This window comes from Malus domestica, chromosome 09 (genome assembly GCF_042453785.1).
Source record: "Malus domestica chromosome 09, GDT2T_hap1".
In the NCBI taxonomy this organism is placed as follows: domain Eukaryota; kingdom Viridiplantae; phylum Streptophyta; class Magnoliopsida; order Rosales; family Rosaceae; genus Malus; species Malus domestica.
The window spans coordinates 1091546-1152493 of NC_091669.1; the positions used below are offsets into that span (position 1 = coordinate 1091546).

Here is a 60948-nt window from a genome sequence, read left to right on the forward strand (position 1 = left end):
TGTGTTGTCTTTCCAACACTTGTGTTAGAGTTGTGTACTCTAAATTTTCTCAACAACTACTACATCTGTAGTCTACTCTTTTAACTTTATAAATCAATTATTTATTATCAGTGGCTTCACCTTCATTACCATGTCATGTTATGTTCTAAGATTGTTGATACTTGTCCACCTTCATTACCATGTCATGTTATGTTCTAGGATTGTTGATACTTGTCCAAGCGAATTTTTCTCTGTATCCCAGTACCACATTGTTATTGGATATGTACGCGATAAATAACCAGTTATGCGGTAGAGTCTCCCCGAGTACATCATGGATTTGGCAAGCCTGTCTCCTCAACCCAATTTACATGACAGCCTTACGTAAATGAGAATTGAGAGAAGTTCTGGTACAGGATTTATGGATATTAGCATCCGTGAGAGGCATTTACGTGGGGTGAAGTACCTATTTGACATTTTCTTGTGAGGTAATTAAAATTCAAAAACTTCATCAAACAGATAACAGGAGGATACCAAAAGTTTTCCTTTCCCATGCGTTAAGAGGAGGAGGAGAGGTACTGTAGTAATTTTTATTTTTATTCATCACCGTGGCAGTACTAATGGTTTAGGAATGTGATTCTATAAATTCTAAGAGAGGCATTGTAGTAATTTCTATTAGAGTTGTAATCATATTGGGTAAGTAATTAACCTCTTTCCGACTACTACACAATGGGTGAGCAAATACAGCTCAGAATTCACCTCTTCAGTTTGCCGCACCGCTCTTTAACTCTCCAGTTACATAGGTCTACAACAATCACTTTGTTTTTTACTCAGCATTCTTTTTCATTGTTTTTCACTCGCACTCCTTTCCATATCAAATCGTCTTTAAATCTTATAACGCACTCGAAGTCCTAACTAAGCCAAACTCAATTGCTTGGAAGCCAAGTTAGGGTCTAGCGTCCAGAGCGGCCCAAAGACCCCAAACATAGGGTTCTGCCGTTATAATTACATACAGCAAGAAGCAGCCAAAAGGGTCCTAGCTAGTGCGTAGACTTTCTTTCTCTTTTACTCGTATGATTTTAATTTGGATACCTAGAGATGTTTGAGAAGAAAAGAAAGGGAACCGATATCAACCAATCCCAAATGGCGCCGGAGGAGATGAATGAGGACTTCGATCTTCCCGGCAAGGAGAAGGAGATTGGCAGGCAGGTCCTGGGGAAGAAGAATAAGCGCCTCAAGGTCAAGGACATCCCCAAGAACGGCGGCGGGGTTCAAGGTAATTCCCTCTTTAATTTATCCGTACGTTTTTCTGAAATTGGTTTTAAAGTTGTTTTTGGATTGGGATTGATTTGAATGGCTATGGTTAGTTGTAGATGGATATGGGTGTTGGCAAACACCATCATTGGTAATCATGGAGAATATCGTATCTCGCCTCGACTTACTTGATCGGATTCGCTTAAGAATCGTCTGCAAGTATTGGAGTTCGATTGCTATGCGAAGGGACATCCGCAGTACTGCTCCGCCATTCCCCTGGTTAGTTCTCTCTCAACGTAGTCCCGACTACTTAGAGTTCTCCATCCCATCTGAGGGTAGAGTAATAGACTTGCCTAAGCGAATTCGAGGGTGGTTTCATAGTTCCTCCAAAGGTTGGTTGATTATGGTCAAGGAAGAAACCTCTCGAGTCATTCTACTAAACCCAGTTTCGAGAGACAAACACAAACTTCCCTCCTTGAGTAAAATCCCATCTTTCGAAAAACTTGGACGTCGAAAAGGAGACAACTACTATCTTCGTGAAATTGCACTATCCAGTTCAACTATCTCAGAATGCACTGTAGCAGCGATTTTTTCTTCTATGGAAATTGGTGTGTGCAGGCCTGGAGAAAAAAGTTGGAGCATCTTTCCCATGTTGGATTGCACTATTGAGTCTCCTTTAGACATATTGTTTACGTCCAGTGGCATGCTATATGTATTGGTCGAAAACTATGAGATAAAGAATGGAGGCGTTGTAACTCGCACGTTATGCTTCGAAGATGGTGATGAGCTGGAATTGAAGTTGGTTTATGACAAAAAGGAAAAATCACGAAAAGATTTATTCCATTCCTGCGGTGGCACTGTCGAGGACATATCATATTTGATAGAATCAGCAACCAGGAATGAAGTCTTGTTGATTCATCAGATTAGAAATCAAGCGGTGATGACCGATTTTGATCGCATTCAATGGACTCATAATTTCTTAGTTTACAAGATTGATCAGGGCAATGACAGAATCTTTTGTTAGGAATGTCGGTACTACAAGATAGAGAATGCACAAGGTAAAGTAGAAAATGGACACCAAGAATTTATGTGGTTCGGCAATTTATACCTACGTCCACCAAACAATGATCAATCTTCACTATATGAAAAATATGAGTACAACAAGAGTAGTCTTACCAAGCCAAAAACAAGGCTTGATGGATACAAGAAAGTATGACACACACTTTCCATCTCTCTAAACTTCACTCACACAATGTGTAGTGGAACACTCTCACTCTCACTCTTGGAGTGGAACTAAACTTCACTCACACAATGTGTAGTGGAACACTCTCACTCTTGGAATGGAACTCTAGCTTTGGATTTGATCCTTTGCTACTCACTACTCTCTTGATTGGTTAATTGGTTGGTTCACTACAACATCACATCCATATTTATAGGTGAGGGTTTGGCATACACTAGTTTCTAGAGTATTCTTCAAACCTCTAGCATAGAAAGATCTAGACTAGCCACAAAATTGTAGCTTCTAGATCTTTCCATTTGCAACCAAGGAAGCTAGAACTTTCTAGCTTCTTCCATCAACTTGATAACATACTAGAATTGTCTAGCATGCTCCGGCCACCTCACTTGCTTACTAGAATAATCTAGAACATTCATCATGGGCTGGACCATATACCAACAATCTCCCCCTCCAGTCCATGAGGGAGGAATACCAAAAAATAGGATTGGTCCTCTTGACCAAACTCCCATTGATCGAACTATTCATTAACCAAGACCCTCTTGATTAGACTTCTCTTGACCAGGCTCCCCCTGATCAGAACTACCATCGTCATTGGTAAAGGCAATTATAGACTTCTTTGCCAGAAAAACATTGCTTGTCTGCATTAAAGAAGCTCTTCACCGTAAGTCACAACACCTGCAGTATTGTTTCCATCCCTTTGTTCCTTTTTCCATTTACGACAATGCTTCTTCATGTGACCTTCTTTGCCACAATGATGGCATGCACTCCTGAACCTCGACTTGGATCGGCTAGGACTCCTGCCATGACCTTTAGGTCCTCTACTCTTGCTTCTTCCGTCGTTCTCTGCGACGAATACTTGGCTGCTATCTGTGCCAGAAGTCTTTCTCCTTGTTTCTTCATTGAGCATGTTATTTTTAACATTATCAAGAGTAAGAACACCATTAGAAGCAGAGTTACTTAGAGCAAGTCCAGCGGGGACAAAATGTCCCAGCCCTCAGTCCAAAAAACGTGCCGGGCCGGAGAAAATCAAGTCCACCCCATGAAATGAGCTGGTACCCAGCCCGAGCTGGGCAATGGACCAGCCCAAAATGGACTGAGCAAGAAGCCGGGCCATTGGCCTGGCGCGTGCGATTCACGCCCGTGATGCGGCGAGTACCCGACACGGTTTCAGAGCCGGGCCCGCGTGACAGGCGCACTGACTCCACCCCCCGAGTTGGCGACGTGGCTTTCTTTCGGCCGTTGGATTTCCAACGGCTAGTTTTCTAGACCGTTGGATTTCCAACGGTAAAAAAAATTTAAATTTTACTTTTAACATAGACCGTCGGATCAAAAAATCAACGGTCCACGTTTTTTTTACAAAAAAGTAAAAAAAAAAAAAAAAAAAAAAGGCCCCAACGGTCAGAAATATGACCGTTGGCCACGTGGCAAGTCCCTGGCTCTTGGATTTGAATATTTTTCAAATCCAAAGGTCCAGATTAATTAACTATATTAAAATTCATTAAAAATTATTAAAAAATACAGAAAAATTATTAAAAAGTACAGAAAATTTTAAAAAAATTACATAAATATTTGAAAAATGTTAATTTACAAAATAGTACGTTCAGATTGGTTAAAAATCCTATCCGAAATTAAAACTATTTTATTTTTTTATTCTTTTAGACAAAATTTAAAAATATCTTAAATGGGCTGGGTGCCAGCGCATTTTGTAGGGATGGAGATCGTTTGTGCCAGCGCATTTTTTCACTAGGTGCCAGCGCATTTTTTTAGGGGTGGAGATGCCTTGGCCTATTACTGTTCATTGGAGTCTGTTACTGTTCATTTGAGTGGATAAATGCGCTGGGTGCTGGCGCAAAGTCCACAGGGGTGGAATTGCTCTTACACTCACCACAAAGGTCTCCCAACTGTCTGGCAAGGATCCAAGTAACAAGAGCGCTTGTAGCTCGTCCTCGATCGTCATTTTCATAGTAGCCAACTGGTTGATGATATTCTGGAAATTGTTCAAGTGTTCTGCTACACTTAAACCATCTTTGTACTTCACATTGATGAGCTCTTTGATCAAGAAGGCTTTCTTGGCTGGGGTCTTCTTCTCGAACAAGGACTCAAGCTTCGTCCAAAACTCGCGAGCATTGGTTTCATTAGACACATGGTGAAAAACACTATCATCCACCCATTGTCTAATTGTGCCAATAGCCTTGCGATTCATCTTCTTCCACTCGGCATGGGACATGCTCTCGGGCTTAGCGGCATCTCCTTCAATTGGCTCATGTAAATCCTTGCAATAGAGAATGTCATCCATCCTTGGCTTCCATGTTACCCAATTGGAGTTGGTGAGTTTGATCATAGTGCCACTTCCTTCCATCTCGTAGTATAAGCCAACCGGGCTCTGATACCACTTGTTAGGAATGTCGGTACTACAAGATAGAGAATGCACAAGGTAAAGTAGAAAATGGACACCAAGAATTTATGTGGTTCAGCAATTTATGCCTATGTCCACCAAACAAGGATCAATCTTCACTATATGAAAAATATGAGTACAACAAGAGTAGTCTTACCAAGCCAAAAACAAGGCTTGATGGATACAAGAAAGTATGACACACACTTTCTATCTCTCTAAACTTCACTCACACAATGTGTAGTGGAACACTCTCACTCTCACTCTTGGAGTGGAACTAAACTTCACTCACACAATGTGTAGTGGAACACTCTCACTCTTGGAGTGGAACTCTAGCTTTGGATTTGATCCTTTGCTACTCACTACTCTCTTGATTGGTTAATTGGTTGGTTCACTACAACATCACATCCATATTTATAGGTGAGGGTTTGGCATACACTAGTTTCTAGAGTATTCTTCAAACCTCTAGCATAGAAAGATCTAGACTAGCCACAAAATTGTAGCTTCTAGATCTTTCCATTTGCAACCAAGTAAGCTAGAACTTTCTAGCTTCTTCCATCAACTTGATAACATACTAGAATTGTCTAGCATGCTCCGGCCATCTCACTTGCTTACTAGAATAATCTAGAACATTCATCATGGGCTGGACCATATACCAACATCTTTAACAAGAAACAAAGTTTAGGGAACCAAATATTATTTATATCAAGCCGAGGAAGTTCCTTGTCCTTTCCAGTGAGTAGTTCCAAAGGGTTGAAAGCGAATTGCATTCATTTCGTCGAGTTAGGAGTAAGGGACAGGGTGTTTCGTCGTGACTATCGTCATGGTTCTGGTACAAGCCAAGTCTTCTACTTAGATGGTCGGAAATTTGAAAATTCTGTTAATTCGGAAATGTGGGGACTGAGTTGGTGGAGTCCAACAGTTTAGGGTAGCTTAGACTTATTCCTTTCGTTTCAGTAATAGAACTTATTTCTTCATTTTGCAAAGAGTTATATGTTCTTAATTTTATGAATGTGGAATGAGTTTAAAGGAAACTTTACCATCTCTTACATTTCTTTGTTTTCTTCAAAAAGTTTCTTGTTTGTACCCACTATATATCCAGTGGCTTTGTGAGCCAAAACGATACCTTCGGTGACCTACTCTTCAACTTTATAATGTTGATATTCGTCCAAGCGAGGTTTTTTTGGTCCTTCTATAACCCTGCACGTCTCTATAATGAAGTGATGGAGAAGAGAGAAGGATAAATAAATAAATAATCAGTTACATTTCCAGTACAATTTTATTAGCTTTAGGGACAAGATTGTCTCGAACTGAATTAGCTTCAAGAACTAAGCTGGACTGACTTAGTGAAGCGTTTAGTGCAGTGTCGGACTAAGAAAGTGGATTAACTATAAATTATTATTATATTTTAATTTATTATTATCAAAATTAATATATGAATAAAAAAAGGGCATATCCCTCTTCTTCTTCTCGAATTACAGGTAGACTTTGCAACTTTGCCCCCATTCAAAACCCAGAAAACATTAGAATTTAATCCAACCCAACAAAAAAGATTAAAGCATCAGAATTTAATCCAACCCAACAAAAAAAAATGAAATTTTAATAATAAAAAAAAAGCAAAGTACGATCTGCTTAAGAAGCTAAACTAGCAAAATTCGAAAAAAATAAATAACACCGAAGATTGGCAGCGATCGATTGCAGCCGCTTGGCCAACATCACGTATTCGAATTTGTAGCCAAAATAACGTAGTTGAGAGGTCGGAGACACGCTCGAAGACAACATTCGGAGACGACAAGGAGTCATCGTTGAAGATGGCATAGTCGAGAGGAAGCAAGGGAACGATCTTAGCAATCCCATGGTTCTTGGGGGTCTCGCTAAGACTGTTTAGTGAGCCCGTTAGTCTAGGAAAGTGAGACTTCATCCCATTAAAGTTAGTCCTTGTGAGAAATAAACACTGGACTACCTTACCTTTTAATCCAATCTAATATAGTGAGAGCTAAAGAAGCCAAACAAACACACCCTTAGTTATCCTATATGGTAGGATGGTCTAAGTAAAATATTAATCATACAAAAATTTATCAAGTTGTTGACCCTAGAAATTACAAAGCCTACGTGGCGCGCAGGCCGAATATATTCTAAGCTAACTACGTCCTTCGGTGATTGCGGGGCGTGCCAACTCGTCGGCCGAAGCTCGGCCGAGGAGTAAATTTGATGATGCTGCGTTGGGTCGCGCTACTGACTTCTGCGTCTTGCGATTGCGGCCGAGAAAGGAACGCGTCTCGGCCTCTTGGGTTCTCGAGCCTGAAGACAAAGCTGCTATTTCTTACAAAGTTCACGAACCGAATTCGGCTTACAATGTGCCGAATGTAATAACTGTAACACCTCACCTCGCCGAGAAGGCTAATGAGATGACCTCGACCAACAAGGATTCGAAAACCCTTCTCGACCGAGACTTGGATAGGCAATCGACCGTTCTCGCCGCAGTGCTGTTGATGCCAACGGAAGATACTGCGAGACCGACCGACTCTACGGTGACAGAGCTATCTATGCCGACTTAAGATATCACCGGTTGCTTCCACAGTGCTGTTGATGCCAACGGAAGATGTGTCAACGAAAAAAGAAAAGAAAAAGATCTCAAGTTGTGAGAGTTTGCGCAGGGCAATTTTTATGTAGATTTGCAGGGGCTTTTCCATTGCTGAATGTCTTGTATTTATAGTAGCAGAACACCGAGCCCGAGTTCCAATCCTATTTGAACTAGGTTTCCCTCTCCGGATTACCTCGATCAGTCCTATCTCTGCTAGGACTACGAATCTAGTCCTTAACTGAGCCGGATTCGCCTTCTAGTTCTACTGATCTCGTCAAGGGTCCCTATTGTATTAGGACTCGACTTGCACTCTGATTTAACCGACCTAGGCTTGGAAACCCATGAGCTGAACACCCCATGACCCTCTCGCCATACGTCTTCCCGGGCCAAAAGTGATTCCTCCCTCGGCCCAAACTGTTATTTTGGGCCCAAACATTGCCCCCTCGCTTCTGAGGTCCTCGGCCTGAAACCTTCGGCCGAGTTTCGGCCTTGAAGAAGCGAATCTACCACTCAGGATCCCAATACCCGAGTTCCAAGGCGCATTTATTGAACACGATCGCACGATCTTGATCCTGCCAAACCACTCGCCACGTGGCATCCTCTAACATGGCCAATCCCCGATAATGACGTCTGAAGCGTGCGCCTGCCCGAACCGTCTTGCCATTATGACCACTATCTCAATCCGCGAGCCAGTACATCAGTCCGTGAGCCCACCTGTCATCGTGCAGGCGTCAAACCGTCTTTCGTCATTAACTTCGCCGTCACACCCGATCGTGCGCCCCCAAAACCTAAAACCGTCGGTCTTCTCAACCGCATTTCCCAAATGTTCATCATGATCAACGATTCCTCCGGTCGATTTTGCCCTTTGTTTTGAATTTCGAACGATTGCTCTTCCCCCCCATAACTCTATAAATACCGAAATTCCCTCATTTGTACTTTTACGCTCTCAAACTTCCTGAAATCCTCTGCCATTGATTTCTAGTGCATTTCTCCTATTCCAAGTCTTCGTTTTTAAATCCCCAACCCAGACAACCCTTTTACTCCGTGCCTCTTTCACACAATGGCGTCCTTCATCTCCAAGCTTTCCAGGGAATGTGACCAACACCAGAATATTGTTGATCGGAGCTCGATCAAGACCATCCGGTTTGAAAACGACATGAGCACCCAGTACCAAATCCTGGGTCCTTTCTTCAAGGCTACAATTCCGCCGACTATCATCGGCCTTCTCCAGGAGCACTGCCTAACACCCTTACTTCAAGGGTTTGAATGGTCGCGATGGGATGCGGCTAAACCCCAGGGCTCCTGGCCCTCGACGACCACATCCTGGGCAGCCTGGGTCGTTCGAATGGAACGACTCTTCGGCGAGCAATGGAAGGCTCTTGGCATCTACGACGCCATTCTCCTTTCGTCTATGGAAATCGTCCCCGACAAGGAGCTTCTCCAAGCCGCTATGTGCTTCTGGTGCTCGGCCACCAACACGATGGTCCTTCCTCTGGGTCCCATTGGTCCCACCGTCCTGGATATCACTGCCATTCTGGGGACTTCGGCGACCGGGATCCCTGTCGACGCGACCCTCTCTGGGCATCCGTCGAATATCGACCTGAAAACGCTCTTCGACCGTCGGGCCTTCGAGACCTTGAACCGTGACGGTCATATCCCGTCGAAGGAAGATATTCAGAAGCTCCACAAGAACTTCTGCAATTACAACACCCTCTATCTTCACTTCGCCGGCCGAGGAGAAGAAGACCTGCGAGAGGGAGAGCATGAAGCCTTCCTCTTCTACTGGTACAACAAATACGTTTGTTGTACCAAGTCAAACAAGTGTTTGGTCGAGAACATGCCGGTAGCCGAAGCCCTGGCTAGTGGTCACGTCTTGGCACTGAGTTCCAATATTCTCGCCCAACTTTTCCGCTGCCTGGCCGAGGCGACCCTCCACAAGGTCGACCCACACCAGAATGGTCCTCTCTGGGTCTTCCAGCTCTGGTTGCAGGTATACTTCGCCTCCATTCGGCCGGCCATAGCTGAATTCTCACCAACAGAGGCGTTTGGACCTCAACTGGCCTCTCGACCGACACCTCCCCATCAAGCCGAAGAGGTATTTCGGTACCTCTTTGCTCTCGACGACTTCTCCAACGACGAGTTCCTAATATGTCGTCGTCGAGACTATCCTTCCTCCATCAGGCTGCCTACCTCCCCATGGAGCGCGGAAGAGGACGCCGATCTTCGTCAGACCTGGGGGTCGTTTGTGCTTGCTCGCGACCTCCCTCTCGGCTGTGATGGGAAACGGTCAGGTTGGGAAGTATATCATCCGAACTTCCTTGCCCGACAGCTCGGCTACCTTCAGGGCTGCCCTATCCCCCTTCTCTCCTCCCGAAAGGTCCTAAGCCATGGACGCGAACCTCGTTCCTCTGAGAAGGAGTGTAGAACCGCCGTGAGGGAGTTCCAAGAGCACTGCCAAAAATTCCGGCTTCGACCAGCCACCCCAGAAACTCATTGCACCGACACCTTCGGTGAGTGGTGGGAAAATTACACCCAAGAGTTCTTTAGTGCGCCGGTCGAAGATGTGGTGAGCAGACTCTTCGGCGACCGACCTAAGAAGGCCTCGGCCCCTCATACTCAAGGTACCTGTTCCATTTTCCTCCTTTCCATCAACCTTGCATATTGATTTGCCTCACTGAATTGTCTTTATCCTTTTAGGTAGTCGGCCTTTGAGAAAGACGGAGGCAGTTGCCGCTGCTACGGCCGGGAAAAAATCGGTCGTGGCCCAAAAGGACAAACCCGCTGGTAGGGCCGTGCTGATCAAACGGCCTCGCCAAGAGGCCGGGCCGGCTATCGAGCCTTCCCCGCCTGCCAAGCGGGTCAAACAACTGGCGAAGAAAGGTGCACGGGAGATCCACGTTATCTCCAGCCACACGACGACTCCCAGTGCTTCCCCTTCTCCCGCCGCCGGCCATTCTGGGGTCAAGAAACAGCCGGCTTCGGCCATAGAGACGGCCCCAGCGCGGCCTGCCTCTGTGGCCGGCGAATCAGTTGTACCTCCCTCTGTCGAGAAGGCACCTGTCTCACAACAGGCGGCTCCTACGACCGAGGGAACCTCTCCCAAGAATCCAAAGCCCACGGTCTTCGTGTTGGAAGAGAGTGAGGGGAGCGACGAGGTCCCGCTGGCGCGTCGTCCTCATACTCGTCAACAACCTCCTCCAGTATCCGAGATGGCGGTTCAAACCGGCCCCTCCTCGGCTAATCGTGGCAAGCGCACGGTCGAGGAACCGACCCCGGTGGCCGAACCTCTCGTTCATTCTCAGGACCAGGACGTCCCTGCCTCCACTGAAGCAGCTGCGCCAGTCGGCCCATCGGCAGCCGACCGTGGCAAACGGCTGCTCGAGGAACCCGAGGCCACGGCGGAATCGCCGGTCCATCCTCAAGACCAAGGCTTCCACATTCCTCCACAGGAGGTTACCTCGGCTTTTGTAAGTACCTTCAATTTTCCTCCTGATTGTTTTTCTGCTTTAGAATTCTAAACAAGGAAAAACTAAATGTCAGGTGCCTGTACATTCTTTTCACAGTCAATTCTATGCGCTGAAGGGCGTTATCTATATTTCCTGGCCGCCTCAGTGGCCATCAAACGTAGATAACCTCCATCGGCCGCGTGAAGTGAGAAGCAATCTGAGACACTGGGCTCGGCCATTGAGTTCTTTAGGTTCGAGCAACGACCCTGGGGACATGGCCGATGTCTCCTTTTGGCAGGTTAAAAACGACACCTTCTTGCTATTCTTGTCATGACTTCCTTTAAGCTTAACCTTGTCTATTCGCGCAGGCTTCATGGGAGGTTGAATTCAAGGCTCTCATCTCCAGCACGACTGCAGAGTCCAGCCCTTCGGCCGCTCCGACTGGGGCTGCCGATCCAAGCGCCCTAGCCCAGTTGCGAGAAGTCCTGTCGCTCTCATCATCGCAAGTACTTGAGCGCAACGGTCTTGATCTGCTCTGCGTGTGTCTGAACGACCTTGGAGCCGACGGTCGCCTAAGCGGAGATGCCATTGTTCGGGCATCGTCTGCCTTGGAGCGCGTTCGGGAGACATTTAGCATCTTCCAGACTGCTCTGAAGGCCGAACAGGACCTACAAGCCGCCACGGCCGTTCAAGACACCCTCCGTCCGAAGATTGACGATCTACGGGCAAAAGGAGAAGCGTTAGCCGAGCTCGACCGTCAGATGGCCGAACTAGCAAAACGCCGGTCGGTCATTGCTTCTGAGCTTGCGAGGGACTTCGAGTCAGGCGGGAAGGATCGCCTAACTGAGTATGCGGCGGCCAAAAAACGGGTCGAGCGCCTGAGGCTGGACAAAAAGAATCGGCAAGCCGAAGTCATCATGGCCGACATGCGGTGGTTAGAGTTGAAAGCTCTGCTCAGCACTCTTCTTCCCTCGTCTCCTTGAATGTATTCGACCTACTCATTTTTGTAATACCTGTCAATTTTAATGGAATGACTTTTTCTACAACAATTTTTTTTATTCACGCATTTCCCATGTGACCGGATAGTATTTCTTCAAGAACTTCCCATTAATTGGTAATTTGTGAACTACTCCAGTCCGGTCTTTAAGATGATACGCCCCTTTGCCGTATACCTTATGCACAATGAACGGCCCTTCCCAATTCGGCGACCACTTGCCGAACCTAGGATCTTTTATTCCTACGGGCAACACCGTTTGCCACACCAATTCACCCTCGCCGAACGTTTTCTGTCGTACCTTTTGATTATAGGCTCGCTCGGCAATCTGTTTCTGTGCCACCAGTAAGTTATAAGCGTCAAGTCGCGCCTCTTCCAAATCTTCTAGTTCCTGTCTCATGGACTGATTATATTCGGCGCTAAACAAACTACTTTGTTCAATTAATCGCAACGAATTTATGCTCAACTCGACTGGTAGCACCGCATCGTGTCCATAAGTCAATGCGTACGGGGTTGTTGCAGTCGCCGACCGGGGCGACGTTCGGTATGCCCATAATGCCTCGTTCAACTTCAAATGCCACATGCCAGGCCTTTCTTTTATTATTTTTTCGAGGATGCCAATCAACACTTTATTACTTGCCTCGGCCTGCCCATTCGCCTGTGGATAATACGGTGTGGACTGTTCCAGCCGAATTTTCAAATTGGCCGTGTATTCCTTAAACCTTTCGGCTGTGAAGATTGTTCCATTGTCGGTTATGATCGTTTCTGGCACACCGAACCGGGTCACAATGTGTTCCTCCACGAAATCGCAAACTTCTTTAGATGTTAGCTCGGCATATGATTTTGCTTCGACCCACTTAGTAAAGTAATCAGTTGCGACTATTATCCATGCATGCTTAGCAGCTCCAGAAGTCGGCGTGATTTTGCCAATTACGTCCATGGCCCATCCTCTAAACGGCCATGGCTTAATGACCGAATGTAGCGATTCGGCCGGGACCCTTTGTATAGGCCCATGGATTTGGCACTGCACGCATCCTCGTGCAAACTCGATACAATCTTTCAGTATTCTCGGCCAAAAATAACCGTGTCGTCGGAGTAGCCATCGCATTTTTCGTCCAGACTGGTGAGCTTCGCATACCCCTTCATGAACCTCTGCGATCGCTCGAGCACTCTCTTGAGGGCCGAGGCATAGCAATAACAAACCATCTTCGCCCTTTCGGTACAACTCGCTCTGGTACGTGACATAGTTCGTGGCGTGAGCCCGTGTCCTGCGACTGTGTTTTCCGTTAGGATTGTCAAGGTACTGCATAATGGGCTTTCTCCAATCATCTGGTACTGCCTCGGCCGCGCAAATTTCTATAGAGTCCTGGTCCTGCCGATCTAACAACGAAGGCAAGGACATGACCCTGGTACGTATTACATTGTCTCGACGGAGGATTTGCTGATCAACCAAGGCCGGGTATAATTGTTGTAATATTGGTATCTCCTGGCCTAGCTTGCCCCCCAGGAGTTGTGCACCGGAGGCGATTTGAGCCAACTCGTCTGCGTCGGTATTATGAACCCGAGAAACATGCTCGAATGTAATACCGTCAAAGGACTCGGCCAAATAGCTGGCGACCATGTGGTAAGGCGCCAGAGTACAACTCATGCAGCGAAAAGACCCATTAATTTGGTTAATTACTAGTTCAGAATCCCCGAGGACGAGGACACGAGTGGCATGTAGGTCAAGAAGGAGGCCTAGACCAATGACCAGAGCCTCGTATTCGGCCTGATTATTGGTGCAGTCGAAATCCAATTTGAGCGAAAAATACCAACGATCGTTGTGAGGAGACTGAATGACGATGCCTGCGCCGGCCGAGGACGAAGTACTGGAACCATCGAAATACATCGTCCAATAGTTGTCGCGGGTCACCACCATGCCAATCTCGACATCAGCACCCCCGAAATCGTAAGGCGAAGGGTGCTGGGCAAGGAAATCGGCCAACGCCTGTCCTTTCACAGCTTTTTACGGCACGTATTGCAAACTAAACTCGGACAACGCCATCGTCCATTTCCCAATTCGGCCCTTCACAATTGGCCGGGTAAGCATGTACCGGATAACGTCGGTCTGGGCAATGACTTGGGTGACCGACGGGAGCATGTATTGCCGAAGCTTGGATGCAGCGAAGAACACGGCGAGACAGAGCTTCTCAACGGCGGAATAATTGATCTCCGGAGGACTCAGATTACGGCTGAGGTAGAAGATAGCCTATTCCCGGCCGGCATCGTTGTCTTGCGCGAGGAGGCAACCGATGGACTCGTCGGCCGCCAAAATGTACAGCTTGAGAGGCTTACCGCGCGGAAGAGGGACCAGGACAGGTGGGTTTGTAAGGGAAACCTTGATCTGCGTGAACGCCGCCTGGTGCTCCTCATTCCACATGAACTTATCGGAGTCCTTGAGCTTCAAAAGTGTGGAAAATGCTTTCATTTTACCTGCCGAATTAGCAATAAATCGGCGTAAAAAATTGATCTGGCCGAGTAAGGACTGTAATTGTTTCTTCGTTGTTGGGGGTGGGGCGGTGATGATTGCGCGTGCCTTATTCTCATCGACTTCAATCCCACGATGATGTACGAGGAAACCAAGAAAATTCCCGGCCGATACACCGAAGGCACACTTGGCAGGATTCATCTTGAGGTTGTGCTGACGCATACGGAGGAAAGCCTGTCGGAGATCGTCCAGATGTGTCTGTCGGCGTTTAGATTTGACGACAACATCGTCGATATAAACTTCGACGAAGGTGCCAATTAAATCATGGAAGATGGTGTTCATCGCCCGTTGGTACGTGGCGCCGGCATTCTTGAGGCCGAATGGCATGACAACCCATTCGTAAGTGCCGAGTGCCCCCGGGCAACGGAAAGCAGTTTTGTGCACATCGGCTTCGGCAATAAATATTTGGTTGTATCTGGCATGTCCATCCATAAAAGATAAGATCGCATGATTCGCCGCGGCATCGATTAACAGATCTGAAATCGGCATTGTATACTCATCTTTGGGCGTTGCCAGATTCAGATTGCGAAAATCGGTGCAGATGCGCAATGCACCACTTTTCTTTAATACAGGAACAATATTCGCCAACCACTCGACATATCGAGCTGTCCGAATGAACCCGGCTTTCAAAAGCCGAACTAGTTCGTCCTTAACACTGAGTTGTACTTCGGTCGAGAATCGACGAGGTGGCTGACGGAAAGGCTTGAATCCGGGCTTAATACGTAATTCATGCTCGACTAAAGCACGATCTAAGCCGGGCATTTCATGATAACTCCAAGCAAAACAATCTTTGAATTCCGTAAGCAAGGCCCGCAACTCGTCCTTCATTTGTTGAGGAAGTAACGCACTAATAAACAAAAGTCGTGGGTCATCGGCCGTCCCAACATTAATTTCTTCCAAAGGGTCCTTAACAAGGGGCCGATGATCTTCGAGTTCGGCCGGGGCGGCTCGAATTTTATCAAAAGATAATGCAGGCCCATTATCTCCCTCAGCAAGGAACTCGACGAGGTTGACGCCTGAATTTGGTTGTTTAGATATCGTATACCAATGGGCCAGCAGTCGTTCCATAGTAAATGAAACCGCGGCCCTGCGTGCTTCCCGATCGGTGTCAAACATCGGCTTCGGGGAGAAAGTTAGCTAATCCGAGTCTTGCCGAATCCTGCTGGACAGTCTCGGCACCAACCTCGATAGCTTTCTGAACGGAAATCCGAGTCGGCCGTCCCTCTTCATTGAAGCCTTGCAACATAATATAGCCGACGTGATCGTCATAATACCGTGCTTGAATCATGTTGGCTTCGAAGGGCTGGCTATCGGCCGGATGAACAGTGACCGATTTGCCGTCCCAAAAGACAAGCACTTGGTACAATGAGGAAGGAATACAACTGGTTTGATGAATCCAATCTCGGCCGAGCAGTGCATTATACTCGGTTTTGGAATCAACCACGAAAAAGGCGGTCATATGGGTGCGACCGGCAATATTCACAGTTAACGGAAGCACACCTTTGGTGTGGGATTTATCGCCGACGAAACTACTCATTGTGATCCCTGACGGAATAAGCTCGTCATTTGAACGGCGTAAGGCCTTCATGATGTTCAGGGGCATGATATTGACAGTAGCTCCACAATCGACAAAAACTTTAGAAACCGGATATCCCTCGATGTGTGCCGTTACATACAATGGCTTTAAATGGTGAAGCTTGGCCGATGATAAACGAGGGAACAATTCGGCCAAAGCGGCCTTTAGACTATCATCTTTTGCTGTTGACTCGCCTTCAGCAATCGATATAAAATCAACATGGCCAGGTTCCTCGACAACCACATCTCCATCGAGGAAATTTGGTTGAGCCGTGCTTGATTGAAAATCGGCAGGTAATACATGAACCATACTAATTTCCATATTATCCAGGACTGACGGGCCCATTTGGTCGAGACCCTCCTCGTTCGGTTGGTTAGCGACTACGGACTCAGTTGTCGTCAGAGTCGGACAACGAGATTCTTCCGTCCCTTCAATAATGTCACTCGGCGGAGCTGCTTCGGCCACTTGTTGGCTCTGCGTGACCGCCTCAGGTAAGGTCGAGATTGACAATGAGCTTGGGGTCAAGACCTGAACCTGCTCCTGGTAGTGTAGCCGAGCATCCCTAGTGTCGAGATAAGCATCCAGACGGGCAATACGGGCGATTTCATCGGTCGTAAGGCCGAAGAGAGAAACCGCCGAAAATACTTCAAAGTGATACCGTAAATACTGAAGGTCCTCTAGCGAGAAAGGAAGGTCAGCGACATCGATATCGGTATACGGGTCAACTTCAAATCCAAAGACACGAGCTTCTCGTATGTGCTGGAACCTTGCTTTCAATCCTGGATCTGAGGTCTTCTGGATGATCCGCTCAGCATCCGGACAAGTCAAGACAAGATCAATGGTGTCCTGACATGCCTTCGGCAAACCATACAAATCGTTGGCCGAATGTTCCTTATGAAATTCTCGCATATACTCCAAAGACTCCCCAAGGAACGGGGGGTGCAAATTCCGTCGAATTTTGACCAAAGGCTCTTGTATAGCTAGCGGGGATAATTTGTTTTCGGCCTTTTGCCTGAAATGTTCAACACGTGCCTTCATTTCCCCTGGTCGAATGAGAAGTTTGATCCGCTTATCAGCTTCTTCAAACATGGTCTCGACGTCTTGATCAACCAGCCGTTTCCCCTGAGCCAACTCTGTCATAATTGGTGGAGGTGGTCGCTTTTCATTAGTGGCAACTGTATCCTTCGGTCGCCACTTAGGGGCCGAAGTTTCTTGGGCTGCTTGTCGGCGAGCCATGCAATCTATCCGTTGATGCCGGCGTTTCTGAGATTTGGACAACGCAGTGTAAACGCCCTTCGAAGAATGGTATGTATACCAACGTTGATCTCTAGGCTCGGGAGGCTTGAAGGTCTTTTGACTCCGTGATGATCCTGAACTGCTAGAATTACGCTTATAGTAATCATCGTCATAAAATGAAGCATCAAAATCAAGGCGCCGCCTGACCGGGGGTGTATCTTCCATCCGTACTTTAGGACCGAGCCTCTCAAAAACCCCGTGATGGTGGCCTTCATTGGCTACCTTTTGCCGAGTTGCGGCCACAGGCTCCGAAGAAGGCTTCTCCTCTGATTCACTGTCGACCTTCGCTCTACATTTCCTGCACAAAACCGCCGTTCCACTATCTTCATCAGTACTATAATCCATCATAGATTTGACAATAGCGGGTCCCGTTAAAGCCGTAGGTGGTTTATTTGAACGAAAATCGGCCATGAACCGTGGCCGAACATTCTGATTCCGCGGGCGTTATGTCTCAACCACTTTAGCCTTGCCTTTCCCTTTGTCCTTGGGTAGGTACGCGTCGACCATGTTTACTGTTGCCGTGGGGAATGGATCAGTATCCACACTCATCTTTTTTTCGGGGAATTTCAGTTTGCCATTATCAATCCAGTTTTGAACGTTGTCGCGAAACACGACACAATTGTTTGTCGTATGTTTGCTTGAATTGTGGTATTTGCAATACACCTTCCTTTTAAGCTCTTCGGCCTTAGGAATGTTGTGACCGGGCCGAAGCTTGATAATTCTTGCGGATAACAGTTGGTCGAAGATCGCGTCAGCCTTGGTAATATCAAAAGTATAGACCTTTGATGGTTTCAACACTCCTTCAGCGGCCGAGCGACTTTTGACTTCTCTAGAATCAACCTGAGTTAATGCCTTACAAACGTATGGCTTATCTATTACTATCTCGGCCGCATCCACACTGACGCATTCATCCTCAGTTGACGCATAGCTGACAGTAGGATTTTTGTACAACGTCCCCCGAGATGGCGTTTTCGAAACCTTCTCCTCACGGAGCAAGTAGTCGTACTGTTCAACATGCTGGGCTAATTCATACATGTCCCGAAAGTTTGCCCCCAGGAATTTCTTTTTATATTCGACGTCGAGGCCATTCAAAGCAAGCCTGACGAATTCGACTTCGGGTAAGGGCACTCGGCACCAATTCCGGGCCGATTTGAACCTAGTGAGATAGTCCATTGGTGATTCATCAGATGCCTGAGCCATCCTTGCTAATGAAGAAACTGACATCTCCATCCCTGGTCGATAAAACTGCTCATGGAACTTCTCGACCAACTCTTCCCAGTTCTGGACGGAATTGGGGGGTAGATTAATGTACCAAGCAAATGCCGAGCCGGTCAATGAGAAATTGAATAGCCGTAACTTATGAAAGTCACTATTGACATCTCCGCATTGCGCAGTGAAACGAGCCACGTGCTCCAACGAAGATAAAGACGATTCACCGGCAAAAAGACTAAAATCTGGGATCTTGAAACCCTTCGGGTACCCAAACGATTCCACGTAAGCTGGGTACGGATGAATAAACTTAGGAAACTTCGGCCCTTTCTTCATGGCCGGGTCAATCATCCGCTGAACTTCGGTCATATCAACAGGTGTTGCTTCGACCCTCTGGTCGGTCCCGTCTGACCTACTATTCGACCCTCCTCCTTTCTCCAAGTTAATTGGTTTGAGCAGGGCAGGAATAGGCCCGGCCGGTACAATCGGTGCCGGGTTGTTTTCTGGCAAACAAGGTTGGCGAAGATCGAAAGGCCTGCTGCCACCAACTTGGCTAACCAGCATTTCGAGCAGCTTGGTTTGCCGATCATTGGCACTGAGTATCGCGTCATGCAGCTTGTCAATGCCTCGACTGAACGTCTGCTCGACTGACCGAGACTGCTCGTCCAGTCGCTTTCGGAGAAACGACCTCGTTGGTGGGTCTGATCCTTCACCACCATCCTCGTCACATTCCTCTATTATCCCTTCATTGAGAACGCACGTGTTTCTGTTAGGGATCTCTAAACCACAGAGTTGACCGCCGAGATTAAGTTCTCTCTCTCGGCGAGTCGCGCTCGTGGACTCAGGTGTACCAACGCTAAGGGGATTCTGCGCCTGTGGCACACTCTGTCCTATGCTCTGACTCGGTAAATCGGCTGTCGACTTTCCCATAGCTGTTTTCTTTTTTACCGATCGTGTTTCAATTGGCATGAACTTTGTAGTTTAGCACTGGGTCCCACCGGGCGTGCCAAAATGTTGACCCTAGAAATTACAAAGCCTACGTGGCGCGCAGGCCGAATATATTCTAAGCTAACTACGTCCTTCGGTGATTGCGGGGCGTGCCAACTCGTCGGCCGAAGCTCGGCCGAGGAGTAAATTTGATGATGCTGCGTTGGGTCGCGCTACTGACTTCTGCGTCTTGCGATTGCGGCCGAGAAAGGAACGCGTCTCGGCCTCTTGGGTTCTCGAGCCTGAAGACAAGGCTGCTATTTCTTACAAAGTTCACGAACCGAATTCGGCTTACAATGTGCCGAATGTAATAATTGTAACACCTCACCTCGCCGAGAAGGCTAATGAGATGACCTCGACCAACAAGGATTCGAAAACCCTTCTCGACCGAGACTTGGATAGGCAATCGACCGTTCTCGCCGCAGTGCTGTTGATGCCAACGGAAGATACTGCGAGATCGACCGACTCTACGGTGACAGAGCTATCTATGCCGACTTAAGATATCACCGGTTGCTTCCACAGTGCTGTTGATGCCAACGGAAGATGTGTCAGCGAAAAAAGAAAAGAAAAAGATCTCAAGTTGTGAGAGTTTGCGCAGGGCAATTTTTATGTTGATTTGCAGGGGCTTTTCCATTGCTGAATGTCTTGTATTTATAGTAGCAGAACACCGAGCCCGAGTTCCAATCCTATTTGAACTAGGTTTCCCTCTCCGGATTACCTCGATCAGTCCTATCTCTGCTAGGACTACGAATCTAGTCCTTAACTGAGCCGGATTCGCCTTCTAGTTCTACTGATCTCGTCAAGGGTCCCTATTGTATTAGGACTCGACTTGCACTCTGATTTAACCGACCTAGGCTTGGAAACCCATGAGCTGAACACCCCATGACCCTCTCGCCGTACGTCTTCCCGGGCCAAAAGTGATTCCTCCCTCGGCCCAAACTGTTATTTTGGGCCCAAACACAAGTTAGAGTTGCCTAAACAAAATGAAGGGTGGTTTGTTAATTCTTCCAAAGATTGATGATAATGGGTGAGGAAAATAACTCTTAAGTATTTCTACTAAACCCTACTCCATGAACATGACACATCGCCTCACGCAGTTGGCAAGCGTCAAACAAATAGCCTCCAAAGGTCATATTGTCCATGTGGTCCGGAAGGGCGAATAAGCTCACAAGCTTGAATTTTTGTAACAACATGAAAAATTTTTGCTCCTTCAAGATATAAGAGCAAGTCCACCGGGAACAAAATGTCCCAGCCCTCAGTGAATTTGCTCCAGCCCACAAAGTTGCCTGGCACCCAGCCCATGCCAGGCAATAGGCCAGCCCAATTTTGACAGACCAAGAAGCCGGCCTATTTGGTTGGCGCGTGCACGACAAGCGCGCCTGGGCGCGAGTGGCCAACAGGGCTGTCAACCCACTTGTGCTCCGGATCCCATCAGCGACGTGGCATGCTCATAGCCGTTGGATTTCCAACGGTAAAAAAAATTAAAATTTTACTTTTAAAATAGACCGTCCGATCACATATCAACGGTCCACGTTAATTAACTAAATTAAAATTTATTAAAAAATACATAATAAATACTAAAAAAATACATAAAATTTTAAAAAAAATTATTATTTTTTTCTATAAATACCTAACTCTCATCTTCCACCTTACACCACATTTCAATATTTTCTACACTTTCTACCAAAGCTTTCATATACTTTTTGTGTGAAAAAAAATACCAAAAAGCTTGTGGTTGAAGAATAAAGTGTATTTGATGAGTTTATGTAATTTCATTTTAGTGTGTTCTTTTTTATAGTTTATTTGATGAGTTTATGTAATTTTATTTTAGTGTGTTTTTTTTAAGTTTATTTGATGGGTATGTAATTTTATTTTAGTGTGTTTTTTTTTTAAGTTTATTTGAAATTTTATCTGAAATTGGTTAAAAATCTTATTCGAAATAAACTTAAAAAAAAAAAAAACACACCAAATAAATACGCTGGGTGCCAGCGCATTTTTTTAGGGGTAGAGATGCCTTGGCCTATTACTGTTCACTCAAGTCTATTAATGTTCACTTAATGGATAAATGCGCTGGGTGTTGGCGCAAAGTCCTTAGGGGTGGACTTGCTCTAAACTTAATACCAGAATTTTTGACCAATAGTTTTTAATCATTATATGATCAAGAATCTAATACAAAGATCCTCAAAGCATACCATTAGTCTAATACTACCTAGAGTTTAGCATACACTAGACTCGGAGGGAAGGGGGACTTGAAATTCAAATTAGCAAAAAAATTAGAATGTTGGAGGAATATCGTTGGATTGAACACGCGGGTCCTACAAACAAGAAAAACTGAAAACGATTTGAATTTATAAAAAGATTGCGTAATGTTAGGGAGAATGAATTTTGAAAACTAAAGGACATGACAGTTGATGATTGATTTATTACTTAAACGTTGATAAACGTACTTTTATTGGTGAGACATCTTTTAGTTTGTAAATTTAACTTTCAAATTTAGTTTCATATCATGTCTTTTGAAGTGGAAAGTCGGACGTCCACTTGTCACTCTGGCTTTGGCACCAATAATCCGAAGTCTCATCTCAATCTCTAATTCTCTCTGCGGCCCTGCCGGGGTCCCTCCCAACTTTTCCACGACACTTTTCATTTCAAATTTCAAATTTCGAAATAGACGACCACGACGACGACCACCCTCACGATTTATGCGAATCGTAAATCCGACATTTGGTTAAACAAACATAAGGGGTTTGGTTTTTTTGCCTCAAAGTTTGGATCTTTGGGACGACAACATCGAATTCGTACCAGAAATCATGGGAGAATCGACGTGTCTGATGCAGCCGTTCTCCTATGCTTCCGGCATCCCCAACGACGCATACGAGGTCAGTTCTTCGGTTTTTGTCTCTATTTTTTGTGATTTTTAAGGTTGAATTTCCATGTGCAGAGCACTTTTTACTTGCTGGGTAGTTGTTGGAATTCGGTTTTTGAGAATTGGTTGTGAAAAAGCTGGGAACTTTGAATTGTCGCAGGGGAACCCGATTCATGCTCTCGGGCAGTCAGTGTCGTTCGGGAGGTTCGTGTCGGAGTCCGTAGCTTGGGATAAATGGTCGACAATCTCGCACAACCGGCATGTGGAGGAGGCCGAGAGGTACTCCCGCCCGGGTTCAGTTGCGCAGAAAAAGGCTTTCTTTGAAGCACATTACAAGAAAATCGCTGCTCAAAGAGCCGCTGCGGTGCTTGAACAAGCCAGTGCCAATGCCAATGCCAATGCTGCTGCTGCATTGGAAAATGCCCCCGAAACCAAATCTGAAAGTCGGGATCGAAGGACGAGGATTTCAACCTCTGAAGTGTTCGTCGATGAGCAAAGGGAAGAGAAAGAGGAAGGGAAGGTCTACGAGCCAAATCGAGAAGAAGAATGCTTTGGTAAATATACCAATGACTATAATGCAAACACTGAAATGGAAAAATTTGAAAGCAGCAAGGTGCACCCTGTAGATCATGAAGACCGAGTTTTGGTGGAGAATTCAGCTGAGGTAGAACTTTCGAGCCGAAGTGCTGATAACAACAAGGAGGTAAACGAAATGGAGCTCACCGGCAAACCCCAGATCGAAAAGCCTCTGTTGAAGGTATAAATCTTGATTTACAACCGATAATTTTCACACTCATTGACTTATGAAGGTTGCTGACAACCTGCATTAATTGTTGCTTCAGCAAAGTTACAGCTCGAATCAAGAAGCTTCGACACCAGTGAAAACGAAAAAAACCAGACCTTTTATTTCCTCCAAATCATCATTAACATATCATAAAGCACCCAAAGTCCCATCTTCTCCAACCAAATCCACAGCTCCTAGTTGTTCCAGAAAGGATGACATTATCACTCCATTGCGTAAATATCCGGCCGCAGAGCTGGAGGACAAGAAGAAATCAACTCCGAAATCAATTCACAAGTCGATCAGGTTTACACCCATCAGGGAACTTTCTAGGCTGACTTCAACCGTCATCAGGAAGATTGAAAACTCAAGAGCTGGTGCTAGTTCTTCCAAGACATTGAAAGATTGCCCGACTGCTCTGAGGACTCCAACTAAGGTGCCTTCCAATTTCTGTGAATATTTTGCCAAAATGGCCTCCGAAACTTAGCAGCTTTGCTAGCCACGCTAACTTCTGAAGTTTTATTTTTCAATCTGCAGGTATCTAAGAATGAGGTGCGCCAGCATTCCACCACCACCCCATGTTCAGAAAAGAGAAGGTAAGACTGATCGTATGAAAAACAGCAAGCGTTCCGTTTTCCAATCGATATATGATTCATGTCTGATCCTGTTTCTGCGTATGGATTTCATGAATCACAGGGCCAAAACACCACTTGATCCCTCAGCCAGTGGAACCAAAACTCCTGTGTCCAAATGGCGTTCACTCCGTACAGAGTATGTGCCTCAACTTTTATCATCTTTCCTGTACAATTTACGTGTAGTATCAAGAAATGTTCACAATTTACCGAGTACATATGTAAGTATTAAGAATAACTAGAGAAGATAAATGTAGTCATAAACATATGAATTAATGGTTATGTTGGTCTCCCGTAGCGCCGCTCGTTTAGGACTTTGAGTTCTTATCATTTTCTTTCTCCCAATTTGGCCAGTTGTTCAAAGATTTTGAGTGCCTGCAGAAACAAGGCGAGGTCCCCATTTTCATTGGCCCCTTTCACCTTAAAAACTGAAGAAAGAGCTGCAAGTAGAAAGAAGGCAAGGGTTTGCCTATTTCTTTTTTATATATGTTCCTGAATTCTAATCATATCTATGTTATGAGATAGAGTTATATATGTGGTTAAAGTTCTAATCGATGTCATGTTCTTGTTCACCGCTTACAGAAGCTCGAAGAAAAGTTTAATGCGAATGAGGAACAAAAGGTGCAGGCGCAAAGAAAACTCAAGGTTGTTCTCTCATTACCAAGCTTCTTCAATCCGCTGTAATTTTAGTCCGTACAAATTGTTAAAACCTAGAGCTAGACTGGTTTTATTTACAACAACTTTCGATTAGTACCTTAATCGCTATGGTCATGCAGGAGAAAGAAGAAAAAGAGATTGGAAAGTACCGTCAAACGCTTTGCTTCAAGGCCAGGCCACTTCCTGATTTCTACAAAGACAGAAAATCACCAAAGAAGGAGATACAGAAGGTAATGTTTGTCCTTAACCAGTTCAAATGCTCCTCACCGAAAGCTTAAACGTTTTCTAAAGTTTGGTTATTTTCCCCGCTTTCTTCCTGCAGGTTCCAGTTACTCCTCAGTCAAAGAATCCAATCACAGTTGAGAGCTCGACTCCTCGACCTCCTAGTGGAGCTTCAATCAAGAGCATTAGCCAAGGAAGGAATAACCGAACCCCAACTCGTTCACTCATTTCACGATCCATTAAGACTACTCGCGAGAATAAATCTCCAAATATTCAGCTTGGATAACCTAAACCTGAACACAAGTTTCTGTTGGAGCAGAAGTGAGAAGTATCGGTCCTGCTCAAAGCTTCGAGCAACTTTTAGATAGTCTTGATTGCACCGCATACCGAAATGAGTTTGCCTGAGACACAGAAACATGCATAGAGATTGCGAGCAAATTCGTTCTTGTATGAAGAGTGTAGTTTGTAACTAGTATTCGTGTACCACGATTTGTTTAAACTCGAGGAAATGTAGAAATTTTGTAAAGCAGCAAACCTGGAATTTCCACTCAGAATCTCATAAATTTCAATGCACGGCTGCACAAAACTCCTATAAACTCGAATTTCATACAATTACAAGCAACTGTTTCCGTAGATGAATCGAAAGCTTCATCAGGGAGATAAAAACAGAAGGTGAGGAATGAGGAAAGTTTCAGTAAACATATAAGTTAAAATTACCAGCACCATAACAGTGGGACTATCTGTAAAAAATTATAACATGTAAACATATAAGAACTACAAATGCTTTCTTTACTGATAAGCTTACTTCTTAGCTTCTATTATGTCAATTGGGTGGGAAAATTGACGGTCTCAAGTCCGGATAAAGGAGAAGGAGATGAAGTCAGGTAGTCGACAACTGACATTTCGTTTCATGTCAAATTCCTATGGTAATGAACAGCCGACCCCACTAGGCTTTGCTGTTGTTGTTTGGGCCGAGAAAATTGACGGAAAATTCGAACTTTAGTCCTCAAATGCAAATACGTAACGGGTCAGAGTCCTAATCAGCAAATAGCAATTTCCAGTTCTTCAACATTACATGAATGCCAGCAGTATAAAATCAAAACCTGGGAAGATCAGAATGATCAAAACTTTCATTATCTCCAACAAAAAAGGAATGCCAGCAGTATAGTAATACAATCTCTTTGCAAAATAAGAGTAATGTTGCGGAAGATAGACGTTCCTCCCCCTACCATCTCTTTGCAAAACGGAAAACTGTATTGGTTTGGAGTCGCTCTTTAAATAACAATGCAGCAAAACATTTCAAGAGAACCCATAAATCGAGTGAGAGAGAAACAAACGTATAAATATACACAATCGGCTACATCCAAGAATCTCCAATAAATATAAAAATACTTTAAAAGTAAGTCGAAATTAAGAAATACAATTTTCACCATTATCAATAACTCGTACATCAATGATATAATAAGAAACAATAATTAAAAGATAATAAACAATAATTAAACCACTAATCACGTTTGTGGCACTAAGCACCAACCATCATCTTCCTCGATTTGATGATCAATCACATAATCCACATTAAAGAAACCCATCTCTTCGTAATCACCATGATGCTCAACATCATCAACATTATTTTCCACCGTCCGATCATCATCTCTATCATAATATCCAACTGCATAACCATTGATTTCATGATCATCGTCACCATCATCATAGTCATTCTCATAATCCCTAGAGAGACGATCCAACAACCCCGTGGCGGACAAACCCAATTGACTATTCAAGCCGGGTTGCCCGTCCACGACCCGCCAAGTGACCAACCGATGATTGGAAACGACGTCGGAAGACTTGAGCTTTCGGTTGCCCTTGGTCTTGTCCTTGGCCTTGGAAGCCGGGTGAATGTGACACTCGGTGCACTTGGGCTTGCCGCACTTGCCGGTGAACTTGGAGTGGTTGGTGGGCTTGGTTGGCACCTTGGTGAACAATCCGGCCGTGGGCGGAGACTCGAACTTGTTGACGTGTCGGGTTGCCGGTCTCGGGTTCAACGGCTCCGGTAGGATCCGGTGTGTCCGGACCATCCCATGCTGGCGACCATCTCTCTTCATTGTTGACAAATTGGGTTGTGGGCTAAAAGAAAATGATGGAGGTGTTGAAGTTTTGCTTCTCTTTTATACACTGCAAACGAGAACTTGGGAAGCACGGAATTGTTTGATGGGTGGATAATTCGTGTTGGGCAAGCCGTTGCCAAAATTGACAACTCATTTACTATTATTATTTTTTAAAATTATTTATTTATTATTTGTTTTTAAATAATAAATGAGATTCTTTTTCTAAGGCCTTCCAGGCTTTTCATGAAAAAATTAAAAAATTGAGTGTGATACCAATATATAGAAATCAAACTTATACTGTAAGTCGAAATATCTTAGTGCTATAAGAATGATTCTCTTATATAAGTAGCAAATATTAAAATAAAGAAAAAAAAGTGGATGGGTCCCACATTTAATATATAAAACTTATATGTACGGATAGGTGTGTCTAATTTCTACTACTAGACGGTAGAATGGCACCTTACTCAACATTTATTCATTCTATTAAAAAAATTAATAATTTTTTTTTCTGGCTAATTTGTCGTGTCACAATATAATCGAAATCGAAATTGTTTATAGTGCCACTGTACTAAGCCCCCAACCTTATCAGAATTGTTTATTCACTTAATCATTATTTATAGGTTATTACTACAGAAGCAACAAGCTCGTGATTGTACCAATTAAACAGAAAAACGGAACCACAAATCATGTTCGTGGCACTAACAACTAACCTTAATCTTCCTTACTTTGGTAATCTGTCACTTAATCGCTAGAGTGATGAACATCGCTATCATCGATCTAGTATATAACTAGGGTTCCAAGTTTTCGGCTCTCAGTTTACCCCGAAAGAATAAGAGTTCAGTAAAATTTGTGCTACATATAGTTGAACTGCATAATGTTCATACAGCGTGGCTTCTTTTGACGCTCCAAATGACTGTTTTTCTTATTCCCTGTACACAAAGAAAGTAAAATACAAGAGACAACCGAAGGCTTACTGAATCTTACATACCAGATGTAAGCTGATATCTTACACGTTGAGAGGCCAAGCCGAGCTTGAAGCTTTATACATTTTCGGAAACTGGGTCATCGGAAGACTTGATAAGTGGTTCCGTGCTCTCCTTACTGATGATTTTAGGGGCGATCAATGCTCTCTTGCCGCGATACAGCACAAAGTGTTGATTCATGAATATAAGGTCAAAGAATATAGATATCTGAAACAGTAAGAACCGTCCACGTATAAGAAAGAGGCACAAATCATTTAACGAAAGAGGAACAAATCGACTTGTTCAAGATGTTGATATATCAGTCCATACCAAAGACAGCAGCGTCTTTCCCATATTTCCATAGAAATTCACCCAAGAACCTGGAAGGTGCACAAGTTAGAAACAAACTAAGCACGAAGGAACGATGTTATCAAACTGAAACTATATATCATTGGTTAAGGAAGAGATGATGAACCTTGATCTATAGACTGCACGGCCATTTGTGCATAATTAGCCACCCCTCCGGAAAAGTCAAGTAAAATGTTGCCAATGCTGAATCCATCTGTGCTCTTCCGCAGGAAGTTCATGGATGCCTATACTTCGAAAAAAGTTTTGTATCAGTACAGGCTTACTGTTCGTTCCTACGTATCTATATACTCTATGTTGAATGGAGCGAATGCATTGAGGACCGGAATGTGAAGTATTTGAAAAGGATTATAGGAGTCAATACTAACCTGGGGAATATATTTGATGACTGTCATAAAAACTTGAATTGAGCTGCAACAATATTAGATGAAATGAATTTAGAACGAGAACTTCACACAAACCCAACTATCGCTGAATACAACAAAGCCGTATGAACAAAATAAATTGAATAAAGTTTCAAGGCAACAGAAGGTAAATAGATCTTGACATCTGCTTTGCTACAAAAATCATTGTACTTTGGAAGGCGGTGGTTTGGTTTATGCATAACGACGACTGAGAAGATAAAACCATTAACCGTCACCAGAGAGGATGCACATTACAGACATTCCATCAAGTCTCGATCATAATTTACGCGGACAATACAATGAAATTTGAGGCACAAAAACATAAAGGAAAAAAATCTTACTTGAAAATTGAGATCAACCAAAGCCAGGAATGGGTTGGCAGAGCTAAGAAAACACAAACTGCAGCACCTAACCACACGGCAGCAACAATTCCAAAGGAAATCTTGGAGACCTTCTGATTTCCGCGCTGCATAAAGCCATCATCAAAAGGTCAAATATGAAACTTGCCGCGACAGAGCGACTGACATCAGGATTGTGAGTGTATAACACAGATTAAAATCTAAACTAGGCAAAGAAGATCAAGACACACTTCATAGATTGCAATTTGGCACAGGGTAACTGCCGTCATCAAAACGGCATGAATAGAGAAAGCAACATCATTTGCTGCAACAGGTATCATCTGCAATCATAGGACAAGAAGAGATTAGTACTTCCAAATATATATATAATCTATCAACTAAATCTCTTTCCTGCCATTAGGTGCACAAACTTTTCATCGTTTAGGCTTTCAGATGCCGCAAGTTGGGAGTTTGAATTTCTACTTGGTCCCATATTTATGTGCCCGAAAGCCTAAACAGCGAAACACACCAGAAATACAGGGCACAGAACATATTTCTGAGATAGAAATCTGTTTACGGCCTTGAAATCCAGTGTACCATATCTCACTAGTCTCCAAGCGTCCAAAATAAACCAAAGCTATTACGTTGCGTCTAAAACCGATACGTACAATACATTTGTTATGTAATCCAAAAACTTGTATCAAGTTAAAGGAACACTTTAACTTATTAAACCGTTTTCTAGTCAACCGAAATACACAGGGATCAGGACAGCTTTCTGAGACACAAATTAGTTTTCACCCTCGAAATTCATTGTACCCCTTACTTCACTAATCTTAAGGGCCTAAAGTAAACGAAATCTGTCGAACTTCATCTAAAGGATACATATTGCTTTCGTTATGTAATCTATAAACTTACAAGTGTCAACATTTAAGCTGAGCTGATTAAACCCTTTGCTAATCAACCAAAATACAACCTACCCAATTGTGAAAATGTAAATTTCGACACAAAAAACCGAAGCTTTAGGCCATCTCCAATCGAAGGAGGGCTAGAGGCCTAGTTTTAGCCTCTGATCCTTCAAGAAATTAATATTTTAATGAACAGTGCAGTGCTATATTTCTTATCATCTCCAACCGAATGACCAAAAGGTCATAGGCCAAACATATCCCTGTGACAAAAAATCATCTCCAACTGAGGGCCAAATGGCTATAGTATGGAATGTGAAGAATTAAAAAAAAATAAGGTAAGATAATATGGAATGTGAAAAATATGTGAGAAATGGTGTAGAAAAAAATTAGAAAATAAAAAAAAATCCAAAACAAAAAAAAGTAGGCTGGGCAAAAATAAAAATCATAAACCCTGTACGAAAAAAAAAGGTAGCCTGGCTGGCTGAAGATGGCCAACCCGTTGGCCTGATTGGTTGGTTTTGGCCTGGTGGGGCCCACAAGTCATTTAGCTTAGTCCCAGGTTGGAAACGATTTTTGTGTCATTTCGGATTATTTTCAATCCTATGGCCTCTGACCGGGTTTGAAAACAGAGAACACAGCTGCTGGAATGAAAGCAACCATAAGAACAAGTAGTTAGGGAGAGGGAAAACAGAACAGAACAAACCTGTTCTTTGCCGTACTTTTCAAGGTACTGCTTTTGGACGGCCGTGCTGAAGTAAAGACTGGCGTTGTAAATGAGATAGGCGGATTGCTTCGTCAAATTCAGCACCACGAAATCGAAGTTCAGCCCCACAACACTGAAATCCGAAATTCAAATGTTCAAACTCACCATCCAAAAATTTAAAAAGAAAAAACCCATTTCGAATTTCACAAGACAAAATCTTGGTCGGAATCGAATCCCCGAGAAAATAGATACAGGAATCAATCACCTTTTCCGGCGGAAATTTAAGACGATTTGCGGGTAGGCACCGACGGTCCAACTCAGGAACGCCACCCATCCCAGAACTTCGTATGTGATTTCCAACGGAATCGAATTCCACGACGCCATTCCTTTCCTCCCCCACTTTACCTCTCTCTCCTCCCGGTTCCCACTCGGCCGGCGGCGAGAGGATTCCGAGCAGCCTTAAATTTTGTCCAATCAAAAGCGCGGGGAGAGAGCAAGAGTGAGAAGACAGAAAGGGGGGGGGGTTTAAATTTCAACTGTCATTCGCCGGTCCGTTCCAAGTGGGCCCCACTCGATGACGTGGCCCGATTTGGCGACGTACACGTAACTTTTTGAAGCTACGATTGGCGCGTCTTTTCTTTTTATTTCAAAGTTTCTGTAGCGAGAGGTTTATGAATTGAGGCCACCTTGTCGTGAATGTTCATTCAGCTGCGGCCCCCATGACTTTCAGTTATTGTTTATAACGTATAAGTCTATAAGGCGCCAAATTCCAACGTCATCACCTTCGTCAGGTTATAGACCGGAACATAGTCAAGTTTGAATCTCTATTTCTATGTAAGTTTGAGTTCGCATCATATTAGTTAAAGATTATATTACAAAGACTAAAGTTAGAGAGATTACATTTTTTTCTACCGCTACAAATGAAAAAAACAAGAGAGCGAGAATTTTTTTTTTATTTTTTTATTATTGTACCGTTATTTGTAAATAATTTAAATTTACTACTTTTACCGCTTGAAAATGAGGTTCTAAATGAACTCTTATTATTCCCAACTTCACCGCATTTTCTTGAACATATTGTTCTGATTGAGTAAGCATTAGTTCTTATACCACTTGTTCCGGACTGCACAGCTATTGTTCTAAATTTAGGACCTATGTCTATAGTTCTATACCAAGTAGGATTCTTTCCTCTTCAAATCCCCACCTCTTCGGTTTCCTCCTCTCTCACTTTTCTCTTTTTATTTCTCTTTCTGTAACAAAGTCAACACTAGGTATTGACTGACTTAATCGTGACCGTTCATATATGAAGGGACGGGAGGGGAGGGGAATTGGAGATGAAAGAATTTGAGAAAAGTTACCACCAAATATACGGACGATTTCTTTTCTCATCTCTTGATCAAGCCAATTTGCAAACAAAGATTCATACATTTTCATGAACTGCGTAATGGATTGGAAGACTGGACTGGACTGGAGAACTCCAGTGGCTCCAAGCTCTCCTTGAAGTAGTCAAGATCCGCCATTGTAGCGATCGGAGATCGATGAGAATTTGCTGATTGAGAACTTCATGTTTTCTAATATATATATATATATATATATATATATATATTACAAAAAAACTTCGCCAACTTCATTATTTTTTGCTTCAATACAAGATGTGATTTTAAGGTGTGGCGTTTTATCTCAAAATACGCTAATACAATTTAGAGAGAACTTCAACTTAATATACATTTTATTAATATCAAACATGTTGAGATCCAAGCCGAAGCTCAAAGCTTTATACATTTTCCGAAACTGGTTCATCGGAAGTCTTGACAAGTTCTTCACTACTCTTGCCGCGATACAGCACGAAATGTTGACACATGAACAGAAGGTCAAAGAAGATAGATATCTGAAATTTCAGTAAAACCAACGTCCGCGTATAAGTGTAAAGCCCCATGAGCGTTTCAAATTGAGACAGATTAGAACGATAAATGAAAGAGTGATTGTAATATATCAGTTCATACCAGAGACAGCAGTGTCTTTCCGATATTTCCATAGAAGTTCACCCAAGAATCTGGAAAGGTGCACAAGTTAGAAACAAATTAAGCTCGAAGGAACGATGTTTTCAAACTGCAAATATCATTGGTTGAGGAAGAGAATTACGAACGTTGATCTATAGACTGCATGGCCATTTGCGCATAACTAGCTGCCCCTCCGGTGAAATCAAGTAAAATGTTGCCAATGCTGAATCCATCTGTGCTCTTTCGAAGGAAGTTCATGACCGCCTATACTTTGAAAAGTTTAATTTGCATCAGTCTGTTGTTTCATGTTAAAATATTAACACGAGTAGTAATTACAGTTTCGTTTCTTTTCTTCATTTCCTATGTATCTAGATACTCTATATATCGAAGGATGGCGAATGCTATTCACAATGAAAATGCATGGCCAATGCATCGAGTAACGAATACTAACCTGAGGAATATATTTGATGCATGTCATAGAAACTTGAATTGAGCTGCAACAAAATCAAACGAATTGAAGCCGTAAGGCTGTATGAAGAAATTCAACTGAATAAAGCTTCAAGACAGAAGAAGGTAACCAGATCTTGGCATCTACACTGCTACATATCATTTTAATTTGGAAGGAGGTAGTTCGGTAACGGTTTATGCATAAAGAGGACTGGGGAGATAAATCTATTAACCATCCCCAAGTAAGGAAGGGGTTGAGTTCAAATGCTGAGAAATCCGCCTCACTTAATCAGAACATTATACTAAATGCGACTGGATTTGAAGCTCATTGTCTACGTTGAACTTATTGACATAGAGAAAGTTCGGAATTCCCATGGATATCTTGATGTGGAAAAGAGTGATGAAACTCGAGGCATAGAAACACATAAACGAAAGAATCTTACTTGAAAACGGAAATCAACCAAAGCCAGGAATGCCTTGGCAAAGCTACGAAAACACAAACTGCAGCAGCTAACCACACGACAGCAACAATTCCAATGGAAATCTTGGAGACCTTCTGATTTCCGCGCTGCATAAAGCCATCAACGAAACCTCAAATACGAAACTTGCCATGACCATATGACTAACATCAGGATTTCGAACCTATAACACAGGTTTTAAGTCTAAACTTGGCGAATTAAGATCAAGACACTTACTTCATAGATTGATATTTGGTACAGGGTAACTGCCGTCAGTAAAACAGCATGACAAGAGAAAGCGACGTCATTTGCTGCAACAGGTATCATCTGCAATCATAGAACACAAAAAATTTGTACTTCCGAGTATACATAATGAAGCGTATCAATTCAGTCTCATCGATATATCCTTCCTTTTAACGAGCGCTGATTAATTTCATCACTTTTGAGATTCCAGACGATGCAAATTAGGGACCTGAACATCTACTCTCAATAGTATTAAGATTACAACACATAATCCTAAAAAAATAAAATTTACGTGCCCAAAAACAGCGAAACACACTAGAAACACCAGGGTCGGGTTGGGATAACTTTCTGAGGCGTAAATTTGTTGATGTCCTCAAAATCCAGCGTACCATATGTCAGCAACAAAATAAACTAAAGCAATCGAGGTTGGTCTAAAACCGATATATATAATACAATCGTTAATGTAATCCATAAACTTGTATCAAGTGTCAACATATAATCTGGGAAGATTAGACCCTTTGCCACTCGACCAAAATACAACCTACCCAATTGTGGAAGTGTTAACTTTGACTCAAAAAACCGAAGCTTTTCGATTGGAAACAAAGAACACAGCAGCTGGGGATGTGAAAAACAATCATATGAACAAGTAGTTGGCTTAGGGAGAGGAAAAACGGAGCAAACCTGTTTGTCGCCGTACTTTTTGAAGTACTGCTTTTGTACGGCGGAGCTGAAGTAGAGACTGGCGTTGTAAATGAGATAGGAGGAGTGCTTCGTCAAATTCAACACCACGAAATCGAAGTTCAGCCCCACAACACTGAATCCAAACACAAACCCAAATTCAAATTCCAACTCACCCACTAAAAGCGCCGTTTGATAATTATTTCGTTTTCAAATTTCATTTCGTTGTTTCTGAAAAAATGCTAACTAAAAAACTGTTTCTTTTAGTTCGGTTTTCATATTTTGGATTCAGTTTTCAATTTTTTCGGAAACTCACAAGAACTAAAAACAAAATTGCTATCAAACACGTCTCTTAAACAAACTCATTTCTTATAAAGGAAAAGTCATGGTCGGAATCAAATTCCAGAGAACACCGAGACGGGAATAAATCACCTTTTACGGCGGAAATTCAAGATTACTTGCGGGTAGAAGCTGATGGACCAACTCACGAACGCCGTCCATCCCAGCACTTCGTACGTGATTTCCAGCGGAGTCGAGTTCCACGATGCCATTCCTTCCTCCCCAGTTTCTCTCTCCTCCCTTCTCACTCTTCCGGCGGGAGGGAATCCGATGAATCTTCAATTTTCTCCGATCAAAAACGCGCAGAGAGAGCAAGAACGGGAAGAATGAAAGAAAGAAAGCAAGAAAGCAAGAAGGAAAGAAGGTCTGTTTTGCTTCCAAATTTGCATGCAATCCCTTGACTCTTATCCAACTGTAAGTCTGTGATTCGCCCGAACACTGCTGGTGGGCCCCCACTCTTGATGACGTGGTCCCGCTTTCCGATGTAGCTTTATCATTTATGGAGCTTCGATTGGCGCTTTTTTTTTTCTTTTAAAATTTGGTGTAATAAAAGGGTTTATGAAGTGTAACTGAAAAAGGGGTTATGAATTGAGGACATTTACGTGGGAATGTTCATTGAGTTTGTTATAAGTGTAATATTAAGAAAATTAAATTTATAGATTAAATTTTGAAAACTAAAGAACATGAAAGTTGATGATTTGTTCATTACTTAAGCGTTGATAAACCTGCTCATTTTTATTTGTGACATATTATTTAGTTTGCAAATTTAATCTTCAAATTTAGTCTCCTTAGTATTACCCTTGTTGTAAATATATTCATTGCTCTCTCTGCGTCCCCATGATTTTCTGTTATGGATTTTAATGCATATGGCGCCAAATGCATCATCATTGACCTCTATCCAAATTTTAGGGCAGTTTGATGGGGTCGGACGTGATGAGATTTTGTATTTTGGACTTGTTAGGTTAAGATTGGATTGGATATGTGGGGCTTTTATTCTAAGGAAAACTAATGAAAAATGCTTAAAAACTTTGAGTTTTAACGATAAGGACAAAATAAATGGTAAAGTGAATAGTAACAGGATTGACTTTTTAGTGTAAAAATATGGTTTTTCGTTAAAATGAACAGTATCGGGAGTTTTTTGTTAAAGTTATCTTTCTTCTATTGTTTGGTATATACAAACTCTGGTTAGGATTGGATTGAAAACAGCCTTAACCCACAACCTTCTTAACTCCGTCACGAAACGCAACCTACGACATGAGACCCATGACCCACAATGTTGTGCAAATTGAATCCAAAGTCAATTTTTATAGGGAGTTTTAATGAAATACTTCTGATATTGTTCACTTTTAACAAAAAAATCACATTTTTATCTTTTTCTGGTACTATTCACTACACCTTTATTTGTCATTTTTCATTAAAACTAAAGTTTTTTTTTTTTTACTTTTAGTTAGTTTTTATCCTTTTTATACTTTTTTTTTTTTACTTTTCGTTAATTTTTATCCTTTTTATACCCTTTGATCTCAATCATACCGGAAAATCATCAGTCACTACCCACCCTCAACGCTACTCGCTGTGAAATTTGTAACTCGTGTGTGGAGATGGGTCAGATAACTCTCTATTGATGCAAATGGACTCAAAGATTTCTAAAGTCCATTACCATCCTAAACGGGCTTTACAAGGCCCAATATAATTTTGAATTGGGAAACCCCAAAGCTTCCAATCCAAAATTCCAAATACATCATCTTTCTCCCTTCCTCCTTTCGCCATCCGCAACCCCAAAAACAAAACCCTAATTTCAGTCCAGTTCTGAAATTGGACACTCACTCTAATTGCAATCCATGGCGAATTTGCTGATCAACAGAACCCTAAAATCAGTCGGAAACCTCAAACTGATCGGATCTCTCTCTTCTCGAGCTCGCCCCTTCAGCTCCACCGCCACCGCTACTTTCGAGCAGCCCCAATCCGACGGCCCATCTTCGTCATTCACCTTCTCCTCCGACGGAAAAGAAGACAAGAATAACAGCAGTGCCCACGATGACAGCATATACGTCAAGTCGCCGTCGAGTTCCAGCTCCAAGAGCGAAGCGGCGTCGTCGGTGACGATGCCGATGTCGTTCATGACGGGGTCCATCGTGGGAAAGAGATTTTACAAACAGGTGACGACGAGGCCGGCCGACGATGGCAATGGTTGGACTGTGATGCTTGATTACCGGACACTCAAAACGCCATCGAAGAGGCCCCTAAAGCTTCCTACTTTAGCCCTGGCGAAGGCTATTGCGGCAGAATGGGAATACCAGGTGATCTGATTTTCTGCCGTTGTTCCAATTTTCAGAAGCTTAGATCAATTGGGTTCCGTTTCACTCAAATTTGGAACTTGAGGGCTTAGCTCAATTGGGTTTTACTCAAAATCGCAACTTGTTTAGTTTTTGGGCTCTTTGTGTTCTAATTTGGATGTTTTGCATTTTAGTAGTAGCTCAATTCAAATTCAAGTTGCTTTTCAAAATTGAAAGCAAGAAAAGTAGGTTTCTTTCCGAATTGAGCTTCTGTTCCTCTGTACTGTTATCAAAAAGCTTTTATTCGGGATTACGTGTTTTTCTTGACTTCTGTTGAGCTTCTGCTTGTAATTATGTATGGTGGTTTGTCTTACGTAACTATATGTATTTTTAGGAAACAGATGGGATTAGGCCCTTTTCAATGCCTCTCATGAAGCATGCTTGTACTGCACTGGAAAGAGTTCCTCTTACACGGCCAAAGGTTATAGATTGTTTGATGAAGAAATTCAATCAAGATTTAGTCTTCTGTCGCGCCCCGAACGACAATGATATCACAAGTGTTGTCCATGGTATGATCTTTTTTGTGTGTCTGATAATTTGCTGTTTTGAACCTTCCGTGAAATTGCTTGTGTTACTCCTTGAAAATAATAATTTTATATTTTAAGATAAGAGTATATTTGTTGCTAAGACATGGCACCCCGAATCTTATGTAGACCGACAAGTGGAAAAAATGGATCCTTTGCTTGATTGGGTGAAGTCAGAATTTGGCTTCAAGCCTGCTGTGTACTCAAGCTTTTTTGGTGGGAAGCAGGAGGATGGCCTCACAAAGGCTATAGAGACCTTACTAAAACAAACAAATGACTGTGAATTGGCAGCAATTGACGCCATCGCATCATCAGCACACTCGCTAATAATTGCTATTGGAATTTTTCGCGGGAAGTTACAGATTGAAGAAGCAATCGAGTTGATCAGACTCGAAGAAGATATACAGGTTCTAATTCATTTACTTCTCTCTATCAAACTTGAGCTGACATAACAAACTCTTGCAAAGTCTTAAAAAACCGCATCTGATTTCGCAGGTGGATAGATGGGGTTTGGTTGAAGGCGGTCATGATGTTGATGCAGCTGATCTCAGGGTACAGATCTCATCAGCTGCTGTATTCTTAGGTCTGTCAAGAAGGATTTAATCTTCATACATCTTTTCTCCGGTCTCTTACTTTTTCATATCTTCGTAAGAGCGGTCTTAGGCAAGGTTTTCTTAGAATGCTTAAATTGCTATAGATATGTAGAACTCGTGCCGCTAAAATTTTTGTGAAATTCTGCTGTGATTGATGAGATGAGGTTGAGGAAGGATGTAATAATTGGCTTTGTGATTCACTGCAATAAAGTCTCGCGCTCTCTTGCACAATAGGAAGCGAAAGAGCTAGTTTCTTCTCTGCTACAAACCCCTCCAAATTCGTGTTGATTTCATGAACCTTAACCTAACCTAACTTAGCCTTAGCAGCCTAAACTGTTATTCGAAGAAGTCTTCGACATGTAGATTTACGTTGAAATTGAAAGCAAGTGTAGAACCGACGGTATCATATACAGGCTGTGTGGTTGTCATTGTTGCATCCTGCAGAAAATCATGCTAATCACATTGCTTCAGACCGAAGTTAGGTCAAGCGAAACAGTAGCGTCAATGGAGCAGACAAAGGAGTTCGATCATGAAATGTCTGAACCTTGAATGGTGTTTGAGTGGATCTGTATAGGGTTCTGATATGTCGGAGTAGCTGTGGATTCAGATTTTTGGATCAACGAAAAGCTTCTAGTTCGACATAGAAGCCAAGAAAGATAACGACACCGGTGCTCGGCCGATGCTAAAGATTTATAAACAAAAACAACATGCTTCCTTCCCAATTTTATTAAAGGGATGAAAGGATACAATAGTTCACTAATTATTTGCTCAAACCACATGACTGATGAACCCCGAAAAATTCCTAGAATAAATGGTTGAAATAGACGCACAATTTGCTTTCAGAAACTTAGGGCTTCAGCTGGAGCTGCTTGATATGTTGGATCTGCTTTCCGGGGTTCAAACCCTTCGGGCAGGCACGAGCACAGTTCAATATGGTATGGCATCGGTAGAGCTTGAACTCGTCGTTTATTGCATCCAGTCGCTCCTTTGTGTATTCGTCACGGCTGTCACTTATCCACCTGCATAACAACACAAAAAATGACTCAGGATGCAGCGTTCACCTCCAAGAATATACAACGAACAACCACAGCAAATTGCATATGCAGAGGAGAAAATCACAATTACATACGCTACGAGTACAATTAGGAATGTTTCGAGCTCCATAGTCAAGGAACAAATATTGTTTGACAGACATCCTATCCCAAAAACATGAGATTAAGCACTACACTGCAAAATGTGGTTTGGATTTTGTTCCAAATCAGTTTTTTCTTCAAGTTCTTGCCTTTTGAAGATGGCAACCAAAACCCTTATCATCACCTTCGAAACAATCTCACTACAACCAACGCCATGAGCTCCGGCACATGAACTGCAGCTCCATGTTAGTTACTAACTACTACTCTCGGTCACTCAACGTTCAACACGCCAGACAGATCCCTGAGACGGCTTTGAGTCACGAGCAGATCTCTAGTTTGTTATGATGGGTTGTGTTCCTAGCAGTAGCTCAAAACATGGAATTGACAAAGGAAGAATTCGTTTTTTTCGAAACAAAACTTCCCCAATCTAAGTGCAAAACCGAGCTCACTGGTGTTCTAGGATTCATGCAGTAGACCCAACTTAGTGGGATAATTAAGGAATGGTTGTTGTTGTTTGTAAAACTTCCCAATATAAAAAATTGACCCAACAAGACACAAAATTTGTACCCAAACAGCAACATTTCCAATCAATTTTCAATCCTACACATAAACATTCACCTAATATATCAATTCATCCTACATTTAAGCGTGGATTAGTTGCTTAATCAAAGAGATTATCATGTTAAATTAATCAATCAATAATCATAATCCCTAGCAAGTTCTGAAATAGAGATGAAGAATCAAGAGAAATGAATGTACCGATTGGCGTGGAGCAAGGCGGCGGGGCCCAAGTAAGACTCAGGGTTCCACCAGTAGCTAGGGCAGGACGTGCTACAGCAGGCGCACAGAATGCACTCGTACATCCCATCCAGCTTCGCCCTATCCTTCTTGCTCTGCTTTATCTCCTTCCCATCCAACTCCGCCGCCGGGCTCTTCCGCTTCAGCCACGGCTCGATGCTCTTGTACTGGTTGTAGAAGTTCGTCATATCCACCACCAGGTCCTTGATCACAAACATGTGCGGCAGCGGCGTGATCATCGAGGCGCCCGCCTCCGACGGCGCTATCTTCGTCAGGCAGGCCAGGCCGTTGCAGCCGTCGATGTTCATGGCGCAGGAGCCGCAGATCCCTTCCCGGCAAGATCGCCGGAAGGTGAGGGTGGGATCCATCTCGTTCTTGATCTTGATGAGGGCGTCGAGCACCATGGGCCCGCACTCCTTGAGGTCGATCTCGTACTCCTTGAGCTCCGGCTTCTTCGGGTTGTCCGGGTTCCACCGGTAGATTGAGAAGGTCTTGATGTCCGTTTTGTCTCGGGCCTTGAGGTCCACCTGCTGGGCCTGGGCCTCCGACGCCATAGCCCGGACGCACACGTAACGAAACGACGCCGCCGCCGTCGATCCCGACGACGCCGCAGAAGCAATGGCCCTCCGTATCAACCCCGTCGCCATTGTTGCGTTTCCGAGCTCCAACAACTGCGAACAGAGAGAGGTTGGAAGAGAGAGAGAATGACAGAGAGGGAGAGAGGGAGAGTGGGAGACAATAATGGAGACAAAGGGGTTGGGAAATGACGGAAATACCATACCCGGTTATATAGGGGATGGTTTCAGCTGACGAGGGCTTATCTGTAATTGTAAATGAAATAGTGGGATTAGTTCGATTCCGTGTCGTGATTGGCTGCGCGTCTGGGCGTTTCCTCGGTGACGTGTCCGATGGGGAGCCGTTTTTTTTTTGGTGTGAGCGTGGTTCGATTGTATATCAATCGTTTGATTTTAGGCGTGGGTAAACCACGCAACCACCCATGGATGATTGCCACGTGGAACATAGAGATTGATTCATTGCCCACCACCCGTGGCTGGTTGTGGCCCAAGCGCTTGTTAATTGGGCCTCTCAGAGGCCCGACTTTGATGGTTCCAACCGAACAAGATTTTTATGACCTAATTACAAAATACACCTTGAAGTTTGGAATCATTTTCAGAAAGGGACACAATCTTTCGGGGTTTTCACCTAACTACCGAAAGTATTAAGCTATTAACAATTTAAACCACTCCTTTTACTAGCTTCTTATGGCCTATTAACTGGAAAATTCTATGGTCCAACTACTAAACCAGCTCATACCTACAGATCAGACACAACAAACCTTCCCCTTCCCCACAACAAACCCACTTTTGATCAGACATTTCTCTCACACCATCTCCAATCTATCGTACCCAAAAACTTCTCAATTCACAGTTCCCGTAGCAAGTATGAGGCCAACTTTTAGAAGGCAATTAGATACAAAATGGACTATCTTTTTTTCTGTCTGATTTCATTGAAAAGCAAGGATGACTTGAATTAAAAAAAAATTAGTAATTCAGAGTGAAGCAAAAAATGAAAGTGGCTCTAAATCTCATGGATGTATTTTGTAATTAGCTCTTTCTCTTTTATGAAGACACCCAACCTGAAAATTAACGAGGGAGGTGTATGGAAATGTTAGTTTATGGAATTGGATCCTCGCCGGATCTAATTCATGGGGATCCTAGGGATCAACTCATATGGTCCGTTGATCAAAAATCGTGTGGTTATAATTTTTTTCTTTTTTATATTTTTCACGCAAAACGAGACTGTTTTACTTTTAAAATATTTAATTGTGACCGTACGATTTTTTATCAACGGCCCATGTGGGTTGATCCCTAGGATCCCCAGCAATTAGATCCGGCGAGGATCCAATTCCTTAGTTTATGGGCTTGGGAGGCGGCTAAAAGGCTAAACGTAGTGTGAGAAATATTAATTTTAGAGTATATAACAGTCGGTTATCTAATGTAAAAAATAATAGAAGAACGAATTCCTGAGCATAGCTGAGAATCTTCCAACGTTGTTAGGGAAGATTATGTTAATAGAAGGGGGCGTATTATTTGACTTTATTGTTAAGAATTTGCTACAAATGATGGGTGTGACATGTAGGGTACAAAAACTGAACAACTACATGCTAACTACTAACTACTCACGTCACTTTTTGTGCCATCCATTTCCTTTGGTTTAGGCTTTAGCTACCCTCTCCTTCTTCCTCCCTTATCACGTACAACTCACGCCACCTCTCTATTTTTCCTCTGTCATTCTTCTTCTCCATTGCTTCTCTCCCAAGTCTCCAGTCTCGTCTTCCTCGAATCTCCGCTCCTCCTGCGAATGGCCTCGGTAAGTTTGTATTCCACATAACATGTGCATCTGCATTTCATTTCGAGTTTACATGTTTTAGCCTCGATGATGTCCGTCTTTCTCAATTTCAACGTATGATGTGCTGAGAAAGACAAACACATGGATGTATACAATTGGTAAAACCAAATAATGTATTGTGGGTTTTGTGGAGCAGGAGATGGGACGGCCCTTGCCCAAATTTGGAGAGTGGGATGTGAACAACCCGGCATCAGCCGAAGGGTTTACTGTGATATTCACTAAAGCTAGAGATCAGAAGATGAACAATGGGGCTGCCAATGGGACTCCCTCCTCAGCCAAACCAATAAACGATCAATATCCCCAAGAGGTAATTAACTTAACAACATTATTCACTCTCAATATCTACACATTCTAGCCTACTAGAGGCGGTAAATTGCCCTAACTAACTTACCTAACTCACGTTTGCCCTAAAATTAGTTGCATTAATTGTATTTCGTATTCGTTCCTCTCTTGGGAGTTTTGTATCACTGATTGCTTCTTATTTGAATGCAGAAGAAATGGTTTTGCTGTTTGTGAAGATCTCCAAGCTTTGGTGTTTTTGAGAATCTGAGATGTTGTTGTTCGAGCATTTGTAATTGAATTTTCTCTAGCTTTTGATGATTAATCCTTGTTTAGAGACCTTAATTTTCCATGTTCCCCATACTTTTGTGTAGATTAATACATATTTAAATTGTAGGAAGAAAGGTGGCAAAAATACCACATAGGATATCTCTTTAGCAATTGTAGCACTTCTGGAGAAATTTCAATCAAAAGTCTTTTTCTTTTTTATACTTTAATTTCCTCTATTTGATTGTAGCCAGTATTTAATATATTTACGAAATTGCCCATACTTCCGTTGAAATATTCAAAAAACCAAAGACGATATGGAAACAGAGGGTGAAATGCAAACTTCACTCTATAACGGCGAGAAAAATCAATGAATATTGCCACTATTTACCAATTCACTACAGTAATTTTGTTGAAACCCATTGCAGATTTCGAATTTTTGAATACTTTCTAAGAATTTTTTCTTTAATTTTGACTAAATCTGAATGAGTTGATATGCTTACCCGCCCGATTACAATTTTTCTTAATTTCCGTCGAACAACAACCGATATTGATATATTCATAAATACTTTCATAAATTTGCACACAAATATTTTAAACACTGATTATGACATCCAAATTAAGCCATCCAATTTTTGTTATAAATTAGACAAAAGCTAGTGATCAATGTATACAGATGATATACGTACGAAATTAACAAAAATTACCATAGTTTTAACATTAAACAAAGACTCCAGCAATAAATAACCCTAAATATTAATCAACATCCAACTCTAGAAATTAACAACCCTAACCAGTAATAACCATGCTAATTAACATTCCACAAACTTAATTAATCAAACTAGAACATAACAGAAGCAACAACGTACGACATAACAAACTGAACAAGGACAAGTTTGGAGACTCCGACTGAGGAAACCGCAGCACCGGAAGATTTTATGGCGTCACCACCCGACGGAGAGTCCTCATCCTCCGCCGCCATCACCTTAACTATCATGCGCTGTCCCCTCTCGCAGTGTCCAGCGGCTCCACTGATGAAGTAGAAGGAGCCCGAGTGGTCGAACGTGTAAACGGTGTTTCCAGTGTTCGAGAAGAAGTTGGGGCGAGTCGAGTTGCACTTTTTGTACTCCGCCTCTGTCACCTCCATCACCGAGTCCTTCTTGTAGTGAAAGCCTACAAACCCAAAACATCGTAAGAAGAACAAAACAATCATTACAAGGCGATATTCTAAGGTACTCTAATATACTCAAAGGAGATTCATGTTTTATTTTGTAATAAACCTATAAAACAACATAATAATAAAACAAAAGTGATATTCTAAGCTACTCTAATATATTGGGACTGAGATTCGACTTGTGTTTCGTTGTGTACCTAAAATCTACAAACTAAACAACATAATAAAGCGATATTCTAAGCAACTAAAAAATACGGAGGGAGATTCAACTTGTGTTTTATTAATTGTGTACTACATATAGATCGCATAACATATATATTATACTTATATATGACCCTATTTCTACCGTTTTTAGCGTGTAATTTTAAATACTTGAACGGTTGATTCTTCCAAAACAACGTTACAACAAAATAAAAAACGATATTCTTAACTAGTATGATGTACTTGTAGTGGGATTCAAGTTCGGGTGCATGCTATGTGTGTACTTACGGAGGGTGTCGCCGACTTGGAACCGGTTTTCAGAGGCCCAATCGTTGTAGATTTTGGTGTCGTTGGGGGGAGGGACAACCCAGTCTTTGTTTCCACCAACTTGGAACTCGAAGGCGGAGACGAAATGACCATAGCAGAAGAAAAACATCACCGGAGAAAACAGAAAGATCATGTTGCAGTTGAAGTTAGCCATTTGGGAAATGCTTTTACAGAAGCTCTTTTGCTATTGGGGAGATGAATTGCTTCTGAGTGCAAAAACTGACTGCAATTTGTGAGATGGTTTGAGGTGGGAGGGGGTTAATATGTAAGTGAGGGGGAGGGGAAGGGAGGTTTAGAGTTAGTTACTGCACTAACACACGTAGTGGGGGTTTACGTGGGATGAGAAGCTGGGAACTCGGTTTGACTCGGTCAAATTTTTAATGGAAATTGATTTTTTTTTTTTTTTTTTATGAGGTAATTGTATCACCGGTCCTTGGATTTTAGCTTAATTGGAGATTGGTATCTGAATTAAAATTATGATTTTTGAGTATTGGTCTTTGAACTTGTTATACTGTGGAGCAATATTGGTAATCCGAGATTTGGATGAATGTTCTATCTGTGTTTGCCAAAATGATTATTGCTCTAAAGGGCGGTCCCAAGCCAATAAAGCTCCCCGCTTTGCAAGGGTCGGGAGTAATGTCTATTGTACGCAACCTTACTCTGAATGTACAGTATAAAAAGGTCATGGCTCTACTATATAAAAAATTCAGGAGTCAATACTCACAAATTATTAGTTCAAAAACTAAAACTCTTATTGGATCAAAATTGAAGAACGATGACGACGCCACGTGAACGTTCAGAATGATTGTGGTGGAATATGGGGAACGTTGGAGCTTCTAAAAGGTTCAAAGACATTTTGTGATCATCAAATCGCTTTTGATTACGTTTGACAAAAATAAAATTTTAAGAGCTTATTGGTCATGACTCGTGACTGTTCCTAACTGCTTTCTCATGAAGTATAATTAAAGTACTTTATAACGAAATCATTTTTGCATTGTTGTTTAATGAACTTTGAATAAAGGAAATATTGAGTTAGGATTCGAAATTTTGAACATAGAACTTCGGGTGCTGCGTTAATGCGCTTATAATTTCTTAAATCACAAAATACGGTACATGAAAAAATACATGTATTTGTATACGGTACACGCGAAAATACATTCTTGGGTGTATCCGAACCATGAACAAGAAGGTAAATCTTTGAAGAATGAACAAGGATATCTCTAAAAACAAAACTACTTGTAACACAATTCACTACGTAATTGTCAGGTCTCTTACGATCCCTGACTCTGGATCTGTCCCATGGTTGCTTGTTCTTGTAAAACTAAAGGATTTCTGGCTGAAGAGCTGGGTAAAGGCACTCTTTGATCTCGGAACTGTTTTAGGTCCATTGCTCGGTTTGCTGCTACCGTTACTATGCTGTGCAAGATCATCGGAGATGGTTTTGACAAGATTCTCAAATCGACGCCTGAAAGTTGGATACCTCGAGATAGATTTAGTGATACCTTGGAGTCTGCATGACAGGATAAGCTGGACAAATCATGAAAGCGAACGGGGAAAAATCAGACTCTGTAATACAAGAAAAAATTGCATCAGTACCTTCGAGCCAATGCATCAAGTTCAGCCTGTTTCCGCTCTGATTCAGGTGGTGAGCCAATGTTCGATTGTTTCAACCTCAAAGGATCCCCAGTCAGCAGAACTAATTTGCAAAGGTAGGCCTCTTCTGCTTCAGAAAGGTTTTCTGCTCTTATCTGGTCCTTGATGATCAACAGCGGATTGAAAAACCAATCAAAAAAAGTGTCTTTCGGTCTGTTTGTGGTAGTTATCTCGGTACCATTGTCACCTGCATCAATCATGTATAAGGTTTAATAATAAGTTGGTAAGAATATCAAAGAAAGTGTTTATCTGGTCTGTTAAGTTAATTGGCGAGGGAAAAAAGAATTTGACTTACTTAACAATATTCCTGATGAATTGGCTTTTGCGGATCGCAGGAGTGTCTGAAGAAGGCAATATGCTGGTAAGCCAATGCTAATGACTCTGCTACCTTGACTGGACTTGGCGTCTTCAAGGTCTTGAAGCGTAATAGTTCCGTCAGCAACCATTTTTTCCCCATGATGTTTACACTCCTTAAATAAACTATCAATTAGCTGCACAGGCCATGAAAGTTGTTCAATGAGCACCGAAACCACGAACAAAATAGGATGTTCTTTCAGAAGTCAAAACTGTGTACTTTAGTCAACGCATCATCAAACGCATCCAGCTAAAATGCAAATTTGGTTCCAGTACAAAGTAGCCCTTAATGTTAAACATAATACATAAGCAGTACCTCAAGGGGCTTTAATTCAATGATAGGAGTAGCGAATGAAGGTGAGCGGGAGGGAGCACCCCGAAAAGAGCCAGGCCTTGAGAAAGAGGGTGTGCGAGAGTTGGTCTGGGGCAATTCAGCCTTCTTTCGGTACTTTGGCCTGTCAGTACAAGAAATCTATTAGATAATATCAAAGTACAAGACAATCCCATATCAAAACTTTAAAGTACAGAGTGCTGACTAGAACCTTGGAAAGCAGGATCCTTCTGGCATGTCAAGGATGTCATTGCAGTATTCATCATATATGGCCAAGGATGCAACGATATAGCAAAGCCCCAACCAAAATGAGGATTCCTGTAACACAAAGGTCATAAAATATCTTAATACTCGCAATCTACGTCACATGGACATAAGAAAAATCTCCGCTTCTGAATTGGTATCAAGATCCCGTTATCAGATATGCATAGTTATTGCGTTTCCAAGTGGGGAAATGTTATATATTTTCTCCAGTTTCAAACGTGTTTGACTCAAGCTATACATATGAATAACATACTCATTCAATCTAAACACATTTCATATCCTAACAACACAAAAAAATATCTGAATATACAGAGATGTACACAAGTTACATCAACTAAGTATGTCAGAGGAAAAATGAGCAATGAATAACCTGGTAAACAATCACTCCAGCGTAAGCACCAAGAAAGATACCAGCCACAATTGACGCCAACACTGCCCCAACAACAGCCAATGGCCAGACTAGGATAGCAAGACCCGCAAATGGAACACATATTGTTTCCAAGAAAGGGCCTTCTCGACCTATAAGGTCATGAAACAAACGGTGCCACCCCTTGAAGAGCATGTATGGGCATTTGCATATGGCAATAAATGAGATCACTGGCATATCAACCAAGAAACCAAGGACTGCTAATATAACAGCCCCAGGAAGATATAGCACCCTGCAAGAAAGTTGAAAAAGTTCCTGGTCAGACGAAAAGAATGATCATGATGGATAGGTCTAACAAAAAGATAAACAGCTGGACCACAATAGCAAAAACAGATGAAACTGAAGTAATAAGGACATTTATCATATATTATTCCTTCATCATTAACTTGTCTGATTGATATTCTAATAGAAACACAAATAAGAAAGCAGTAGATTTTGAGAGGCAGAGCAAAACAACATACCTAATCTCATAATATTTTGCGCCCGGGGGACCTTCTTGTTGCAGGTCATCCATAAGTGAGAAGTAAGTGTAGTAAAAAAAATCCCTGGTATCCCTCACAATATTGAAGCACCTTTTGACAGTGCTCCAAGTTCCATCCTGAAACATGTTGTGAAAGATAAATCTCTGTTATGGAGGCAACAGGAGAAGAATGATTGGCAAGGAACAAGAACAACATAATTATGATACAACATAAAAATTGAAGACATACATAAAAGCAGTGGTACAGTTTATCGGTCTTCCCTTCTCCAACAGCTTCAAAAGTTCTCATTATTGGTGAAAAAAAGCCAAATGCTGCTCCACCCAAAATACTACCAACAATCCCAACCACTGGCCACAAGATCAAGACGATAGGTAGTACACATAAGCAGTTAACAATCTTCAGAACTGGCCCTAATCTCTTGGACCTGAAAAATATATATGCAGATATATAAAAAGAAGAATCATGAGGAAGGTATTCTTATGGTTTTGCGGCTTTAAACACAACATGAGAACGAGATTTGAGAGAGATAACTAATGAAACATAGAAATTTGAAGATAGAGGCCAAGGAACACACCTCAAAACGCAATAATAGGTCCACACAAAGTGTATTGGCCAAAGACCCAGTATGATACCGGTGTTTCCGACTGTCATGATAAGGCATATCAACGGGCAGAAAATGATACCTGAAACAATACTTGGATATTAGGTTTAACACGCATTCCTGATATCATACTCTTTTGAGCAATGTCTCTTAACTAATAAATCAACTCCTGATATCAACATTAACAAACCATTTCAAGATTGAATGCCGATTCTAATTTCTCAAAGCAACATTCTGAAAGGGGTGTATTCAATTGGGAATTTAAGAAATTTTAGTGGATTTATAAATCCATGGATTTTTATAGAGTTTAATTGATTTGTAGAGATTTCATGTAATATTTTGATTCAATTCCCTCAAACTCTCTTGGGGAGAGGTTAGATTTGTGGATGCTTAAAATACACTACGAAATCTCTCCAATTCCCTCTAATTCCTCAACTTTTTCAAATTCTTTCAAATCAAATTATAATTGAATACACCTAGAATGTTATAAACTTCTTTAAAATCCTAATTGAATACACCTGGATTTCTAAGGATTTTAATAAACTATCTTAAAATCTTGATTGAATACGCATTGAATTTCAGAGAATCACTTAAATTCATAAACTATCTTAAAATCCTGATTGAATTCACATTGAATTTCAGATAATCACTCAATACTATCCACAAGGCCGATACTTTTTATTACATGGAATGGATTCAAAACAGCCAAACAACTGCCAAGCCCGGAACGAGCAGAAACATAGATTCGACAAAAGGGAAACGAAAATCAAGAACCCAGGTTGTAAAATATTCATGAAAAAACAACATAAAAGTTTCAAAAGGTTATCAATTCCCCATTAAAACTCAGAATTTAATCGAGAAAACAACCACATAAATCAGTTTTTGAGTTACCTTTAATGTTGCCAAGAATGAGAAGCCCTATGAAGTAAGGAAGAAAACAGATGAAGTTCCACAAAGAAGCCCATACCCCCCTTGGAGGTTCCATCTTCCTTCTTACTCCTCAGTCCTCACCAAACCAGATCTTCATACAAACCCATCTCAAATTCCACTCCAATTCCGACCTGCAGGCAGTAAAAATCCAACCTTACTGACAGAAACAGTAAAACAAACCAATAAACAACAAAACCCAGTTCAGAAACTTACCCAAAATCTGTGATTCACTCTTCTTCTGGCTTCAAGTTTTGATTTTTGAACCTTGGAGTTGAAAAATATGAACATTAAATAGTACGAAATCACATGGGGTTTGTGATTTGTGAAACGATATGAAGGCGGTTGAAAAAACGTTTCGAATTGGTGGGAGGATTGTGAATGGTGGCGGGTACCGTCCAGGAATCAGGAGGAGGAGCTGGAGGAGGATGATGCTTAAGCCATATTTTACTTTTTATGTTTCTGTTCACTTCAAAGCAAAGCAACAAAAAATAAATACGAAAAATACAATAAACAATTTGCACAAAGAACGAACACTACACAATGACTCGGACAACGCAGTCGCGTATTACCATAAGTAATTTTATTTTCTTTCCTTATTTGATACAAAGTTACAAACGATACTGAAAAAAAAAAAAAGAGAGTAGAGAGTTAAATTCGAGGCTCAGAGAGTAGAGAGTGAATAATTTTAACTCAACTACAAGTTTCGTGCCACTATTAATAGCAAGTAGTATATTGTATGGCTGATATCGATATCATCTTAATAAGTTGCTCATAATGTTGCATTATATTCGTTCGTAACACAAATATGCCGTTTTGTATTGACAGCAAAAAGTCTAAGTAGTGATTTTTGCAAACCCATTTTTAAGTAATGCACACCACTCTAATACTTAGAAAAACTAACAACAACTACAAAATCAAACGTTGTCTTACTAAGTGAGATTGACGGTATGAATTTTAGAATGACACTGCACTCAGAGTAAAAAAAAAAAGTGCCTCATTTCCCTAATGTAGATTTGCTATACTAATAATCTATTTAATTTTTTTGAAGTAATAACGTTGTTTGAGAACATTTTCCGACTTAAATAATTTGAGATTTTCAAACCAAAACAATATTTTTATAGATTTGATTTACAAGGGAGTTTTAACGAAAAGCCCACGGTACTGTTCACTTTAACGAAAAACCACATTTTTACACTAAAAAGTCAAACCTGGTACTATTCATTGTACCATTTATTTTGTCCTTATCATTAAAACTCAAAGTTTTCAAGCCCTTTTCATTAGTTTTCCTTTGATATATTTGTTTAGACAACATCCAATCTACAGGCTCCACACACTTACCCAAAAGCATGTGAATTGATGTGTCCACGACAAGAATTTTGCTTGCAAATTGCAATAAACAATAATATTATTTTCTAAATTGTCATAAATTCCATAAATACCCTCTCTTAAAACGGATAAGGACTTACTCGCACTCTCTGGTGGCCATGTATTCCTTCCATTTTAATTCTCCGAATTCTTCAATTACGTACGTTCAACCAAAAATTGAATAGTCAGAAATTAATTTGATGTTCACTTTCATCTTCACCTCCTTATGTTCATCTTCTTCCATGATCACTTTCTCGTGTTCATCCTCTTTTCTCTTCTCCATCCCTCTCTCCAGCTTCAGAATTGAAGGATGCGGAAAATTTGGATGAAAGGATCCGAAGAGAATCCTAATCCCTCCAATTGAACCTAAGTTTTGGCATCCGATGAAATAGCAGTACTGTTGGTTAAACATAACAACACGCATCTGTCGAAATCTCAGTTGCTTTTGCGTGCCAACGAAGGTGAATTTTGTATCTCTTTTTTCTTTTGGGTCGTTGGTCGTTGCCAACGCAGGAGTTTAGACCGGGGCCAAATGATTGGACTTTATCTGGAGATTGCCTAATGCTCAAGCGTCCAATTCTTGCTACTCCTTTACAACGGTGGTAACTTGCAAGCATCTTGATCCTGAGAAAAAAAACTTGCTTAATCAAGAAATTCTTAGGTCCGGCAGATAGATTGTGTCACCCATGTAATCACACATACAAAGATACGAGTTTTGTATTGGGATCCTATACATCACTATGACGTGATTCACCAGCAGCTGAACCAAAGAATTTCTTTGCTTGGTGGCATTTGTTAACCATCCAATAAAAGGAAAGAAGTATTCACTAACTTTTAAGTACCTTGAATCCTTTACCTGTTTTTCTTGTTTTCTTTTTATACGAATGATAATTACAATAAATTATCTAAATTAGATGAAACTAGACTCGAACTTGAGTACAAAAAAGAGCACGCTGCTCTAACTGCCAAGTTAGCTTAAAGTCCATTCAATTACAATAGCAAATTAACGCAAGTTACCAACAAGAAAAATAAATTAAATAATTATTTGTCTTTTGAATTATAAAAGAATAATTATCACATAATTAATTGCAAGATGTCATGTTTACCAATAAAAAAATTGTTATCATGTCAAAATCACCCTCTTCTTTAAGGAAGCAGAAGATATTGATAAGGTAGAGCGAGATTCTCTTTCGATCTCACTGTCCTGAGCACAATGACCAAAAAATTCAAACCACTCAAATTGAATTTGACAGTTTTTGTTAACCCATTTCGCCGGCCCACTCCATACAAACCAATACCCAAATCTCTCTCTTGAACAATCCTGACTTTCTGATCATCGGACTCTCAGACAGTGAGGTCCGAAGAGGATCTCAGCTCGTTTAGATAATCCAGCATTGTACACAAAATATTCTCTCTTTTTTTTATTATTATTCTTGTTACTTTAAACACAATAGAATCCAGATATTATTCTTCTACTTAACTTCCACCATATATTGCTGTAAGGGTTTCCGCCATATATTCCTTCTGGCACTTCAAAATGATCATTAATTAGCATCTAATCTATATTACTATATTCAAATCTTTAATTTGCTGCAGGGAAAATGCTAAGGAGACCACGTTCACTTGTATTACGTTGTATGAACTCTCAAATAGAAGAATAAATGTAGTCTCCGTAGCATTACAGCGTTTGACACAAGGAAGAAGTTTATCCACGTTGTAAGCAGAAAACGGACTGAATTTATACGAGTTGGATGTATTTGTTACAATGTAATCATGGGAGGTATACAGAGACGAATGAACAAAAATCAACGGAAAGTTCATACTTTGTAGTAACGAATACCTGGTTGTTTTGTGTCTTTACAGCGTTTATTTCTTCGTTATCAAATGTTTTTGCATCTCTTGGGAGTTGTGAAACTTCTGAATTTTTATGAAACTTGGCTGGAAGTGTTCCTACCTTGCCCGTTCACCATTCTCTCTGGTGGGCGTTCCCCTAAAAGTCTTACATCAATGTTAGCTCCGGATTCCAGTGAGGACTGAACCACTGTGTCATAAGCTTTTGAAGAGAGGGCAAGGCGTTGAGTTCGAGCTCTCAAATATAGCTCATATGCAAGCCTTGGCTTCCCTTCCTTTGCGAGAGCCTCAATCATCATTTCGTATGTGACATGGTTTGGAGGGATGTTCTGAGCTTTCATGCGGTCAAACCAATCGTATGCAGCACTGCTAAAACCATTTCTTGCAAACCCACTGATAATGGCATTGTATGTGACAACAGTTGGCTCAATGCCTGCTGAAACCATGTCATCAATGATGGCATCTACCATGTTAGGTTTTCCATGGCCACTGAAAATCGAAGCCATAGTTGTGTAGGCATACAAGTTTGGCTTCAGACCAACCTTAAGCATATGTTCCCAAACCTGACGGGCCTCATCGTAGCGCTTACCCTTCTCGAGGGCACTAAGCAATGCCACGTAAGAAAGGATTGTGGGTTTCTGACCTTGCTCCACCATTCTCTTAAAAATTTTGACAGCAGCAGAAGTTTCAGCAGCCTTGGAACAGGCAACAAGAACCGCATTCCATTCCTTACTTCTTGGTTTAAGCCCCTTCTCTTCCATCTTGTTGAGCAACCTAACACCCCATTTCCAAATCGCTCTTTTTCTAGCTGCACTTAGCAGAACATTAAAGTGAGATACAATCAATTCATATGACATGTTATTTGGCTGCGGCCCCTTGTCCAACATATCCTCATAAATCTCCAAAGCTGCCCACCATTTCTTAGCCTTCCCCATCAACCAAATCGTATGGTTACACACGGCTAAACTTATGTCAGAATGCTTTTCTCTTATCCTACTATACAAATCTTTTGCTACAATATAATGTTCTTCGCGGGTACAAGCCCACAAAAGGCGCTCGTGCTCTGCCCTACCAAGTGGAACCCCAGCAATATCCATCTCTGTTAGCAGTTTGAGCACATTGGTGGTTAAGTTATCATCCCTCACAAGCCACCTTCGCATCACTTGGTAGCAAACGCGTTTTGTAAAGTTCTCAAGCTTCACAAACTCCTCTTCCCAGTCTACATCAGCATCTTTACCTATATGACCTTTACGATAATTTTCTCTAAACTCAACGAAGAACTTTAAAGCTCCATTCCCATCTTGCATTCGTTGATAAGCCAACAATGCTGTGGAGTACGATACTGAAGATGGAATCAGGCCCTTCTCTTGAATCTCCTCAAGGACATGAAGGGCCTCCATACTTTGTCCCCGTTCAATGTAAATCGCCATTTTAGTGTTGTAAGTTACAACATTCGGTACCACCCCTTCCCTAGTCATATCGCTCAATACCTTGTCAATTTCTCCGAATTGTCCAGATTGCTTCACTGCACCCAAAAGACTGTTATATATGAATAAGTTTGGGGTAACGAAACCATTAGTTTCTTCCTTCTTCCTCTTAAGCCACTCGACAATAGCAAAAGCGGAATCCATCAATCTGTCTCTTCCGAAACCCCTGATAATGGATGAGAATACTTGAAGGGGCAAATCACCCTTGTCCTTCAGAACCTCTTCAACATCGTCAGCTGTTTTCGCAAACTGTAAGCTTAGCGCCAGCGCACGCACGTCAATCTTTTCATTTCTCTGTTCCCAATTCTCTCCTTGACCTCCTATCCCTATTTCATCATCATCATTACCATCACGGCCCTTCCTTCCATCCACATTTCGATGAGCAACAACACCCTCACCCTCGCATTCACCCGACAACCTATTTTCCGGATTCGCTTCCTCCACAAGAACCACATTCCCAATTGCTTGCTTCTCCAATGCCCATGCTACCACAAACGAATCGCCAAATGAACCCTTCTTCGGCTCACAAAACCGAGCAAGTTTAAGTCTAGAGTGCCCAGAGAAGCACCCACATGCGAAACCAAATTTTCTGCTTCCATTGAAACCCTCACTCCCAAGTAAAACGTCACCATTTCCACCATTACAAACAGGAAAACCCACAACTTCAATCTTTTTCCTCCTACTTCTAGTTCTAAATTTACAAGAAGAACCAAGTTCAAATCCAACCTGGGGTACTTCCCAAGTGACTAAAGCTTGCATTTTTTCAGATATTTTTACAAGAAACCATACCAACCCGGAATTGAAATTCCTATGAAATTATATAATTTCCAGCAAAGTTTGCATTTTTACAGAATTCCCAGCTACTGCAAGAGATGGGGACATACCTGAACTCCTGATTGAAAAGCAGAAGCCAGATAAATATGGATAATTTTGGAGCTTTTGGTGGAAGTGCTTATCAAAAGCAAGTAAATTTCTGAAGTGGGTTTGATCTCATTTCGCAGTGGTGCTGTGGTTTTCTCACAACCATTCAATTGAAATGCGATCAGTGGTGAGCTGAAAAATCAGTAAAAAACAACTGGAAAATGTTGGAAAAATTGGGCCTAATGTTCTTCAGAAAGTGGCCCTATACTTTTCTATTTAACATTGGGCTTAACGTTTCCATTACATATTGGGCCTATTTCCATTTGAACTTGCGCTTCACATTAATGATGAGTCTTATTCTTATTTTATTTACAATTGGGTAAATATTTATGGAAATGCTTTTAAAGGCAGGCAATATGTGTTACGATGAATTACAATTTTTTTTTTCTTTAAAAGGGGATAACTGGTGGCAAATTATAATTTTTCATTGTTTTCGGGGCTGGAAGGAATTAGTTAAGAATTCCACTTTATCCGTAATTACGATTAAGTAGATTTACAGCTTATAATGTATCGAACCCAAGATCTCTTATTTTTCTTTAAAAAGCTATTATTCGCACTTTTTTTTACTGAGTCACTTGTCTCAATGAAGTTAAATAAAACATCATTACATACGTGTAAGTTAAATCTGAGAATTCATCAAACTAATTAGAAACCGAGTGCTACTATAAGACCATCTGGTCGAGCGCTAAAGATAGAGTTGAATATTTGCAAAAATGTTTGTGCATTGATCATTTCATAAACATGAAATGAATTTGAGACCTAAACCCCATATATGCCATTGTTCTTATGATTCGATTTTTTTTTTCTCTTCTTTCTTTTATACACTTTTTAATTATGTTCTTCCAAAATTTTCTTTTAATAATTTTACCAAGAAAAATAAGATTAGTTGAGGTTATTATTCATGGGAAGCAAAATAAAATAGGATTTAATAATGTGGATATGTTCCTAATAAAATAATGACACCTTTTTTTTTACTGTTAAAATATGTTAATAATGCAAGAACAAGAAGGGTGGTGTCAGTGTGATTGTTTGACAGTGGTTGGAAAACTAAATATTATAAATAGCAAGCAACTCAAGCACGGAGAGATTTTTCAGTGTATTAATAATACAGTTAGGTATATTAAGTGTCATAAAATAATTGAAAAAAAACTTAATTGTTCAGGTGTTCAACCACTTGTATTTGTTTTATGGTATTTGATTTGTGCAACGGTCATGTTTTTAGTACACTGAAAATCTCTCGTATGCTTGGAAGCCGGGGAGAAAGAAACTCAATAATTCATTTAATGCGCATAAAATCTGTTAGCTAGCTATATGATATATTCTTCCCACATTGGCATGCCAAACAAGAAGCAAATATGATGGGGTGCGTGAAAGAATCAATCTTGTGCTCAATGTTGTGTTGCATGCTTGATTTTTCATTATCACTTTTTGTAGTTTTGCATGGGCATGCATATAGCTTGCTCGATCGATCGATCTTCACAGCACTTTATCATATAATTAAGGGTATATAATCTTTCAAAATCTCTATCATTTCGATACGTACTTTTAAGGAATATATGATTGTTTGTTAAATCGCTCTTATTAGCATATATCATATTTTTTTATTACCACATTTGTACTGGCTCTTTCACATAGATAGAGTTCATCCTAACACATGTGGATCTCATTCTCATCTGTAGTATAGAAGTGGTGCAAAAGTAGTATAAAAAATGTGGTAAGTGTAGCTTACTCAATTCACTATTTTAAATGAAAATTGAATACATTAGACTATACCATGTGAAAAAGAAAAGAATACAACCACATGGCATTACTAATTCATATTTCAAATAAAATTCGTGTTCTAACATTAGTGAGTAAACTAGGTATAGTAACACAACATGACAATGTGACAGTCTGATTATTAAGATTGGACATTTAAAAAAAGCAAAGATACAAGTAATGACCAAATGATTCGCTTGAAACGGTGCCTTGTAGCCCATACTAGGTTGCTACACATGCATGTATGAGAGAAGAGGCCCCATTTAAACTCTAATTCATAGTATATATGCATCGTGTGATGATTAATTCTCTAAAGTCCAAAACCTATGAGTTCATGTAATATATTTCTTCTTCTACGATCCACATGTGGGGTGTCAAACCTTGTGCATGCAACCTTTGTTTCTCTTATCCGACGTCCACCATGTGCTGGTATGGACATCAATTTGTCACTTTCGTGAATGCTCACAAAACAAACTTAATTGTCATTATCAAAGATGATTAACAAATTACAAAAAACAATAAGCTTAATTAGCAACTCCATAACCGCTGCGGCTAATTAACAGTTGGCTTACAGGCTAACGGAATAAGTTATCGACTCCATGATTTAATTAGTGAATCTGCTTTTGATTACGGCTACTTATCCTTTAATTTAGGACGATTAAAAAAATTATGGTTAGCATTATATTCTGAATTGGACGAGGAAGTATTCAATGTTCAACACATTTGGACATGGTTGAAAGAAAGAGGAGAATTTTTTAGTTCGATGGAAACATGACTTAGGTATATCAATTGTCTTAATATAAGTGGTTGAAAAGATAACTTCAAGTATTCAACTACTTGTATTATGATACTTAATATATCGGATCATATTCCAGACATGCTTATTAATCTCTCAAAAAAGAGGAGATAGAATATAATTATTGTATAGGCTCCCTTGCATGTGGTTTGATGCCCTAGAGAGATTAGCCAACCACCCAGAAGAAAAAGTAAACCCAAAGGAAATCTTAAGCACCCACCTAACTGATAAACATATAAACCTAACAAAATCACAAATTACGGATGAAGACAAAAAAGCTAGCTTTACTCATTTTCAATTTAATTGAACATATTCCATACGCCACATTAATTTGAGATCTATTTTTCATTTTTAAAGAGATCTATCAATTGGCTCTCAACATGCTAAATCGTATATTGGATGCTGATTCTTAACTTAGGTCATATATAGCTCTAAATAAATTACGAACTTAATTAGCCAGGGCCCGTCTGAAAGTGTTTACTCGATAGGCTCTTCTGCTTTCAATTATATAGAGGAACTCTTCTAAGAACAAGATCAAACGATTATATACTCTCTTTTTTCATAGAAATGAAATTTTATATACTCATAACATAATTCGTAGCACTTTCTATGAATCATGATCAAAATTATAGAACCCTACTATATTTTAGTATATCATTTCTAATAAAATCTCCCACACACCGTTTAGGTTCTCAAAAAATACACAAGAATTATTGCTAAATCACCAAAGGATCATACATATATTTTTTCAAAGACAAACTGATTGAGCAATTGAGTATGTGCTTGGGCCGCCAATCATGCAACCGTGTTCCTAAGCACCCACCCCATGTGCACTTGGCCTTCCATAAAATAAGCAGAGAGAAACCACGCCCATATTGTCCCTCTTGTGGCATCCTCTCATTGGCCAACCACTACTTTTTGCAACACTCCTTCGGGCGGCTTGTATTTAACTGATGTCCTTATTATATTTTGCCCTAGTTAATATAATGTGAATTTGCCTAATTATTGCTTATATTAAGCTGCCAACTCCAACACTCTGAACTCCCCATTTCCTCTCATTTCTCCTGAGCAGTTTGGGTAGTTGAGAGAAAAAAGCACAAAAAAAGTGCTTGTGGAAAAAAGCATAGAAAATTTGAAGGATGATTAAGTTGAGGTCAAACAGGTTTTGCAGAAGCTTTAGCAGTTGCAAGCTCATCAGCAGCAGCAGCAGTAGTAAAAGCAAGAGTAAAGCTGCTGATCAAAAGGAGTTTGGAGGAGGGAATATTAATAACAATGGTGAAATCAAATGGGAGCGTCGGCCGGGAGGCATGCTTGTTCAGACAAGGGAGACAGCGGCCGAAAGCAGTGCCGGAGAAGGCATGATCACGGTTCGAGTGTCAACTGTGTCTCATTTCCATGACATCTCCATTGAAGCCACTTCCACATTTGGTAATTAAGCCTTCTCTCTCCTTGTTTAGCGAAACTCACCTAACGGGAATGTCATTGTAGTGATAGCCTTAATGAATCACACACTGTCATATATTTTAAATTTCTCACATAGCAATGCGTGGTTGACTGAAGATACCGTCATAATGGCATCACTTGGAATGTTCTTCTCTTAATTTATTTATGAGCTAGAAAATCAAATAATCAAGTGCTAATCTTGGTTTTGATTCATTTGTTCTCTGCAGGCGAATTAAAGATGATACTGTCGCTGGTGACTGGTATGGAGGCAAGAGAGCAAAGGCTTCTTTACAAAGGAAAACAAAGAGAGGATGGTGAATATTTACACATGGTTGGAGTTAGAGACAAGGAGAAAGTGCTTCTGCTTCAAGATCCAGCTATCAAGGAAATGAAGCTTCTTCATGGAATTGGAACTCCTTCGACTTGTCGTTCGATTCGTGTTTGAGAAATTGAGAATCATGAGATTATCTTTAGTTAATCTCTGTTCATTACTAACCAAAAAGTGTAATATGCCTTCCTCTGATGGAGAAAAATGTTTGATAGGGTTGTCGGATCAGGGCAGATGCACACTTAATTAACGTGACTAAAATATAAAGATGTCTCATGTTTTTATAAGATGTGTCCTATGAATGATGTGATCGATGATCATTCTAAAGTTTTTCTCCGTCTCATGACTTGGCTAGCTAAATTATGTTATGAGATAATAGCTAGGGACTTTAATTTTATGTAACATTTTGTGTCGGTTGGGGCTTTCTGCAACTAAAAATTGTAAGCCACTGAAATGCTGATCCTTGTAAGCTTTGTAATGACTGATGGCATAAACTCTGCTATGTTTATAAAAACAGAAATGTTGATTCCATTTTCTTTCTTTTACTCATTGTAAAATGTGGAATATTGGTCCATTTGGATTTGGCAAAGGACGACTAAAGGTTTCAAAATTGTGATGCTTTCTATGTTTCGACTTTCAATTGCATTGTATATTCACCCACGCGTGCACGCCGGGGTAAAAAAATTGTGCAGTGTAAAAAAGTACTAAAGCTAAAACTAAGCTAAAAAGTGCTTCTAAAAGTAGAGAAATTTTTGGGTCCGCTTGATTGATCACGTTACCTGTCTGACTTTAATATTGGGGAGAGTTATGCTCTTTGTGAGTGTAGTTGGATGGATGATGTGGTTCATTTGTTAATCTAGTGATTACTTTTAAAATTATAGAGAATAATGCTACAATTATCATATTTGTATCAATTCCCTAATAGAAATAGTGTCCATCAATACACGTGGGTCTCACCTCAATTATACAGATGGTACAAATGTAGTATGAATAATATTTTTGAATCAGCAAACAATTTGCATAAAATTAGAATACACTTATAAAATCTCAAACCTATCATGTATTGTCATGCAATAAAGTTAAAGGGTGTAGCAACAACCGATGCGTTTGGAACGCCAAAGTGCCAATATCTTTTTTATTACAAGTCACCCCCCACAAATTGAGATATTTAATTGCAACTAAAAAGTGAAAGCTGGCATCTTATCTATCTACATACTTAATTAGTGTGTATTGGTTTGGTTGAGCTCAAAGTTAGTTCAGTTTAATGTCTCAAAAGCATGGATGCTTAAGTACTTAAGTGGAGGTTAATTACAGATTAAATAAGAGAGTGCTGATCAGTAC

General features: G+C 41.4%; 11 protein-coding genes across 12 annotated transcripts; 3 read left to right on the forward strand and 8 right to left on the reverse strand.

The window, feature by feature from the left end:
- Window positions 1-17726: 17726 nt before the first annotated feature.
- LOC139188073 (uncharacterized) lies at window positions 17727-18860 on the reverse strand. The gene has a single exon (XM_070805105.1). The coding sequence runs from the start codon at window positions 18858-18860 to the stop codon at window positions 17727-17729; it is 1134 nt and encodes a 377-aa protein (XP_070661206.1).
- A 3137-nt stretch (window positions 18861-21997) lies between these two features.
- LOC103421460 (protein WVD2-like 7) lies at window positions 21998-25167 on the forward strand. 2 transcript variants are annotated; one of them, XM_008359500.4, is made up of 9 exons: window positions 21998-22354; window positions 22502-23098; window positions 23184-23558; window positions 23660-23718; window positions 23819-23893; window positions 24109-24211; window positions 24337-24399; window positions 24531-24641; window positions 24734-25167. In XM_008359500.4, exons 1-9 carry the CDS (start codon window positions 22286-22288, stop codon window positions 24917-24919), a joined length of 1638 nt encoding a protein of 545 aa, XP_008357722.3. In that variant the 5' UTR covers window positions 21998-22285; the 3' UTR covers window positions 24920-25167. The 2 variants fall into 2 exon arrangements, with proteins under 2 accessions (XP_008357722.3, XP_070683467.1); XM_070827366.1 differs by having other exon boundaries at window positions 22019-22354; window positions 24136-24211.
- An 876-nt stretch (window positions 25168-26043) lies between these two features.
- LOC103421459 (uncharacterized) lies at window positions 26044-26805 on the reverse strand. The gene has a single exon (XM_008359499.4). The coding sequence runs from the start codon at window positions 26733-26735 to the stop codon at window positions 26142-26144; it is 594 nt and encodes a 197-aa protein (XP_008357721.3). The 5' UTR covers window positions 26736-26805; the 3' UTR covers window positions 26044-26141.
- Window positions 26806-27574: 769 nt separating this feature from the next.
- Window positions 27575-30919, reverse strand: LOC103428999 (cystinosin homolog). Its single transcript, XM_070827367.1, has 9 exons — window positions 30682-30919; window positions 30417-30549; window positions 29060-29149; window positions 28812-28936; window positions 28435-28477; window positions 28176-28293; window positions 28031-28080; window positions 27749-27928; window positions 27575-27667 (listed from the first exon to the last, which is right to left on the reverse strand). Exons 1-8 carry the CDS (start codon window positions 30798-30800, stop codon window positions 27779-27781), a joined length of 828 nt encoding a protein of 275 aa, XP_070683468.1. The 5' UTR covers window positions 30801-30919; the 3' UTR covers window positions 27575-27667; window positions 27749-27778.
- A 1097-nt stretch (window positions 30920-32016) lies between these two features.
- On the reverse strand, window positions 32017-34932 carry LOC103429002 (cystinosin homolog). The gene is made up of 8 exons (XM_008367144.4): window positions 34672-34932; window positions 34243-34375; window positions 33556-33645; window positions 33304-33428; window positions 32865-32907; window positions 32560-32677; window positions 32417-32466; window positions 32017-32301 (listed from the first exon to the last, which is right to left on the reverse strand). Exons 1-8 carry the CDS (start codon window positions 34788-34790, stop codon window positions 32188-32190), a joined length of 792 nt encoding a protein of 263 aa, XP_008365366.3. The 5' UTR covers window positions 34791-34932; the 3' UTR covers window positions 32017-32187.
- A 1346-nt stretch (window positions 34933-36278) lies between these two features.
- LOC103411138 (uncharacterized) lies at window positions 36279-38296 on the forward strand. Its single transcript, XM_008349787.4, has 4 exons — window positions 36279-36875; window positions 37246-37420; window positions 37565-37842; window positions 37931-38296. Exons 1-4 carry the CDS (start codon window positions 36417-36419, stop codon window positions 38036-38038), a joined length of 1020 nt encoding a protein of 339 aa, XP_008348009.3. The 5' UTR covers window positions 36279-36416; the 3' UTR covers window positions 38039-38296.
- Window positions 38297-38717: 421 nt separating this feature from the next.
- Window positions 38718-40716, reverse strand: LOC103429000 (succinate dehydrogenase [ubiquinone] iron-sulfur subunit 2, mitochondrial-like). Its single transcript, XM_008367141.4, has 2 exons — window positions 39921-40716; window positions 38718-39047 (listed from the first exon to the last, which is right to left on the reverse strand). Exons 1-2 carry the CDS (start codon window positions 40604-40606, stop codon window positions 38876-38878), a joined length of 858 nt encoding a protein of 285 aa, XP_008365363.3. The 5' UTR covers window positions 40607-40716; the 3' UTR covers window positions 38718-38875.
- Window positions 40717-43525: 2809 nt separating this feature from the next.
- On the reverse strand, window positions 43526-44830 carry LOC114826875 (early nodulin-like protein 21). The gene is made up of 2 exons (XM_029107667.2): window positions 44578-44830; window positions 43526-44087 (listed from the first exon to the last, which is right to left on the reverse strand). The coding sequence occupies exons 1-2, from the start codon at window positions 44768-44770 to the stop codon at window positions 43756-43758; spliced, it is 525 nt and encodes a 174-aa protein (XP_028963500.2). The 5' UTR covers window positions 44771-44830; the 3' UTR covers window positions 43526-43755.
- An 852-nt stretch (window positions 44831-45682) lies between these two features.
- On the reverse strand, window positions 45683-50228 carry LOC114826874 (uncharacterized membrane protein At3g27390-like). The gene is made up of 11 exons (XM_029107666.2): window positions 49872-50228; window positions 49620-49789; window positions 48702-48810; window positions 48356-48551; window positions 48107-48243; window positions 47589-47877; window positions 47166-47272; window positions 46940-47078; window positions 46565-46760; window positions 46213-46456; window positions 45683-46126 (listed from the first exon to the last, which is right to left on the reverse strand). Exons 2-11 carry the CDS (start codon window positions 49711-49713, stop codon window positions 45868-45870), a joined length of 1770 nt encoding a protein of 589 aa, XP_028963499.2. The 5' UTR covers window positions 49714-49789; window positions 49872-50228; the 3' UTR covers window positions 45683-45867.
- A 2509-nt stretch (window positions 50229-52737) lies between these two features.
- LOC114819271 (protein LOW PHOTOSYNTHETIC EFFICIENCY 1, chloroplastic-like) lies at window positions 52738-55399 on the reverse strand. Its single transcript, XM_029107668.2, has one exon. The coding sequence runs from the start codon at window positions 55118-55120 to the stop codon at window positions 52949-52951; it is 2172 nt and encodes a 723-aa protein (XP_028963501.2). The 5' UTR covers window positions 55121-55399; the 3' UTR covers window positions 52738-52948.
- A 3311-nt stretch (window positions 55400-58710) lies between these two features.
- LOC114826876 (BAG family molecular chaperone regulator 2) lies at window positions 58711-60138 on the forward strand. Its single transcript, XM_029107669.2, has 2 exons — window positions 58711-59264; window positions 59507-60138. The coding sequence occupies exons 1-2, from the start codon at window positions 58976-58978 to the stop codon at window positions 59722-59724; spliced, it is 507 nt and encodes a 168-aa protein (XP_028963502.2). The 5' UTR covers window positions 58711-58975; the 3' UTR covers window positions 59725-60138.
- The last annotated feature ends 810 nt before the right edge of the window (window positions 60139-60948 follow it).

Coding starts and splice junctions, on each gene's coding strand:
- LOC114826876 (XM_029107669.2), top strand. CDS start 58,976: ATGATTAAGTTGAGGTCAAACAGGTTTTGCAGAAGCTTTAGCAGTTGC. Junction 59,265..59,506: donor TGAAGCCACTTCCACATTTG/GTAATTAAGCCT, acceptor TGTTCTCTGCAG/GCGAATTAAAGATGATACTG.
- LOC103428999 (XM_070827367.1), bottom strand. CDS start 30,800: ATGGCGTCGTGGAATTCGATTCCGTTGGAAATCACATACGAAGTTCTG. Junction 29,150..30,416: donor AAAAGTACGGCAAAGAACAG/GTTTGTTCTGTT, acceptor CTATGATTGCAG/ATGATACCTGTTGCAGCAAA. Junction 27,929..28,030: donor GAAAGACGCTGCTGTCTTTG/GTATGGACTGAT, acceptor TTACTGTTTCAG/ATATCTATATTCTTTGACCT.
- LOC114826874 (XM_029107666.2), bottom strand. CDS start 49,713: ATGGAACCTCCAAGGGGGGTATGGGCTTCTTTGTGGAACTTCATCTGT. Junction 47,273..47,588: donor CTGGAGTGATTGTTTACCAG/GTTATTCATTGC, acceptor TTTGTGTTACAG/GAATCCTCATTTTGGTTGGG. Junction 47,079..47,165: donor GAAGGATCCTGCTTTCCAAG/GTTCTAGTCAGC, acceptor TTGTACTGACAG/GCCAAAGTACCGAAAGAAGG.
- LOC139188073 (XM_070805105.1), bottom strand. CDS start 18,860: ATGACCGAAGTTCAGCGGATGATTGACCCGGCCATGAAGAAAGGGCCG.
- LOC103421460 (XM_008359500.4), top strand. CDS start 22,286: ATGGGAGAATCGACGTGTCTGATGCAGCCGTTCTCCTATGCTTCCGGC. Junction 23,894..24,108: donor TGGCGTTCACTCCGTACAGA/GTATGTGCCTCA, acceptor CAATTTGGCCAG/TTGTTCAAAGATTTTGAGTG. Junction 24,212..24,336: donor GAGCTGCAAGTAGAAAGAAG/GCAAGGGTTTGC, acceptor CACCGCTTACAG/AAGCTCGAAGAAAAGTTTAA.
- LOC103429000 (XM_008367141.4), bottom strand. CDS start 40,606: ATGGCGACGGGGTTGATACGGAGGGCCATTGCTTCTGCGGCGTCGTCG. Junction 39,048..39,920: donor GCCTTGCTCCACGCCAATCG/GTACATTCATTT, acceptor GTTGTTATGCAG/GTGGATAAGTGACAGCCGTG.
- LOC103421459 (XM_008359499.4), bottom strand. CDS start 26,735: ATGAAGAGAGATGGTCGCCAGCATGGGATGGTCCGGACACACCGGATC.
- LOC103411138 (XM_008349787.4), top strand. CDS start 36,417: ATGGCGAATTTGCTGATCAACAGAACCCTAAAATCAGTCGGAAACCTC. Junction 36,876..37,245: donor CGGCAGAATGGGAATACCAG/GTGATCTGATTT, acceptor ATGTATTTTTAG/GAAACAGATGGGATTAGGCC. Junction 37,421..37,564: donor TATCACAAGTGTTGTCCATG/GTATGATCTTTT, acceptor AATCTTATGTAG/ACCGACAAGTGGAAAAAATG.
- LOC114826875 (XM_029107667.2), bottom strand. CDS start 44,770: ATGGCTAACTTCAACTGCAACATGATCTTTCTGTTTTCTCCGGTGATG. Junction 44,088..44,577: donor CCAAGTCGGCGACACCCTCC/GTAAGTACACAC, acceptor TTGGGTTTGTAG/GCTTTCACTACAAGAAGGAC.
- LOC103429002 (XM_008367144.4), bottom strand. CDS start 34,790: ATGGCATCGTGGAACTCGACTCCGCTGGAAATCACGTACGAAGTGCTG. Junction 33,646..34,242: donor AAAAGTACGGCGACAAACAG/GTTTGCTCCGTT, acceptor CTATGATTGCAG/ATGATACCTGTTGCAGCAAA. Junction 32,302..32,416: donor GAAAGACACTGCTGTCTCTG/GTATGAACTGAT, acceptor CTGAAATTTCAG/ATATCTATCTTCTTTGACCT.
- LOC114819271 (XM_029107668.2), bottom strand. CDS start 55,120: ATGCAAGCTTTAGTCACTTGGGAAGTACCCCAGGTTGGATTTGAACTT.